This window comes from Pithys albifrons, chromosome 10 (assembly GCF_047495875.1).
Source record: "Pithys albifrons albifrons isolate INPA30051 chromosome 10, PitAlb_v1, whole genome shotgun sequence".
Lineage (NCBI taxonomy): Eukaryota > Metazoa > Chordata > Aves > Passeriformes > Thamnophilidae > Pithys > Pithys albifrons.
Genome location: NC_092467.1, coordinates 1,568,264 through 1,629,211, shown reverse-complemented (window position 1 = coordinate 1,629,211; position 60,948 = coordinate 1,568,264). Strand labels below are relative to the sequence as shown.

The 60,948-nt window shown below is 49.8% G+C and overlaps 5 protein-coding genes and 1 pseudogene across 5 annotated transcripts; 3 read left to right on the top strand and 3 right to left on the bottom strand.

Moving 5' to 3' along the window:
• The first annotated feature begins 566 nt into the window (after window positions 1–566).
• Window positions 567–1,523, top strand: LOC139676552 (olfactory receptor 14A16-like). The gene has a single exon (XM_071565625.1). The coding sequence runs from the start codon at window positions 567–569 to the stop codon at window positions 1,521–1,523; it is 957 nt and encodes a 318-aa protein (XP_071421726.1).
• A 4,200-nt stretch (window positions 1,524–5,723) lies between these two features.
• Window positions 5,724–7,346, top strand: LOC139676551 (uncharacterized). Its single transcript, XM_071565624.1, has one exon. It carries the CDS (start codon window positions 5,835–5,837, stop codon window positions 7,344–7,346), a length of 1,512 nt encoding a protein of 503 aa, XP_071421725.1. The 5' UTR covers window positions 5,724–5,834.
• An 11,007-nt stretch (window positions 7,347–18,353) lies between these two features.
• LOC139676549 (olfactory receptor 14A16-like) lies at window positions 18,354–21,651 on the bottom strand. The gene is made up of 2 exons (XM_071565623.1): window positions 20,728–21,651; window positions 18,354–18,437 (listed from the first exon to the last, which is right to left on the bottom strand). Exons 1-2 carry the CDS (start codon window positions 21,649–21,651, stop codon window positions 18,354–18,356), a joined length of 1,008 nt encoding a protein of 335 aa, XP_071421724.1.
• A 7,163-nt stretch (window positions 21,652–28,814) lies between these two features.
• LOC139676548 (olfactory receptor 14C36-like) lies at window positions 28,815–29,626 on the top strand (annotated as a pseudogene).
• Window positions 29,627–36,452: 6,826 nt separating this feature from the next.
• On the bottom strand, window positions 36,453–37,409 carry LOC139676547 (olfactory receptor 14C36-like). Its single transcript, XM_071565622.1, has one exon. It carries the CDS (start codon window positions 37,407–37,409, stop codon window positions 36,453–36,455), a length of 957 nt encoding a protein of 318 aa, XP_071421723.1.
• A 13,755-nt stretch (window positions 37,410–51,164) lies between these two features.
• LOC139676546 (olfactory receptor 14C36-like) lies at window positions 51,165–54,070 on the bottom strand. The gene is made up of 2 exons (XM_071565621.1): window positions 53,977–54,070; window positions 51,165–52,165 (listed from the first exon to the last, which is right to left on the bottom strand). Exons 1-2 carry the CDS (start codon window positions 54,068–54,070, stop codon window positions 51,165–51,167), a joined length of 1,095 nt encoding a protein of 364 aa, XP_071421722.1.
• Between the last annotated feature and the right edge of the window lie 6,878 nt (window positions 54,071–60,948).

Below are 60,948 nucleotides of genomic sequence, written 5' to 3'. Positions count from 1 at the left end.
CAGCTCTGAGGCACCACAAATGGAAGTGCAGGGCAGATGGGAAACAGAGCATTCGACATTGTATCTATCTGTGCTGTCTATGAACTAAAACACTGAGAGCTAAGCACTATTATCTGTCCCATCCTAAGGATGTTCACACTTTTATTCACCAAAAATTAGAATTTTTACACTTAAAATTAGCATGTGACAGATATGACAGTAGAAAAAAAACCAAGCAAACAAGTAGGACAATACCCTCTGACAAAATCACTATTAAGTTCAGGTAAACCTGTCTTCTGCAATCCAGATACTTCTGCCACAAGAGCAGGTAGTGTAATTCTGTTACACCTGCCATCCCTTGAGATTCCTGAAACTTTCATGAGCCAGTTTCCATGTGCCCACTGCAGCAGGGCTCAACTAGCTCTTTTTGAGCTGCATAGTCAACCCAGAGAGAGAAAATGAATCAAAAATTAATGGAGTAGGCGGGAAATTCTATGAGATATTAGCTGATTTTTCCGTTAGAAGTCTGTCCTAAATTGTCTCTATCTTTTCCCTCTTGGACAGTGTTCCATGCCATGGGAAAGCTCATGTCCAACAGCAGCTCCATCAGCCACTTCCTCCTCCTGCCATTGGCAGACACGCGGCAGCTGCAGCTCCTGCACTTGTGGCTCTTCCTGGGCATCTCCCTGGCTGCCCTCCTGGGCAACGGCCTCATCATCAGCGCCGTAGCCTGCGACCACCACCTGCACACCCCCATGCACTTCTTCCTGCTCAACCTGTCCCTCACAGACCTGGGCTGCATCTGCACCACTGTCCCCAAAGCCATGCACAACTCCCTCTGGGACACCACAACCATCTCCTACATGGGATGTGCTGCACAGGTCTTTTTCTTTGTCTTCTTCATCACAACAGAGTTTTCCCTCCTCACCGTCATGTGCTACGACCGCTACGTTGCCGTCTGCAAACCCCTGCACTACGGGACCCTCCTGGGCAGCAGAGCTTGTGCCCACATGGCAGCAGCTGCCTGGGCCAGTGGCTTTCTCAATGCTCTGCTGCACACAGTCAATACATTTTCCCTGCCCCTGTGCCAGGGCAATGCCCTGGGCCAGTTCTTCTGTGAAATCCCTCAGATCCTCAAGCTCTCCTGCTCACACTCCAAACTCAGGGAACTTGGGCTTATTGTGCTTAGTGTCTGTTTAGCTTTTGGTTGTTTCATTTTCATAGTTTTCTCCTATGTGCAGATCTTCAGGGCTGTGCTGAGGATCCCCTCTGAGCAGGGACGGCACAAAGCCTTTTCCACGTGCCTCCCTCACCTGGCCGTGGTCTCCCTGTTTGTCAGCACTGATGTGTTTGCCTACCTGAAACCCCCCTCCATCTCCTCCCCATCCCTGGATGTGGTGGTGTCAGTTCTGTACTCAGTTGTTCCTCCAACACTGAACCCCCTCATCTACAGCCTGAGGAACCAGGAACTCAAGGGTGCTGTGCAGAATTTGATTACTGGATGGTCTCGAGAAGCTTCAAACTTCCAGTTGTCTTCTGCATAGCATTTAGAATGGAACTCCTGACAGGCCCATCCTTCCTTCTCAGGTTTTGGCGGAGGTCATTTGGTTCACCTTGTCACAATATTGTGCACACTGAAATTTGATAATAAATTCCCTTCCAATCTTTTGTTGTCTCCCTACTGATTTTGACCCACAGACTGTCTAAAGAATTAAACAAAAGAAATTACTCAGTTGTAACTATTTTGATTCTTTTTCACAGAGGTTCTTAAAGGGCACTGCAGGACAGTGCATGTTGGCAGAGGGGAGGGGGAAAAGCGTCCAGCACAGCAGCACTGCCAGTGAGCAGCAGTGCTTGGTCTTTTCAGAGCTGCTGTTTCTACTTCCACACTATTGCTATTGCTGTAAGGCCTGAGTACTCTGACAAGTTGGTCACATCTTGCTGCGTGTCCATCCTGAGATCACAGGCAGGGACAGGCCATGGGGACAGCTGGGACACAGCTGGGCTGCACAACAGCAGCTCCATCAGGAAAGGGCATCTCCTGAGGGCAGGGCAGGAAGGCTTTGGGCTTCTTGCAAATCAGTCTCAGGAACATGCTCAAGGAATAGACTCTAAAGACATTCCTTGTTTGGCTTGTTCTCCAGGGGCTCAGTGGGATGAGATCAGGGTCCCAGCGTGGCCTTCCAAGGCCTCAGGTCTGGTTCAGGTTTTGCTTGTTGGTGGCCAGAGCCCATGTAAATGGTGAATGGTTTCTGATTTACCTTTCTGGGGCTCTACAGCTTCTCACAGGGCTGATGGCAGGTGAATGTTTTATTAAGAGACTTGGGAACTGCCATGAAAACACAGGGGATGTGCCAGCAGGTGCCAGGCAGTCAGCAGTGAACAGAGTCCAGTGAGCCCAGGCATGTTCAGGGTGTAGTCACCCAGAGATAATATTCTAGATCTGAGTGTGAACTGACAAACAACAGCTATGCAAACTCACGAGACACAGCAGGTACAGGGAAACAAGTCTTGTAAGTGATTCATTTATTCTTCTTGGACAATCATAGGACAGACCCAGCATAGCCCCCAGACCCATCTCCCAGCACTGGAACAAGGCAGGGCCCCTCTGAGCACTCTCCATGGCCACACAAGAGCTTGTGTGGCAGGGGGTCAGTGGCAGGGACCACCATTAGCTGGCTCTGCCTCCCAGCCTGACCAGCACAGCCCAACAGAGTCCTCCCATGGCCCCTGCCAGAGGAGCCCCAGGGCTAATTCTCTCCTGCTGTCCTGGGGAGTGGGGCTGGCCCTGGGGCTGTAGGAGCTGCCTGGGCTGAAGATATCCTGAGCTTTCCAGACACAGAGTCCCTGTCCCTGACCTCCATTCCCTTCATTTCTTTCTGCAGGGCCAGACATGATTGTGCTGCTCTTCTGGGATGGAGAAGGGACAGGGAGATGGGGGGACCAGGGAGGGGCTGGACTGGGCCATGCCAGGGAGATGAAACCCCAGTGTTGAGCTGAAGTGTGTGAGTGTGCAGGGTGGGGGCTCTGCAGGGCTGAGGTGCCTCCAGCCCCAGGCAGTGGCAGCAGGAGCCCAGGGAGACACTGCACCTGCTGCCAGGAACTGTCTGTGTGTGTGCAAGGGAAGGACTTGTGGCTCTGAACAGCCCTGGGGGTGTGAGCAGGGCATGAGCCCAGCTCAGGCGTGGGCACCTGCCAGAGCCCTGACATTTCTGGGTGTGACTGCCAGGAACAACCTCCCTGTCCCAGGGACTTTTATCTCACCAGCCTTGAGCATGCCCATTGCAAATATCCCTGTCTCCACCATCCCTTTCCTCTGCCTTTATGTCCCTTTATCCCACACCAGGAAACAGCCTGGGGGAATCTCCCCTGTGCAGTCAGAGAGGCTCTGTGAGCAGGAGTGACAGTGTTCTCCAGAAGGTGCATTTGTCCCCTTTGACCTGGCCCAGAGCTCAGGACTGTGAAAACATTCCCAGGCACACACAGCTTGGAGAGATCTTTGAAGGCAAAAATTGGGAGAGCTAGAACAGAAGAGGCAAAATTAGGGATACGAAACCATCCCAAAGAAGTTCAGTAGCTCCTCTGAGCAATGTTTCTTGCATTCAAAACACTGGTAGGAAATGTACTCTGATAAATAGCGGAACAAATATTTTCACATAAAGAGTGAGTGAATCAGACTAATAGAACAAGTGTCTGGTGTTGTCAGTATAAAGAAAACTATGAAAAAAATCTTGAAATTAAAAATAAACAGCACATCGTAATGATAGGCAAGGAAGTCTTCAACAATTACCAGGATTTCTTGTCTGCAGAGGTTTCAACTACCTCCTAAAACCCGCACTCCTGGCTTCAGGCCATGACTTCCCAGAGCAGTCACAGAGTTGGCCACTGCCCCAGAGATGCCCCAGGGCAGCTCAAGGACCCAAGTGTGAAAAGTCCCCCAGAGTGTCTGTGAGCCCTTCTGGAGCAGGAGCTGCTGGGCAGGAAGGACCAGCTGGGGAGGGGCAGGGAATCCCCCCCTGCAGCACTGCTGGCCAGGCTGAGGAGGGTCCTCTCCAGCACAGCAGAACATCCTGTCCCCTTGGGGGCTGGGCTGTCAGGTGTGTTCCCAGGAACCCACTGGCCAAGCTGGGCAGGCAGATGCTCAGGGATCATGAAGGGCATCACAAAGCTGAGCCCATCCAGCTGAAGGATTTGGGGAGGTCAGGAGGAACTGGGACAAAAGGGATGGGATATTTGGGGGAGGGAAGTGGGGCTTGGCCAACAGAGAGGAAAGATTTTGGTGAGATAAAACCAAGTTCAGGTAATGCTGAGGATGTTGAAACACTGACTGTGCAAACACTTCTGATGGACCTTTACCTATAATTTGTGTACTGTAGCGGGTAAACAAGTCAAAAATATGTTTCTCCATTGTTTTCTGCCTCTCAATACATTCTGCTAACATTGCCATGTCAGCTTTAGTGGAAAAGCTTTCTCAAGGAAATACTTCCTGCCAGAAAATCCTGCTTTTGTGATCAGTTTCCCACATCTGGACCTGACTACGTGCCAAAAAACATGTGTAGAGATTAAGAAAGCATTATAAAAACCTGAAGATGAATTCAGAAGTTGGAGGAACAAGAGACAAGGAGAAAACTAGGAAGCCTCGCCTAGTCTTCGGATCTCTCCTCTCAGCTCGTCTTACCTTTCTTCCAACACCACCAGCTGTCATCTGCCTCGAAGGAGAGACTGCTTGTCAGCCTGGAGAGAGGGCATCGGCCTAAGAGCGAGACTGCCTGCCAGCTTGACTAGTCTGTGACTGTCTGTGGAGGTATATCCTTTCTCTGAATTTTTCTCTTACAGGCTAAAATAAAGCACCCTCTTTTGCAGCTACTCCAGAAGCCGGTCCGGTCGTGAGGGGAAATAACTGCATTTTGCATTTCAAAGACTCACAATCCTCTTGCAGCCAAGAGATAACATCGTGACAGAAACAGAGAGAACATCTGCATCTCCCCCCCCTTCCTCTCAGTTACAAGGATAAGGCACTCAAGTAGTTTTTCATGGTGGTATCTTTTCTCTGCTTCTATAAATAATCTTAAGCATTTTTCCTAACTTTTCTTATTTTTCCTCTTTTCCTTTCGCATCTCTCTCGCAATCAATTAATAAAAATCAGTTTTTGGTATTTACAGATAACTTGTTTGAGTTTTAATTTTGCTCAAGAGAATGATTCGAACTTGTAGTTCAATCTGCATAAAAACTTAAGCAGATCTGAACGTCACATTAATTTGGCGTCACGGACAGGATTCTCTTGAAGCAAAACTGTTTATCCCAAAAATCTGATAATTGTTAATGTTTACGATCGATCATTTTTTTTTTTTTTGTGATAAGACAAAGAGAGTAAGGTATCTTACAAACACAGTAAAAGTACCTTCCTTTCTGACTTTAAGACTGTGACTTTAGGACTTTGACATTACAAATTTGTTTGTTTGTGTGTTTGATTGTTTTTGCCTTGTTTTTTGAAGTTAATGTGCACATGGTAACTTTTAAGAGGTAACTCTTCAGGGGAAGGAGCGAGACTTTGGAAAATTTTCTGTAACTTTTAAGAGGGGCTCCCTGAAGAAGATCGCTCCGACTTGTTGTGTAACTTTACAAATTAACTTTTAAGAGGTACCTTTCCAGGGAAAGGAGCGAGACTTTGGAAAATTTTCTGTAACTTTTAAGAGGGGCTCCCTGGAAAAGATCGCTCCGACTTGTTGTGTAATTTTAGAAATTAACTTTTAAGAGGGGCCTTTCCAGGGAGAGGAGTGAAAAATTTGGGAAATTTTGCTGTAACTTTCAAGAGGTACCCCCTGGAAACGTATTCACTCCAAATTTGTGGTAATATGGAAAATGATGTGCAAGCGCTTATAAATCTATTAGATGAATTTCATGCTAAGCCATCTCCTCCAGGAATGGAGTGGGCACAAGATAACTGGTATAATATTCAAGCAATTGTTCATAGGATCTCTACCCTGCGGGCTGGGGTAAGAGCTAGAAAAGGTAAAGGAAAACCTATTGTGTGTTCAATATTAGGTGCTGCATTAATTACTGCAGTTAACCACAAAGTACAACAGCAAAAAAGTCACACAGAGGTGGTTAACTCCCTGCAAGACTTAGTAAAATCCTTGCAGACGCAGCTGGAGGAACAAAAAACTACTGTTAATATCCTCCAAGAAGAAATAAGGAATGAAAAAGCCACCACTAGAGTACTCAGAGAAGAGTTATATGCAAGAATAATGAAAGAAGGGAAAAAAGAAACAGAGCTGGAGTCATCTAAAGAAATATATCCCATCTCTGACCTAAAACCTTTGCGTGACCAAGTTGAAAAGCAGGCTATTGCCCTGCGACCCCTGATTAAAACCGAATATACATATGAGGGGTCAGATGATGACACACCCCAAATAACTACAAAAGAAATTCCTTATACAGCAACTGAATTGGCTAAGTTGAAAAAGGAATACAGCAGAACCCCTAAAGAATCTGAAACTGAGTATGTTTGGAGAGTCTCTCTCACAGGAGGTGATCAAATTTTGTTATCAGAAAAAGAAGCTGAGGGATTTTGGGGAGCCGGAGTTTTTCTGACCACAGGAGATAACCGTGCTCCATGGTCTATAACTCAAAGGGCAGCCTATTGGGCTGGGGGGCTCAGCCCTCTAGAGAGGGGAGATCCTCTCGCAATAGTGGGAAATGTTAATCAAATTGTGGAGAGTGTTCAAAAGGCAGCTTGTTTACAAATGATGCATGACAGAGAATTAACACCAAGACGTGAATCTCCTATGATGCTGCCGGTAAACCCTGAAAGGATGATCCCTCTCATCCGAGGCCTGCCTGAATCTTTGAAACCCATAGGCATACAGCTAAAGGGACAAATAGAAAGTCTCACCAAAGAAGAAAGGGCTGCAGCCACTTTAGAAGCTGCTTTAAGCCCTGGCGCTTACCGCAGAGAAAATAAAAATAAAATCTGGACCTGGGGGGAAGTAGCACAAGAGTTAATTAATTATGGAAGAAAATATGGTCCAGTACCTTCAGTTACTACTGATTCTAAATCAATTCGGCGAACAGAATGCAAAACAACTATTCCTCCAGTAAAACTCCGAAAAGTAACATTTTCTCCTGGGCAGGGGGCACCCACAAATACGGGGACTCACAGGGAAAAACGGAATACCCTGTGGATTGCAGGCTTGCAAAAGGGAATCCCTAAATCCCTAATGGATGGCCAACCCACAGATAAATTAGAAATATTAATTCAAGAGTGGCCAGCAAAAGGGGTATCCCTTAAAGCTGCTACCGCCCCTCCCCTGGAGGAACTGAAAATAGAGGAGATGACGGGAAACTCCTCGCTTCATCCTCAATAGGTAAGCCGGGGGGTGAAGGTTGGATTTACATTAGAAGGCTTACCAAAAATTCTAAAGGTGACCTGCTAATAACCTGTCCTATTGGTCCTCGTAAAACTCCTGTCACTTTTCTAGTAGATACTGGTGCTCAAGTATCTGCTTTGAAACTTGAAGATGCATCTGCTTGTGGAATCACTCCCTCACGTAAAGGAATGTTTGTTGCAGACGCTTTTGGAAACATACAACCCCAGATAACAGCAAAGGTAAGATGCTGGTTACCAGGGGAGGAGAAAGCAGTTGAAACAATCATGATTTTAGGTAAATTTCCTACCAATTTATTGGGGTTAGACCTCCTTAAAGGAAAGTCTTGGACTGATGAAGAAGGAAACATATGGGCTTTTGGAAAGGAAATCTCACATCTCTGTTTACTACAATCTGCCCCTGCTCTTCCTCCCTCCCTGATAACCAATGTCAAACCTTACCCTTTACCCTTAGGAGCCAGACAAGGTATCACTCCAGTTATTACAGATTTAAAAGAAAAAGGAATAGTGGTCGCAACACATTCTCCTTACAATTCACCTATTTGGCCCGTCCGTAAACCAAATGGTAACTGGAGACTGACAGTAGATTACCGACGACTGAATGCAAATACAGGACCTCTCACTGCAGCAGTCCCAAATCTAGCTGAGTTAATAGCTACCATCCAAGAACAAGCCCATAAAATTATGGCCACTATTGACATAAAAGACATGTTTTTTATGGTTCCCCTACAGGAGCAGGATCGAGAACGCTTTGCTTTTACATGGGAGGGTCAGCAATACACTTTTACCCGACTCCCACAAGGATTCAAACACTCACCCACTCTAGCACATCATGCACTAGCACAAGAACTGTCACTTATTCCTCCTGCACCAGGAGTAAAAGTGTACCAATTCATTGATGATATTTTAGTGGGAGGAGATGAGATTACATCTGTGCAAATAACTCAAACAAACATTATCAGGCACCTTGAGTCTCTGGACTTACATATCCCTCCTGAAAAAGTACAAACTCCTGCACAAGAAGTAAAATTCCTGGGAATTTGGTGGAAAGGAGGAATGGTTTGTATTCCCCCAGATACACTCACCTGCCTAGACCAACTTAAAACACCAGAAAACAAAAAAGATTTACAGCATGCTTTAGGCCTGCTAATTTTTTGGAGAAAACACATTCCTGATTTTTCAATAATTGCACGGCCTTTATATGATTTGCTGAGGAAAAGGGCAAAGTGGGAATGGACTCCCCTTCATGATGAAGCCTTGCAACTCCTAATTTTTGAGGCCAACACATACCACTCACTGGGTCCCATACACCCTAGTGATCCAGTACAAATTGAGTGGGGATTTGCAAGTTCTGGACTGTCCATACACTTATGGCAGAGAGGACCTGATGGTCCCACCAGGCCTATAGGATTTTATTCCCACAGCTTTAAAGATGCTGAAAAACGATATTCTACCTGGGAAAAAGGCTTGTTTGTGGTGAGTACTGCTTTCCGTGAAACAGAAAAAATTGTTCGTCAGCAAGCCCTAATTCTAAGGGGACCTTTTAAGGTCATTAAGCCTGTTTTGGCAGGAACCCCACCCCCTGATGGGGTGGCCCAGCGAGCTACGGTTCGGAAATGGTATGCTCAAATTGAACATTATTGCACCATTTTTCAGGTAACAGAAGGAGCTCGAAAAAATCTTCCCTTACAGGATGAAGTAACTTTAAATAGCACTGCTGACTCTCTACCTTCTGTGATCCAAGTAGCACCCCCATATTCAGAGCAATTGCAGCATGTGTGGTTTACGGATGCCTCAGCTAAGAGGGAAGGTAAAGTTTGGAAATACCGTGCTGCAGCTTTAGAAGTAAACACTGGAAACAAAATAATAACAGAAGGAGAAGGCAGTGCACAGGTAGGAGAATTAGTAGCAGTTTGGAGTGTATTTAACCATGAAGCTGAAACCTCTGATTCTGTGTATGTTTACACAGATTCTTTTGCTGTGTTCAAAGGGTGTACTGAGTGGCTCCCCTTCTGGGACAAAAATGACTGGGAAGTGAATAGAGTCCCTGTTTGGCAGAAAGGAAAGTGGCAAGAAATTCTTGCTATAGCAAAGAAAGGGAATTTTTTTGTCGGGTGGGTAGCCTCTCACCAGGAAAATAAAACTCCAGCTAGCCACTGGAACAACAAAGTAGATGAACTAGCCAAACTATCCCCAGTAAGTGTGAAAGCTCCTGCTGAGAACTGGGATAGACTGTTAGAGTGGTTGCATTTAAAGCGACAGCACACAGGAGCACAAGACCTTTACAGAGAAGCAGGAAGCAGGGGATGGCCGGTCACACGAGAGATGTGCCGCAGCTGCATATCCTCATGTGAGCAGTGCAGAACCCGACTTGAGCGTCACCCTTTAGGACAACCCCCGTTACATATAAGAGACAAAAAAGGTCTATGGGACACATGGCAAATAGACTATATTGGACCCTTTAGAAAATCTGAGGGAAAACAGTATGTGTTAGTAGGAGTAGAAGTTAGGTCAGGATTGGTGCAAGCAGAAGCTTTCCCTCGGGCAACCAGTACAAACACTCTGGAAGCTCTTAAAATGTGGTTCAGTTTTTTCCCAAAACCTGTATCTATCCAATCAGATAACGGGTCACACTTCACAGCTGCTATCGTCCAGGAGTGGGCCAAGGAAGAAGGAATCCAGTGGATATTCCACACACCTTATTATCCACAAGCAAATGGCATAGTGGAAAGAACAAACGGCCTGCTAAAACGATTTCTAAAACCTCAAAAACCCAATTGGACTGAACAACTCTGTGATGCTGTAAAAGTAATAAATGACAGATGGGGGGTAAATGGTTGTCCCAGACTCACAGCTTTTTATCCACAGCCTCCCTCTCTGCTACCAGCAACATCAAAACCTGAGAGTAATCAAAAACCCTCTCACCTTCCTGGACAGCCTGTATTAGTAGAACTGCCTACCGTGGGAGCTGTACCGATGGCACTAGACACACCCTTGAACATGTACTCCTGGAAAGCTAAAGATGCTTATGGCAAAGAACACAAAATAAGCTCGCGATGGATTGTTCCTACATTTTAATGTTAGCCCTAAAAAAGGGCTGGACAGACTTTTCTTTTTTCTTTTACAGGTAACTGTTCAACAAAGAAAATCTTTCAGAACGGTGAATGAGAGAACCTCAAATTTGGACTATGTTTCAGTCTATGGGTAACTGTAGTTATAAGTTGTTAGTTGTATTTGTATGGTTATTTACCTTGTATGTATGCTCATCAGAACTAACTGTTAAAAGTGAAAATCAGAAAAATCTTGCCTGGGAACTAATCAAAGGGTTTGCAAAAATATGGAATCATACTGATCAAGGTATTTGTATCACTTTACCTGAATCTACTGAACAAGGATTGCGGTTTTTTATGATACCATTGAACCTATCTTTTGTTTTTAACATGACAAGTGTGACAGCCCCTTTACCCCTATCTGAGCAGTGGACAAACAAGACCAATGGAGCTCAAATACTCTGGAAAGGTATTCCTATAGTGCATGACCTATACCAAACTTACATCCCACCTCCTAATATAACTCTTAACTGGTTGTCACACAGCAAATATTGCAAAACTAATCGTCCAGAAGTAAATGTAACTATCTTATCTCAAATTAAATCCCCTCACCCATCTATTAAATCAAGTAAAGGTGAATTTAAACCTGGAACAATAACCTTTGAGGAATATAGTGCTAAACAACCCTGCCTTGTTTATTCATGGGATCCCCTCTTTGACCCCTTATACATGCCAGATGTATATGAAAGTAAGTATGCCACAATTTTTAGTCCCTCCTGGTGTGTACAACTCCCTAATATAACAAATATAACCCCTATTGACCGAAAAAACTTAATGTGGGCATGGTCTGTACAACAATTTCTTAAATCCAAATTTAAAGAACCCAAATTCACTGTGTCTCAAGTAGAAGACAGTCCTCTATTCAATTGCTCAAAGGTTATAACATGCAAAGAAGGACCAGGAGATCCCCCAGAAACCTGGTTTATGCTTAGAATTAGAACATTAATAAGAGACATGTGTACTTGTTGGAGATACCCCTCTAAAGGCTGGAAAAATCAGGATGAATCCTGTAACTCAACCTCCAAATATCTCCTTAATCACTGTGGTATTCCCTATACTCACTACCCAATCCACGGCACTCCCATAAATACTAAACCTAAAATCACCATCCTTGATCATGTGGACAATACTGATTGTAAAACTGCAAAATATATAGCCCCTCTGGGAATGGCCTGGGGGTGCTCTGATGGAAAGTTTTATTCACATTTGTCACTACAGCAGCATGCTGGGCTTAGGTGTGGACCGGGAATTCCCTCTCTCTGCCCCAGACGTGTCTTTACTTTTGCTAAAGAGTTTAAAGAACGTCACCAACGCAGTGTTATTCCCTCTCCAAAAGCAACACAAAGACCACAATGGGCAATTAAAGGAATTGACTTTCCAGATTATTATACAACTGGACAAAAAGCCTCCCTTTTTCTTGAAAATTTCTTTACCCCCTTTGTCACCTTAAAAAGACACCAATTTATATTAGAAGATATTACCTGGCAATTAAGTGTTTTAAGCAATTGGACACAGCATGCTTTTGGAGAATTAAACACTCAAGTCCAGCAAACTTCTAAGATGACATTGCAAAACCGATTAGCATTAGATACATTACTGTTAAAAGAACAAGGTGTATGTGGAATGTTAAATTTGTCAGAAACTGAATGCTGTATAACAATTTATAATGCTTCAACCTCCATTGAAGAAGCACGAGCCACAATGAGAGAAATAAGTAATCACACTAGAAATTTGTTTTATGCAATGCAACCGCATGAAGTGTTTAGTGAATCGTGGTTTACTAACATCCTGGACTCTTTTGGACTCACGGGATGGGGAAAATGGATCATACAATTTGGAATAGCAATTGTCATTGGAATTGTATTCTTAATTATTGGCATTGGCCTAGTTAAATGCATGATCAATCGTTTGCTTATTTCATTCTCTCCCTCTGTCCGCTATATTCATATTACCACCACTGAGGAAAGCTACATTGATGTGCCGAAGAACAATGTCGAATCAACGGGGTGGAATATGTAGCGGGTAAACAAGTCAAAAATATGTTTCTCCATTGTTTTCTGCCTCTCAATACATTCTGCTAACATTGCCATGTCAGCTTTAGTGGAAAAGCTTTCTCAAGGAAATACTTCCTGCCAGAAAATCCTGCTTTTGTGATCAGTTTCCCACATCTGGACCTGACTACGTGCCAAAAAACATGTGTAGAGATTAAGAAAGCATTATAAAAACCTGAAGATGAATTCAGAAGTTGGAGGAACAAGAGACAAGGAGAAAACTAGGAAGCCTCGCCTAGTCTTCGGATCTCTCCTCTCAGCTCGTCTTACCTTTCTTCCAACACCACCAGCTGTCATCTGCCTCGAAGGAGAGACTGCTTGTCAGCCTGGAGAGAGGGCATCGGCCTAAGAGCGAGACTGCTTGCCAGCTTGAATAGTCTGTGACTGTCTGTGGAGGTATATCCTTTCTCTGAATTTTTCTCTTACAGGCTAAAATAAAGCACCCTCTTTTGCAGCTACTCCAGAAGCCGGTCCGGTCGTGAGGGGAAATAACTGCATTTTGCATTTTAAAGACTCACAATCCTCTTGCAGCCAAGAGATAACATCGTGACAGAAACAGAGAGAACATCTGCATCTCCCCCCCCTTCCTCTCAGTTACATCGATGAGGCACTCAAGTAGTTTTTCATGGTGGTATCTTTTCTCTGCTTCTATAAATAATCTTAAGCATTTTTCCTAACTTTTCTTATTTTTCCTCTTTTCCTTTTGCATCTCTCTCGCAATCAATTAATAAAAATCAGTTTTTGGTATTTACAGATAACTTGTTTGAGTTTTAATTTTGCTCAAGAGAATGATTCGAACTTGTAGTTCAATCTGCATAAAAACTTAAGCAGATCTGAACGTCACATGTACCATTGCAACTTCTGTGAGGATAACTTGATACTCCTCATTTCACTCCCAGCAATCTTCTCTCAGGAACCAAAGGGACACTGGGACTGCAGAAACTCATGGAATAAAGAGGTCACTGTGACAATTTAGGTCCTTATGTAGCCAAAGGAACCCTGGGACACTGTGGAATGCCTTGGAACTAAGGGACCATTCTGACACTTGGGAACCTCATGGAATCAACGTTCCATTGTGACCCTGCAGGACCTCATGGACTCCAAGGAACCCTGGGACACTGCATAAATTCACGGAATCAAGGGGCCATGATGACACCGCAGGGTCTCATGGATTCAAAGGAATCCTGGAATATTTAGGAATCTGATGTAATCATCATGCAACTGTAACACTGCAGAAACTCATGGAACCCAGGGGCAATTTTGACCTTTCAGGGCCTCATGGAACAAAAGGGACCCTGAGACACTGTGGAAACTCATGGAAACAAGGGGCCATTGGGACACTGCAGGGCCTGAAGGAACCAAAGGTATCCTGGGACACTGCAGAGCTCACAGAACCAAAGGGTTCATTGTGACTTGTGGGGCCTCTTGGAACCAAAGAAGCCCTGAGACAATTTTTAACTTCCTAGAATCAAGAGATCATTGTCACACTGTGGAACCTCAGGGAACCAGGATGTCACCTGGACACTGCAGGGCCTCATGGAACCAAAGGAATCGTGGGACACTAAGGAACATTATGGAAATATTTTGGGTCTGGCCGAGGTGGAGCTCATTTCCCTGCAGCAGTTTTGCACTGGGATGTGGAAAGGTGCTGAGAACACACCAATGTTTTGGCTACTGCTGAGCAGAGCTGGCACAGCCCCAGCACTGCAACATTCCTTCCCCAGGTGAGGACAAGATCTTGGGAAGGGACAGAGCCAGGCCAGCTGAGCCAGAGTGACCAGAGGAATATTCCAGACCATGGGATGTCACCTCAGATATAAAAGCTGAGGAAAGGAGGAGGAAGGGGTGACATTCATTGTTTATAATATTTTCCTGCTGAGCAGCTGCTCCGTGTGCTGAAGCCTGGCTTGCTGGGACATGGCCAGACACCACTGCTGATGGGAAGTAGAGAATAAATCTTGTCATTTTCCTCTTAGTTTGTGTGCAAACTTTGGCTTTTGATTTAGTAAAGTGCCTTATCCCAACCCACCAGTCATTTTCCACCTTATTCTCTCTCCCCTGTCCATCTGGGAAGGGCAGTGATAGAGCGGCTTGATGGGCAGCCTCTAATTCTCCCCATTCTCATTTTGCTTTTCTTAAAGATGGGCTTGTCATCTGCCTTTTCCAAGGACCCCAGAACCTCTCAGATTGCTCTGGCCCTTTTGAGAGCACAGCCCAGAATCCCAGACAAGGGTGATGCAGCAGTTCAGGAGCACTTGCAATGAACTGTCCAAGACCACTGAGATGAATCTCACCGGGCCAGTGGAGTTTGTTCCTGGAGTCACTCACAGAAATGTCAAGGTACAGCAAAGCATCCACCTCTGAACTGGGATTGTGGGATTCTCATGCACCCAGGGGTGATCAGAGAGCCTTTCCCTTTTACACCCATGGGGAGATCATTGCAGGAGTCACAGTCTCTCCCTGGGCTCTCACTGCCACTGCTGGGGGCTGGAGCCACCTCAGCCCTGTGGGGTGTCACCTGCTCTGCCCCTCTCTGAGATGCCCCACAGCCTGAGGGATGGACACAGGGGGAGCTCTGTGCTCAGAAGCACATCCCAGTGCTGCATCCTGGGGGTTTTCCAGGGGATGTGGGGCCCAGAGTGAAGTGACCTCGAGACACTGTGTGTCCCACAGCCCTTCCCAGCACCTCCAGGATTAGCTGATGGTCTTTGTGTTCTCTTGGGTTCATCTCCCACACACACTGTGCATGCTGAAGTCTCCTCTGCACAATTGCAGCATGGCCTTGTGAGCTGCTCATTTGGTGTCCTCATGGAGGGACAAACAACCTGTCAGTGGTGGGTGAGAAGCCAGGGCTGGGAATGGTGTTTGCAGGGGGTTATCTGTGACAATTGCTCTGGGGCCCCATGCCCAGGGTGTCCAGGAAACAAAGACTAAGCCCAGACCCTGCTCTGCTGGTCCTTCAGGTGTGTCCCTGGAGGCCTGGCTGTGGAAGGGACACTGCTGTGCCCTCTCCTGCTCTCACACACTTTGGCTCTTCACTGTGCTTTTCTGCAACAGGACAGTTTCCTGGGTCTTGACAGCCTGTGAGAAGACACCAGTTCCTTACAGCCCCAGGGCTTGTCACCTCCTCACCCACTCCATAGAGCTGTGGAGGTGGCCTACTGCTCTCCTGCACTCCCCATTCCACACCCCACATCACTCTGCTCCAGGAGCATCCTGTGAGGAACCAGAGATGGGTGGCAGGGCTTGGCTGTCCTGCTTGGCAAAGTCCATCAGGCACTTTCACAGCCACATTCCACAGTCCATTTTCCACCTTTTTTAGAGGTTTTTTCAGTTTTCAAATCTTCAGTTCAGGAATTCACTGCCAGAGTGCTCATTAACATTCAAAACATCCTAACAAGACAAGTCTCTGGGAATACTTTAATATTAAGTCTTCAATTCTTTTGTGTTTCATTCGACAGATACCAGAAGTGTATTCAAAGTGAGTGTACTACAGTGACAAAAAAATGAAGAAATATAACTTTTTGTCCCATATCTTTTTTTTCCCCTGTTTATACACTGAGAGCAGCAAACCCTAATTGATATTGTCCCTGAGTACCTTAGATGGTCTCCTTGTCTGCTCTGTGATGGCATCTTAACACGACAAGCCCCTGGGAATAATTAACTTTTAAATTTTCAAATCTTCTGTGGTCAATTACACAGATCTCAGAAATGCATTCAAAGTGAATATCTTATACTATTAAAAAAACACAAGTGAAAATATGTCTTTTTGTGGCCTGTTTATTTTTGCCTCTTTATACATTATTATCAGCAATTCCTTATTGATATTGATCCTGAGCATCTCCCAATTCAGTGTGAATAGATATGAAAATCAAGACCCTTTTTGTCTCACAATCAATCAGACTTTATCCCTAATCCCCACCTCAACCTTTCCCTCATCACACCCCTGGCACTCAAAGCAGCCTTGTGAAATCTGAGCTTCCCCCACTAAAGGCTGGACCTGCAGGTTTCAGCTCCTTGGCACCAACTCCCACCTGCTTTACTGGAGAAAGAGCTGCAGAAGACACACAGGGATGTTCATTTATTGTCAGCAAACAAAACCAAAGGAAGGCACAGCTCAATAAAAAGTAAAAGTCCTTCCTCTGCTGCATATTAACTCTACATTGCATCCCCTGAAGTCCACTTGCCACAAAGGGTAGCCTTAGATCAATGACAAACACTTTCTGTGACAAGCCCAGATCCCAAGGTCCCCACAAACATTCCCTGTCCCCAATTCTGCCCATATTTGCTCTTCACACACAGAAAGTCGAACTCGGAGGTCACAAGATCCCATGGTGCATAGAGGGAAGGAAAAGAGAAAGTGAATGAAATTATCTATTGTACAGAGCTAAATAAGCACTTACCCCAATATTCTGGGGCCACAGGAACTTTATCAAACACTCTCTGCAACATCTGTTCACTGGGGAAAAATCTGTCTGGATGGCCAAGCCCAAGGTGTGGTGGGGAATGGAGTTACACCCAGGGGTGTTCCCAGGGATCAGTATTGGGGTCAGCTCAGTTAAACACCTTTATCAATGATCTGGATGAGGGGATTAAATACACCCTGAGTCAGTTTGCAGATGACACCAGGCTGGAGATCAGAAAGAGCAGGAAGGGCAGGAAGGCTCTTCAGAGGAGTCTGGACAGGCTGGATTGATGGGCCCAGGCCAACTGGATGAGGTTCAACAAGGCCAAGTGCTGAGTCCTGCCCTGGGGTCACAACCACCCCAAATCCCTGGCCATGCCCTGCAACTGATCCCTACAGCCTGTTTTGTGTCCTTAATCTGTCATTGCCAAGAATTTTTTAAGACAAGGAATCTTCATGCTCTGAGTAAGGAGGGAGATCAAAGTGCCAATAGAAGGGAATCACAACTCAACAGATTTGTATTTTGGAGGGCCAGGAACTGGTGAGATTTAGAGCCACAGAAAGTTTCTCTTCATGGCTAAAACACAAAATTTAAACAGGATACAATTTCTAAACTCCACAGCTCTTTGTGCAGCTTTCCTCAGCCACAGCAACCAGGATAAGCCACGTCCTTGCTGTGCTGGTCCCACAGCCCAGGGTGCTCCTGGCCTCCCTTGCTGCCAGGGCACACGGCTGCCTCCTGCCCAGCTCCTGCCCACCCACAGCTGCCTTACAGGGCTGCTCCCAGCCAGGCAGCTCCCAGCCTGTGCCATGGCCTGGGACAGTGCCCTGCAGGGGCACACACTGCCATGTGTCCCTCTGGCATTGCAGGAGGTTCCTGCCAAGACGGGCTCTCCTCCTCCCTGAAGCTTTCCCTGAGCACAGAGGTCTGAGAGACCTTTCCAGTGAAGACTCAGACAGAGAAGCCATGGAGTCCCTCAGCCCCACAGCAGTGTCTGCTGGAATTAAATCCCCCTCCCCATTCCACAGCAGCCCTGCATTTCCCTCCTTCAGCCTTGGTCTCCAGCACAGCCACTGAGGCTCTTTTGGCTCTTGACTTTTCCTGCAGCCACCAACTCCAGGGGAGCTTTGCCTTTCCCACAGTCCCACGTGCACAGCACAGGCCATGCCCAGGAATTCCTTGTCTGTGCCTGGCCTTGCTGTCACTCCCTGGCAGAGGTTCCATGGCCCCTTTGTTCCCCACTGCCCCACAGCTGGTCCCACAGCCCTCTGTGCAGCCTCATCCCAGGGCAGGAGCATCCAGGGTGGGGAATGGCCCCTCTGATGGGATGCCCAGGGCAGTCCCTGGGCTTAGTCACCCGATGGCCATCCTGTTCCACACCTCTCCCAGCCCCTGGAGAGGCTGTGTCACCTGTGGGGCCTCACAGACAGCCCTGCTCAGGCTCTGCTGGGTTCTGGGCCAGGAGAGGGGCTGGGCAGGGCTGGCCATTGCCCTGGGACAGCCCCTGAGCCAGCAAGAGGGGGGAGGTGGGCACAGCCAAACCCACCCATAACCCTGGGCTGAGCAGCCAGAGCTGGAAATGGCTGGAGAGAGAGGCTGGGGCGTGTCAAGTGTCCTGGGCAACCTTCCTGGTCTGCCCCTGCCACCAAGTGCACACACCAGCCTCCTCTTTCTGCCACTTCATGTTTTCCATCCTTTCCACAGGCCCTGGCTCTGCACCACAACCCTTGGGCTGAGTCCTCCCCCTGCATGGTCACACAGTGGGAGATTGCTTTGCCAGAGGACAAGGGGCAGCACAAAAGATACAGACTCTAACTTTAAAGAATAACTGTATTAATTTACTATAAAAATCAGTGCAAACCAGCAAAGATTTACAAAAGAAGCAGAGAATTATGAAAGGAGAAGCTCAGCAATGCACCTAATCATTACTACAGAGTGTCCATAGTGATTAAGAAAGATACATCCCCAGTTCCCCCGTTAATACATTCCCATCATCCAGACCCGCACAGAGCTGTGGTTACAGAGAAGAGTCGGAGAGCCACTCCCGGGAACTGGGAAATCCCACTTGGTGCATCCACTCCTGGGTGAGCTCTCCATCTTTGCTGTGAAAAGGGCACAATTTTATATTTTAAACAAACAAGCTTATATCACTTATGCAGTGTGGAAAAAAACTGGCTTTCTTCTCTCCTTGTTTTTCACCCAAAGCCTGGCCAAGGCTTCAGAGGAAAATCAGGGAGTCAGTTTGGACCATTTGCTGTCAGTTGAGCCCAGCCATCTCTGCCATGGCCTTGACCTGTCTCTAACAGAAAGACAGATCTATTCATATCTCATCAAAGAACAGATACTAATCTTCCCTAATAAGTGAATACCAATGCATCTCACTAACAAGCACAGATGTTTACACAGGTGTAGCCTTATGTATTTCACTGAGGATATACAGGCTTTGGCTAATAAGCAGACACAAGGCTAAATATAACATTAGGTTTGAATGTTCATCTCAGTATCACCTCTGGCTCAGGGCCTGTTGTTCAGGCCTCAGCACTTCAGAGATACATGGATGGTTTTCTCTCCCATGTCCATTCCAGCCCAGTCCAGCTCCCTCCAAGCTCTCCCACCTGCCCTGGGCTCTCCCCAACACCAAGGGCCTCTCCCAGCACACCCCAGGTGGGTCTGGCCCCACAGTCATGCTCAGGGCAGGGTGCTCTGGGCAGTGGCATCACAGCCCAGCCCCTGGGAAGGCACAGCAGCATCTGGAGCTCAGAGAGGGCTCAGCCCCACCAGTGGTGAATGATTGGCAAGAGGAACAGGAGGCACCTGTGTGCCCTGCTCTCCTCTGCAGGAGATCTTGAGAGCTCTCAGCCCCTTCCTGCCATCCCATCTCCCCAGGATAGAACAAAATCCCCAACCCTTGTGGCCCTCAAGAGCTTTTCCTGCTCCAGGCACAGGGTGCATCCTAAGGCTCAGGCAGCTAGAAAGCTGTTCTCATTTCCAGTTCAGTCCTGCTCTGTTAAGGATAGTAAAAACAATAACAAAAAAGTTGATACATGTTCATTTATTTCACTTAAATAGAAAGTGAGACTCCTTGTATACAGAAAGGGTCTTGGTTACACAGGAAGGAGGGATCATTAAGTTGGAGGGGATGAAGCACTTCAGTGAAGACAACAACATCAGAAAGGGAAAAATTAAAAAAAAAAAAAAGAGAGAGAGAGCCTTGTCCTGCAGTGACACACACTGGGGGCTACTGACAGAGGAAATCAAGCAGTCTGGCGGTTCACTTGGTTGGATGACAGCTGCCCACCAAGCTGTTCTGACAACTCTCCATTCCCAGACCGACATGAGAGAGAAAATAATTCATAAAATGACTCATGGGCTCATATAAGACAGGTTACTGTAGCAAAAGTAGAAGTTTGCATGCCCAAACAGAGAGAAAATCCATATTCTCTGTTTCCCATTAGCAGTGTCCAGCACTTCCTGGGAAGCAGGGCTTCAGGATATGAGGTGATTGTTTAGGAAGGCAAACACTGTAAATAATGAAAGTCCACCCCTTCTTTCCTTAGCTTTTATTCCTCAAATGATGTCATATGGTCCAGAATATCCCTTTGGCTAATTTGAGTTATCTGTCCTAGATACGTCTCCTTCCCAGCCTCCTGATGGTGGAAATGTTAAAGGGACAGTGCTGGTGCTGTGCAAGCTCTGCTGAGCAGCACCAGAAACACTGGTGTGTTATAAACACCTTTCCAGCTCCTAAGGCAAAGTACAGAACTCTGAATGCTACTGTGGGAAATGGAAAACACTGTAAGGCATCCAGTCATTACCTCCCTGAGAGCTACCTTAAACTCCTGGTTCCTCAGGCTGTAGATGAGGAGGTTGAGGGCTGGAGGAACCACCGAATACAGAACTGACAGGGCCAGATCCAGAGATGGGGAGGAGATGGAGGGAGGCTTCAGGTAGGCAAATATGCCCGTGCTGAGAAACAGGGAGACCACGGCCAGGTGAGGGAGGCACATGGAAAAGGCTTTGTGTTGTCCCTGCTCAGAGGGGATCCTCAGCACAGCCCTGAAGATCTGCACATAGGAGAAAACTATGAAAATGAAACATCCCACAAATGGAAAAGCACTAACCATGATGAGCCCAAGCTCCCTGAGGTAGGAGTGTGAGCAGGAGAGCTTGAGGATCTGTGGGATTTCACAGAAGAACTGGCCCAGGGCATTGCCCTGGCACAGAGGCAGGGAAAATGTATTGACTGTGTGCAGCAGAGCATTGAGAAAGCCACTGGCCCAGGCAGCTGCTGCCATGTGGGCACAAGCTCTGCTGCCCAGGAGGGTCCCGTAGTGCAGGGGTTTGCAGATGGCAACGTAGCGGTTGTAGCACATGATGGTGAGGAGGGAAAACTCTGTTGAGATGAAGAACAGAAACAAAAACACCTGAGCAGCACATCCCATGTAGGAGATGGTTGTGGTGTCCCAGAGGGAGTTGTGCATGGCTTTGGGGACAGTGGTGCAGATGCAGCCCAGGTCTGTGAGGGACAGGTTGAGCAGGAAGAAGTGCATGGGGGTGTGCAGGTGGTGGTCGCAGGCTACGGCGCTGATGATGAGGCCGTTGCCCAGGAGGGCAGCCAGGGAGATGCCCAGGAAGAGCCACAAGTGCAGGAGCTGCAGCTGCCACGTGTCTGCCAATGGCAGGAGGAGGAAGTGGCTGATGGAGCTGCTGTTGGACATTTGCTACTTCTTGGCATGGAGCCTGTTCAAACACAGGAAAGGAAGGGGAAAAATTAAAACAGATTCCTTTTAAAAAAGCCACTCTGTTTTTACATAGAAATCTCCTCTAACAGAGATTTAATTCCCTTCTCTGGTTTCTACTGGCTGAGGATGGTGTGAGGAGTAGGAGCTCTGGCCACGTGCTGCCAAGCACTCAGCTTTTCCTTGCTGCACTGGGGACATGGAGGTGGTTTGTGGCAGCATTGACAATCACAATGGGTGTTGCATGTAAAACACCTGTAGTGGAAAATTCAGCCTCTGCTCCCATGACTTGGAAGACTTTGGGCTGCAGAAGACAGGCTTTAGTCTGATTTTAATGTATTCCACCTTAACATCTCTTGATTGTTCCTTTTTGGAGTAAAAATTCCTCCCAGGAGCAGCAGGGAGCTGTCCAGTGGCATCTCTGGCTATGGAGACTCTGATGGCAACATAAGAATGGCCCTGAGGAGGCTGCAAAAGGGACACTGACACTGTCTGTACGACATGGTGTGTTGATGACTGACATTTCTCACTCTATTCTTCTCTAAAAGGAATAAATTTGAAGTTTCCTGAACTTAGACAATTTTTAAGGCTTATGTCCCAGTCTTAATACTCAGGAGAGAAGGTTGAAAGAATATGGTCCTTCTCTTAGAGTTAGTCCCTGACCTGCTGCACTTCTCAAAAAGATCCCTGGGAAATGTTCTGTAAGATAAAGAGCTGTGAGCAGCCCTCACCCCTGCAACCTGCTCTCCAAAGGTGAAAGACCCTTCCCCCCCATATTAGTCTTTACTTATTCCATGCAGCCCTTCTCCCCCAGCCCTGTGAGCAGCTCCCCAGGCCGGCTGAGAGCTGACCCTGTCAGGCAGCAGAGTCCCTGCCCCAGCACAGCACCCTGGGCTGCAGGACCCTGCTCTGCCCCACAGCCCTGGGCACCCCTGGCTGCACCACCCGGCTCCACAGCTATTCCAAAGTGTCCAGCAACAGACCCCTCCTCACACATCCCATCAGCTGGGGCTGGGCCAGCTTTAGGAGATGCCTCCAGGAGCTGCCCCTGCATTGCCCTGCACCCACAGACTCACCGTGTCCCGCACTGCAAAGATTTCTCCTCCATGAGCTCTGAGTCATCCTCCCAATGCTGAGCCCCTTTAAGCTCTGTCTGTGCCATGCTGGTGCCCCTGAGCTGCCCTGGCAGTGCCCTGAGCCCTGCTGGGCTGTGCACAGGAGCTGCTCCTGGGCAGAGCTGTGTCTCTGCAGCGCTGCCCGCTTGCCAGGAGCTCCCTGTGTGCCAGGAGCCCGGCCCAGCTCAGCAGCACAGCAACAGCCCAGGGCATTTAATGGCCCTCTGGGGGGGTTTGGTGCTGAGTCCCTGAACATCAGACCATGAGGACACTGTGGAACCGCATGGAATGAACAGCCCAGTGTGACACTGCAGAGTCTTATTGATACAATAGATTCATTGTCACTCTGTGGAACTTCATGGAATCAAGAGGTCATTTAAGGAATTATAGAGGGGTGATTGGATCACTTTTCCTCACAGGTTTTAATGATGGCAAATCAGATCCACTTACATAAATTGTATTATATATTATGATAAATGAGCAGACAGAACAGTAGACAAGTGAACAGATATTTTCTTAAATATTTAATACACTGTGGAAAAGCTAAAGCCTCCTAGTAGAGTATATTATAGCATAAAATAGTGCAGTGCACTGTATCAAAACAATTATTTTAATGCAGTTGGTCAAAAGCAGCAAAAAGAAACAGTCATTAAAAAGGGACTGATGTAACTCTCACACAACTAAAGAGGGCAGATCTCTCTCCTTCCCTTAACCCCTGGGCAGTGATTATGAAGAGCCATCCCTGCTTCATGGGAGAAGCTCCACATGCTTCAAGGCAGTCTGTGGAAGGATCTGCCATATGGAAGTTGGACTGAGCTTTTATAGTTACACTGTCAAGGATTGCTAGTCACAAATTTCCAGGCCAGTGAGCTGCTTCTCTGTCAGATCCTGTTCCAAAAAGCAGGATGGGCATTTGCAGTTTGGTGAACCAGGCTGGTTTTAGCAGGATTCAACACCAAAACAACACCTTGGTGCCAGCAGTAACTCAGCACAGAGAGCCTGTATTGTTTGCATTCTCTGAGCCATTCTGGGCCTGATCAGGGCAGAACATCCTGTCATGGTCCATAAGGCTCTGCAGTGTCACAATGGTCCCTTGTTGCCATGAGGTTCCAAAATGTTCTGGGGTTCAATTGGTTCCAGGAGTTCCCACAAGTCACAAAAGCCCCTTGGTTCCATGAGATTCCACAATGCCCCAGGCTCCCTTTGCCTCCACAAGGCTCTTCAGTGTCAAAATGACCCCTTGATTCCAGGAGGTTCCAGTCTCCCAGGGTACTTTCAGTTCCATTAACCCCTGCAGTATCACAATGGACTTTTGATTCCATGGTGTTCAGCAGCGACCCCAGGGTAGTTTGGGCTCCATAACCCTCTGCAGTGTCACAAAGGCCCCTTCATTCCTGGAGGTTCCAAAATATCTCAGGGTTCCTCTGGATCCATGAGGCCCCATTTGTCACGATTGCCCTGTGATCCCATGAGGTTCTGTCGTCTCACAATATCCCTTGAGTTCCAGGAGGTTCTGTGGTGTCACAATGGCCCTTTGGTTCCAGGAGGTTCCACACTGTCCTTGATGGAACAGACCAGGTTTGTTGTTTCCCCACCTGCAGAGCTGCCTCCAGCTCTGGGGTCCCAGCACAGCAGGGACATGGAGCTGTTGGAGCAAGTCCAGAGGAGACCACCAAGATGATCAGAGGGATGGAGCAGCTCTGCCATGAGGGAGGGCTGAGAGAGTTGGGATTGTTGAGCCTGGAGAACAGAAGGCCTTGGGGTGACCTAATTGTGGTTTTCCAGGACCTGAAAGGAGCCAACAAGAAAGATGGAGAGAGACTTTACAAGGGCCTGGAATGACAGGACAAGGGACAATGGCTTCACACTGATAGAGGGAAGGGTTAGATGAGATAGTAGCAAGAAATTCTTTACTGTAAAAGTGCTGAGGCCCTGGCAAAGGTTGTTCAGGAAAGTTCTGGCTGCTCCATCGCTGCAAGTTGTTCAAGGCCAAGCAGAATGTGGCTCTGAGCAACCTGGTCTAGTGAAAGTTGTTCGTGCCCCTGGGGTTGGAATGAGATGCTCCTTAAGGTCCCTTATGACCCAAAGCATTCTGTGATTCTGTGGCTAGTGGGTGATGTGGTGGTCAGGGCTGCCTTGGGTACAGAGACCATGAAATAATGGGGATTTCCATTGTGGGTGAAGGGAGGGGCAGCAGCAGAACTGACACCTTGGACTGACAGCTGACAGACTTTGGCCAGTTTGGGAAACTTATGGATGGAGTCCCTTGGGAGTCAGTCCTGAAGGAGAAAGGAGTGCAGGATGGATGCAGGTGTTTTAAGAAGGAAATCTCAAAGCTCCAGGAGCTGTGCCTCTGTGGCCTAAGACAAGCCAGGGGGCAAAAAGTATGACCTGGTGAAACACAGACCATGGGCTGGATGTCAGGAAAAAAAAGAGTGCATCACCTCTGGAAGGATGGGCAGAAAACTTGGGGGGACTACAAGGATATGGTGAATTTATGGAGAGGGGAAAATGTGAAGGGCCAAAGGCCCAACTGGAACTGAATTTGGCCACTGCAGTTAAAGACATCAAAAAATGTGTCTCTGAATCCATGGGCAGCAAAAGGAGGGCTCAGGAGAGTCTCCATCCTTTGCTGGATGCAGAGGCAGTGCAGGGTCAGGACAGGAGGAAAAGGCTGAGGGAATTAATGACTTCTTTGTCTCAGTCTTTTAACACCAAACGCAGTTGTCCTCAGGATACCCAGATCCCAGGGCTGGAAGTTGTTGATGGGGACCTGAGTGAAGCCCCCATAACTCAGGGAGAAATGGTCAGTGACCTGCTGTGTCAATGAGAACTCCACAAGTCCCTGGGCCCAGATGGGATGCACCTGAGGGTACTGTGGGAGCTGGAGAAAGAGCTGGCCAAGCCACTTTCACTCATTGCCCAGCAGTCCTGGTGAACTGGAGAAGTCCCAGCTGAAAAGAAATCAGCCAAAGTGACACCCATTTACAGGCAGGGCCAGAAGGATCTGGACAACTACGGGCCTGTCAGGCCTGACCTTGGTACCAGGGAAGTCCATTGAGGACGTCATCCTGAGTGCCATCACACAGCACAAACAGGACCACCAGGGGATCAGGCCCAGTCAGTGTGGGTTTGGGAAAGGCAGGTCCTGGTTGACAAACTTGATCCCCTACTATGACAAAATGACCCACTCAGGAGATGAGGGAAAGGCTGTGGATGTGTCTCTCTCACATTCAGTAAAGCCTTTGGCACCACCTCCCACAGCATCTCCTGCAGAAACTGACTGCTCATGGCTGGGATGAGGGAACTGTTTGCTGGGTGAAAAACTGGCTGATGGCCCAGAGATTGGTGGGGAATGGAACTAAATCCAGTTGGGGCTGGTCACTAGTGGGGTTCCCCAGGGCTCAGTGTTGGGGCTGGTCCTGTTTGACCCTGTTATTGATGATCTGGACAAGGGGATGGAGTGCACTCTCAGTAAATTTGTGGACAACACCAAGGTGGGTGTGATTGTGGGTCTGCTGGAGGGCAGGAAAGTTCTGCGGAGGGATCTGGACAAGCTGGATCAATAAGACCAAGTGTCAGATCCTGTCCTTGAGTCACAACAACCCCATGGAATGTTCCAGGCTGTGGGCAGAGTGGCTTGAGAGCTGCTCAGCCGGAAGGGACTTGGGGGTGCTGCTGGAGACTGGCTGGATATGAGTCAGAGTGTGCCCAGGTGGGTAGGAAGGCCAAAGGCATCTGGCCAGTGTAAGGAATAATGTGACCAGCAGGACCAGGACAGGGATTTTCCCTCTGTACCAGGACTTGAGGCCACCTCAAGTCCTGTGCTCAGTTCTGAGCCTCTCACTACAGAAAGGACATTGAGGAGCTGGAGCATGTCCAGAGAAGGGAATGGAGCTGGAAAAGAGTCTGGAAAACATATTGGATGAGGAACTGGTGTTCTTGAGTCTGGAGAAGAGGAGGCTCAGGGAGGACCTCATTGTTCTCTTCAAAGACCCAAAAGGAGGTCTTAGTGAGCAGGGGTCTCCTTCTCTTCTGCCCAGCCTATAGGGATGGAAAGAGAGGAAACAGACTTGACTTACATATGTCAAGGATCAGAACAGATATTAAAAAGGTGTTTTTCACTGAGAGGGTGTTTATGCAATGAAATAATTAGCCCAGGGAGGTGGTGATATCTTGAAGGGCTCAGGTGGTGTTTGGATGTGACATCTTGGAATATGATTTAGGGATGATTATAGTGGTGCTTGGATGACAGTTGGACTAGAAGACTTTGAAGGTCTCTTCCAGCCTTGATAAATCTGTGAGTCCCAGAAGTGTCACCACTGCCTCCAAATTTCTGCTCAGAAAAAACTTGGGGATGTTTTCACAGTCGTGTTCCTCAGTGGGACCCATTAGCACTGCAAAACACTTTACAGTTTCAATCTCACTTTGGCTTCTCAAGAGGTTTCTGCAACTTTCCTCAGGGTCTGATGTTCAGCACCAAACCCCCCAGAGGGCCATTAAATGCCCTGGGCTGTTGCTGTGCTGCTGAGCTGGGCCGGGCTCCTGGCACACAGGGAGCTCCTGGCAAGCGGGCAGTGCTGCAGAGAGACAGCTCTGCCCAGGAGCAGCTCCTGTGCACAGCCCAGCAGGGCTCAGGGCACTGCCTGCACACACCAAGGGCACAGCAGAGAAGGGACAGAGGTGAGAGGCAGCCTGGGCTGGGAGGGGACTGAGCTCTCATTACAGGAGAAACCTCCACAGAATTTGAAAGAAGAATTCTCTGGCTGCAGGAAAGTTAATCTTCCCTTCCTGCAGGGATCTCCTAAAGCTGGCACATCCCACAGCTTCCAGGATCTTTCAGAAGGACTCCCACAGTTCTTCAGTGGAGAGGAGGTGGCCATATGGCAGAACTGGGCAGGACCTGCAGGCACCAAGGGCAGACAAGAGAAGTGAGAAAAAGGTTGAAGGTGTCCTGGGGTGGGCGGACAGGTGAGAGCTCATCAGGAGAGGAGTCTTCACAGCACTTTCCCAGGGTAAGTATCTGGCTGCAGAGCAGTGCAGGTGAGTTCCTGGGAGTGTCTCTTACACCTGCCAAATGCCAGCACTGACAGGACCTGTCAGGATTGCTCTCCTGGATTTCCTGGTGTGGAGCATCAGAGGCACAGGGCAAGAAGGTTCCCTTCTGGAAGGGACAGCTGTGGGGTGGGAGGGTGGGGGTGCAGCCAGGGGTGCCCAGGGCTGTCCTGCAGAGCAGGGTCCTGCAGCCCAGGGCTCTGTGTGCTGGGGCAGGGATTCTGCTGCCTGCCAGAGACAGCTCAGCATGGCCAAGGAGCTCCCCATGGCCCTACAGGGAGAAGGTGTGGGTGGAAGGAGTGACCTTCTCATGGCAGGGCAGGGATGAGTAGGGCAGGGATGTGGGTTATGTCTCTTGACCCACAAGACCTGACCTGCAGTGCAATAAAAATTTCAGGCATTTCAGACACCCACAACCACTGGTAACTGTGGCAGGTAAAACTGGGTGAACAAATACAAAGAATACCCTCAGCTCAATTCCTCAGCTGGGCAAATTGGAACCAGTAGGGCTGGAAGCTCTTTGATGTATCACGAGTACATTAATTTGAGCTCACCCTGCATTCTGAGTTCCCTCTCTCTGCAAGGCAAAAAGGACTCCTCAGGAGTCCATTATAGTGCCCCAGTTTTCATGGCCTCATCAGCCAACAAAACCCAGAGCTCAGGTGAGCAGGATGCAGAGAGGTCTTAAAAAGAGAGACCCTTATTGTCAAGTTGCTGTGAGACAATGTGTTTTGCTACAATAGTCAGAGCTAACTTAGTTCTGACTTTTCCTCCTCAACAGACAACATTCCCCCAAGGCAGCAAATGTCCAACAGCAGCTCCATCAGCCACTTCCTCCTCCTGCCATTGGCAGACACGTGGCAGCTGCAGCTCCTGCACTTGTGGCTCTTCCTGGGCATCTCCCTGGCTGCCCTCCTGGGCAACGGCCTCATCATCAGCGCCGTAGCCTGCGACCACCACCTGCACACCCCCATGCACTTCTTCCTGCTCAACCTGTCCCTCACAGACCTGGGCTGCATCTGCACCACTGTCCCCAAAGCCATGCACAACTCCCTCTGGGACACCACAACCATCTCCTACACAGGATGTGCTGCACAGGTCTTTCTCTTTTTGTTCTTCATCTCAGCAGAGTTTTGTGTCCTCACCGTCATGTGCTACGACCGCTACGTTGCCATCTGCAAACCCCTGCACTACGGGACCCTCCTGGGCAGCAGAGCTTGTGCCCACATGGCAGCAGCTGCCTGGGCCAGTGGCTTTCTCACTGTTCTGCTGCTCACAGCCAATACATTTTCCCTGCGCCTGTGCCAGGGCAATGCCCTGGGCCAGTTCTTCTGTGAAATCCCTCAGATCCTCAAGCTCTCCTGCTCACACTCCTACCTCGGGGAAGTTGGGCTTCTTGTGGCTAGTTTTTTTTTTATTTATGGGATGTTTCATTTTCATAGTTTTCTCCTATGTGCAGATCTTCAGGGCTGTGCTGAGGATCCCCTCTGAGCAGGGACGGCACAAAGCCTTTTCCACGTGCCTCCCTCACCTGGCCGTGGTCTCCCTGTTTCTCAGCACTGGCACATTTTCTTACCTGAAGCCTGACTCCATATCCTCCCCATCCCTGGATCTGGTGGTGGCAGTTCTGTACTCGGTGGTCCCTCCAGCAATGAATCCCCTTCATCTACAGCCTGAGGAACCAGGAGATCAAGAATGCTGTGAGGAAAATGATGACTGGATGCTTCTCAGCAGGAAGAGACTGTCTGCTTTGCTCTGTCAGTGACACCGTGTGCATTTCATGAGAGACCAAGTCTCTCCTCTTATACAATTTTCCTTTCTTCTCCTTCTAACTTTACTGTTATTAAAAAAAAAAAGTAACTATTCATTTTATCCCAGTTTGTTACTCCAGTCTTGTGACCAAGGCCAAGTGCTGCCCTGGGCATGCCAACAGAGGGGCCTGTCCCCACCATGGATGCTCCTACCCCGGGCTGGGGGTGCACAGGGGGCTGTGGGATCATTTGTGGGGTAGTGGGGCACAAAGGGGCTGTGGTACATTTGCCAGGGGGTGACAGTAGGGCCAGGAACAGACACACAATTCCTGGGCATGGCCTGTGCTGTGCACGTGGGACTGTGGGAAGGGCAAAGCTCCCCTGGAGTTGGTGGCTGCAGAAAAAGTCAAGAGCAAAAAGAGCCTCAGTGGCTGTGCTGGAGACCAAGGCTGAAGGAGGGAAATGCAGGGCTGCTGTGGAATGGGGAGGGGGACTTAATTCCAGCAGACACTGCTGTGGGGCTGAGGGACTCCATGGCTTCTCTGTCTGAGTCTTTACTGGAAAGGTCTCTCAGGTCTCTGTGCTCAGGGAAAGCTTCAGGGAGGAGGAGAGCCCATCTTGGCAGGAACCTCCTGCAATGCCAGAGGGACACATGGCAGTGTGTGCCCCTGCAGGGCACTGTCCCAGGCCATGGCACAGGCTGGGAGCTGCCTGGCTGGGAGCAGCCCTGTAAGGCAGCTGTGGGTGGGCAGGAGCTGGGCAGGAGGCAGCCGTGTGCCCTGGCAGCAAGGGAGGCCAGGAGCACCCTGGGCTGTGGGACCAGCACAGCAAGGACGTGGCTTATCCTGGTTGCCGTGGCTGAGGAAAGCTGCACAAAGAGCTGTGGAGTTTAGAAATTGTATCCTGTTTAATTTGTAATGTGGGCAATGAAGGGAGACTTTCTGTGCCTCTAAGTGTCACCAGTTCCTGATCCCCTAAAGAGCACAAACCTGATGAGTTGTGGTTCCCACTCCAGTGGCACTTTGATCTTCCTCCATACCCAGAGTACGAAGCTCCCTTGTCCCACACAGTCCTTGGAAAGGAGGGATTGAGGACACAGGACAGGATGTGGGATCAGATGCAGGACATGGCCAGGGATTTGGGGTGGTTGTGACCCCAGGGCAGGACCCAGCACTTGGCCTTGTTGAACCTCATCCAGTTGGCCTGGGCCCATCGATCCAGCCTGTCCAGACCCTTCTGCAGAGCCTTCCTGCCCTCCAGCGGATCAACAATCCCACCTAACCTGTTGTCATCTGAACAAATGCTGCAGAACATGCCCAATAAAGTTCCTGTAACCCCAAAATATTTGGATTAGTGGAGATTTAGCTCTGCACAACAAAGTAATTCATTCACTTTCTCTCTTTTCCTCCCGCTCTGGATCAAGGGAACTTCTGACTTCAGTGTGTGACTCACTTTGTGCAAAGAGCAAAATGGACAGAACTGGGGTAGGGAGCGCTTGGAGGGACCTTTAGATCTGTACTTGACACATAACATGTTTTCCATTGGTCTAAGATTGCCTGCTGTGGAAAGTGGACGTCAGTAATGTGAGCTTAAAATACAGCAGAGGAATTTCTTCTATTTTTGAGCTGTGCCTGCCTTTGGTTTTGTTTGCTGACAATACGTGAACATCCCTGTGTGTCTCCTGCAGCTCTTTCTCCAAGTACAGCAGGTGGGAGTTGGTGCCAAGGAGCTGAAACCTGCAGGTCCAGCCAATAGTGGAGGAAGCTCAGATTCCACAAGGCTGCTTTGAGTGCCTGGGATGTGATGAGGGAAATGGTGGGGTGGGGATTAGGGATAAAGTCTAATGGATTGTCAGACAAAAAGGGTCTTGATTTTCATATCTATTCACACTGAATTGGGAGATGCTCTGGGTCAATATCAATAGGGAATTGCTGATAATAATGTATAAACGGGCAAAAATAAACAGGCCACAAAAAAGACATATTTTTGCTTGTGGGGTTTTTTTTAAAGTATAAGATATTCACTTTGAATGCATTTCTGAGATCTCTGTAATTGACCACAGAAGATTTGAAAATTTAAAAGTAAATTATTCCCAGGGGTTTGTTTTGTTAAAATACCATCAGTGAAAAGAGACCATGAAGGGAATGAGCAGACAAAGGAGACCATCCCTGGCGCTTGGGAACAATATCAGTTAGGGTTTGCTGCTCTCAGTGTATAAAGAGGAAAAAAGAAATGGGACAAAAAGTTATATTTCTTCATTTTTTGTCACTGTAGTACACTCACTTTGAATACACTTCTGGTATCTGTCGAATGAAGCATAAAAGAATTGAAGACTTAGTATTAAATTATTCCCAAAGGCTTGTCTTGTTAGGATGTTTTGAATGTTAATGAGCACTCTGGCAGTGAATTCCTGAACTGAAGATCTGAAAACTGAAAAAACCTCTAAAAAAGCAAAATTCATCAGCAAACCTTCAAGTTCCTGAGAGTGTCAGCAAGCCTCACTGAGATCATGACAGAAAAGAGACCCTGGAGGGAATGAGCAGACAAAAAGACCCTCCCTGAGCCTGGGAAAGCAGCAGCTCCGAGTCACTGGTCACAGGTGGAAAATGGACTGTGGAATGTGGCTGTGAAAGTGCCTGATGGACTTTGCCAAGCAGGACAGCCAAGCCCTGCCACCCATCTCTGGTTCCTCACAGGATGCTCCTGGAGCAGAGTGATGTGGGGTGTGGAATGGGGAGTGCAGGAGAGCAGTAGGCCACCTCCACAGCTCTATGGAGTGGGTGAGGAGGTGACAAGCCCTGGGGCTGTAAGGAACTGGTGTCTTCTCACAGGCTGTCAAGACCCAGGAAACTGTCCTGTTGCAGAAAAGCACAGTGAAGAGCCAAAGTGTGTGAGAGCAGGAGAGGGCACAGCAGTGTCCCTTCCACAGCCAGGCCTCCAGGGACACACCTGAAGGACCAGCAGAGCAGGGTCTGGGCTTAGTCTTTGTTTCCTGGACACCCTGGGCATGGGGCCCCAGAGCAATTGTCACAGATCACCCCCTGCAAACACCATTCCCAGCCCTGGCTTCTCACCCACCACTGACAGGTTGTTTGTCCCTCCATGAGGACACCAAATGAGCAGCTCACAAGGCCATGCTGCAATTGTGCAGAGGAGACTTCAGCATGCACAGTGTGTGTGGGAGATGAACCCAAGAGAACACAAAGACCATCAGCTAATCCTGGAGGTGCTGGGAAGGGCTGTGGGACACACAGTGTCTCGAGGTCACTTCACTCTGGGCCCCACATCCCCTGGAAAACCCCCAGGATGCAGCACTGGGATGTGCTTCTGAGCACAGAGCTCCCCCTGTGTCCATCCCTCAGGCTGTGGGGCATCTCAGAGAGGGGCAGAGCAGGTGACACCCCACAGGGCTGAGGTGGCTCCAGCCCCCAGCAGTGGCAGTGAGAGCCCAGGGAGAGACTGTGACTCCTGCAATGATCTCCCCATGGGTGTAAAAGGGAAAGGCTCTCTGATCACCCCTGGGTGCATGAGAATCCCACAATCCCAGTTCAGAGGTGGATGCTTTGCTGTACCTTGACATTTCTGTGAGTGACTCCAGGAACAAACTCCACTGGCCCAGTGAGATTCATCTCAGTGGTCTTGGACAGTTCATTGCAAGTGCTCCTGAACTGCTGCATCACCCTTGTCTGGGATTCTGGGCTGTGCTCTCAAAAGGGCCAGAGCAATCTGAGAGGTTCTGGGATCCTTGGAAAAGGCAGATGACAAGCCCATCTTTAAGAAAAGCAAAATGAGAATGGGGAGAATTAGAGGCTGCCCATCAAGCCGCTCTATCACTGCCCTTCCCAGATGGACAGGGAAGAGAGAATAAGGTGGAAAATGACTGGTGGGTTGGGATAAGGCACTTTACTAAATCAAAAGCCAAAGTTTGCACACAAACTAAGAGGAAAATGACAAGATTTATTCTCTACTTCCCATCAGCAGTGATGTTTGGCCATGTCCCAGCAAGCCAGGCTTCAGCACACAGAGCAGCTGCTCAGCAGGAAAATATTATAAACAATGAATGTCACCCCTTCCTCCTCCTTTCCTCAGCTTTTATATCTGAGGTGACATCCCATGGTCTGGAATATTCCTCTGGTCACTCTGGCTCAGCTGGCCTGGCTCTGTCCCTTCCCAAGATCTTGCCCTCACCTGGGGAAGGAATGTTGCAGTGCTGGGGCTGTGCCAGCTCTGCTCAGCTTTGTGATGCCCTTCATGATCCCTGAGCATCTGCCTCCCCAGCTTGGCCAGTGGGTTCCTGGGAACACACCTGACAGCCCAGCCCCCAAGGGGACAGGATGTTCTGCTGTGCTGGAGAGGACCCTCCTCAGCCTGGCCAGCAGTGCTGCAGGGGGGGATTCCCTGCCCCTCCCCAGCTGGTCCTTCCTGCCCAGCAGCTCCTGCTCCAGAAGGGCTCACAGACACTCTGGGGGACTTTTCACACTTGGGTCCTTGAGCTGCCCTGGGGCATCTCTGGGGCAGTGGCCAACTCTGTGACTGCTCTGGGAAGTCATGGCCTGAAGCCAGGAGTGCGGGTTTTAGGAGGTAGTTGAAACCTCTGCAGACAAGAAATCCTGGTAATTGTTGAAGACTTCCTTGCCTATCATTACGATGTGCTGTTTATTTTTAATTTCAAGATTTTTTTCATAGTTTTCTTTATACTGACAACACCAGACACTTGTTCTATTAATCTGATTCACTCACTCTTTATGTGAAAATATTTGTTCCGCTATTTATCAGAGTACATTTCCTACCAGTGTTTTGAATGCAAGAAACATTGCTCAGAGGAGCTACTGAACTTCTTTGGGATGGTTTCGTATCCCTAATTTTGCCTCTTCTGTTCTAGCTCTCCCAATTTTTGCCTTCAAAGATCTCTCCAAGCTGTGTGTGCCTGGGAATGTTTTCACAGTCCTGAGCTCTGGGCCAGGTCAAAGGGGACAAATGCACCTTCTGGAGAACACTGTCACTCCTGCTCACAGAGCCTCTCTGACTGCACAGAGGAGATTCCCCCAGGCTGTTTCCTGGTGTGGGATAAAGGGACATAAAGGCAGAGGAAAGGGATGGTGGAGACAGGGATATTTGCAATGGGCATGCTCAAGGCTGGTGAGATAAAAGTCCCTGGGACAGGGAGGTTGTTCCTGGCAGTCACACCCAGAAATGTCAGGGCTCTGGCAGGTGCCCACGCCTGAGCTGGGCTCATGCCCTGCTCACACCCCCAGGGCTGTTCAGAGCCACAAGTCCTTCCCTTGCACACACACAGACAGTTCCTGGCAGCAGGTGCAGTGTCTCCCTGGGCTCCTGCTGCCACTGCCTGGGGCTGGAGGCACCTCAGCCCTGCAGAGCCCCCACCCTGCACACTCACACACTTCAGCTCAACACTGGGGTTTCATCTCCCTGGCATGGCCCAGTCCAGCCCCTCCCTGGTCCCCCCATCTCCCTGTCCCTTCTCCATCCCAGAAGAGCAGCACAATCATGTCTGGCCCTGCAGAAAGAAATGGAGGGAATGGAGGTCAGGGACAGGGACTCTGTGTCTGGAAAGCTCAGGATATCTTCAGCCCAGGCAGCTCCTACAGCCCCAGGGCCAGCCCCACTCCCCAGGACAGCAGGAGAGAATTAGCCCTGGGGCTCCTCTGGCAGGGGCCATGGGAGGACTCTGTTGGGCTGTGCTGGTCAGGCTGGGAGGCAGAGCCAGCTAATGGTGGTCCCTGCCACTGACCCCCTGCCACACAAGCTCTTGTGTGGCCATGGAGAGTGCTCAGAGGGGCCCTGCCTTGTTCCAGTGCTGGGAGATGGGTCTGGGGGCTATGCTGGGTCTGTCCTATGATTGTCCAAGAAGAATAAATGAATCACTTACAAGACTTGTTTCCCTGTACCTGCTGTGTCTCGTGAGTTTGCATAGCTGTTGTTTGTCAGTTCACACTCAGATCTAGAATATTATCTCTGGGTGACTACACCCTGAACATGCCTGGGCTCACTGGACTCTGTTCACTGCTGACTGCCTGGCACCTGCTGGCACATCCCCTGTGTTTTCATGGCAGTTCCCAAGTCTCTTAATAAAACATTCACCTGCCATCAGCTCTGTGAGAAGCTGTAGAGCCCCAGAAAGGTAAATCAGAAACCATTCACCATTTACATGGGTTCTGGCCACCAACAAGCAAAACCTGAACCAGACCTGAGGCCTTGGAAGGCCACGCTGGGACCCTGATCTCATCCCACTGAGCCCCTGGAGAACAAGCCAAACAAGGAATGTCTTTAGAGTCTATTCCTTGAGCATGTTCCTGAGACTGATTTGCAAGAAGCCCAAAGCCTTCCTGCCCTGCCCTCAGGAGATGCCCTTTCCTGATGGAGCTGCTGTTGTGCAGCCCAGCTGTGTCCCAGCTGTCCCCATGGCCTGTCCCTGCCTGTGATCTCAGGATGGACACGCAGCAGGATGTGACCAACTTGTCAGAGTACTCAGGCCTTACAGCAATAGCAATAGTGTGGAAGTAGAAACAGCAGCTCTGAAAAGACCAAGCACTGCTGCTCACTGGCAGTGCTGCTGTGCTGGACGCTTTTCCCCCTCCCCTCTGCCAACATGCACTGTCCTGCAGTGCCCTTTAAGAACCTCTGTGAAAAAGAATCAAAATAGTTACAACTGAGTAATTTCTTTTGTTTAATTCTTTAGACAGTCTGTGGGTCAAAATCAGTAGGGAGACAACAAAAGATTGGAAGGGAATTTATTATCAAATTTCAGTGTGCACAATATTGTGACAAGGTGAACCAAATGACCTCCGCCAAAACCTGAGAAGGAAGGATGGGCCTGTCAGGAGTTCCATTCTAAATGCTATGCAGAAGACAACTGGAAGTTTGAAGCTTCTCGAGACCATCCAGTAATCAAATTCTGCACAGCACCCTTGAGTTCCTGGTTCCTCAGGCTGTAGATGAGGGGGTTCAGTGTTGGAGGAACAACTGAGTACAGAACTGACACCACCACATCCAGGGATGGGGAGGAGATGGAGGGGGGTTTCAGGTAGGCAAACACATCAGTGCTGACAAACAGGGAGACCACGGCCAGGTGAGGGAGGCACGTGGAAAAGGCTTTGTGCCGTCCCTGCTCAGAGGGGATCCTCAGCACAGCCCTGAAGATCTGCACATAGGAGAAAACTATGAAAATGAAACAACCAAAAGCTAAACAGACACTAAGCACAATAAGCCCAAGTTCCCTGAGTTTGGAGTGTGAGCAGGAGAGCTTGAGGATCTGAGGGATTTCACAGAAGAACTGGCCCAGGGCATTGCCCTGGCACAGGGGCAGGGAAAATGTATTGACTGTGTGCAGCAGAGCATTGAGAAAGCCACTGGCCCAGGCAGCTGCTGCCATGTGGGCACAAGCTCTGCTGCCCAGGAGGGTCCCGTAGTGCAGGGGTTTGCAGATGGCAACGTAGCGGTCGTAGCACATGATGGTGAGGAGGGAAAACTCTGTTGTGATGAAGAAGACAAAGAAAAAGACCTGTGCAGCACATCCCATGTAGGAGATGGTTGTGGTGTCCCAGAGGGAGTTGTGCATGGCTTTGGGGACAGTGGTGCAGATGCAGCCCAGGTCTGTGAGGGACAGGTTGAGCAGGAAGAAGTGCATGGGGGTGTGCAGGTGGTGGTCGCAGGCTACGGCGCTGATGATGAGGCCGTTGCCCAGGAGGGCAGCCAGGGAGATGCCCAGGAAGAGCCACAAGTGCAGGAGCTGCAGCTGCCACGTGTCTGCCAATGGCAGGAGGAGGAAGTGACTGATGGAGCTGCTGTTGGACATGAGCTTTCCCATGGCATGGAACACTGTCCAAGAGGGAAAAGATAGAGACAATTTAGGACAGACTTCTAACGGAAAAATCAGCTAATATCTCATAGAATTTCCCGCCTACTCCATTAATTTTTGATTCATTTTCTCTCTCTGGGTTGACTATGCAGCTCAAAAAGAGCTAGTTGAGCCCTGCTGCAGTGGGCACATGGAAACTGGCTCATGAAAGTTTCAGGAATCTCAAGGGATGGCAGGTGTAACAGAATTACACTACCTGCTCTTGTGGCAGAAGTATCTGGATTGCAGAAGACAGGTTTACCTGAACTTAATAGTGATTTTGTCAGAGGGTATTGTCCTACTTGTTTGCTTGGTTTTTTTTCTACTGTCATATCTGTCACATGCTAATTTTAAGTGTAAAAATTCTAATTTTTGGTGAATAAAAGTGTGAACATCCTTAGGATGGGACAGATAATAGTGCTTAGCTCTCAGTGTTTTAGTTCATAGACAGCACAGATAGATACAATGTCGAATGCTCTGTTTCCCATCTGCCCTGCACTTCCATTTGTGGTGCCTCAGAGCTGATTGCAGAGAAAAATATCTGTGCAGGTTCTGATGGCAATGACAGAGCAACCCTGAGAAGGCTGGAAAAGGGACACTGATGGTGCCTGTAAGGCACAGTGTGGTGATTTCTCATATTGCCTGTTTTATTCAGTTCTAATTGTAGAAGATGGAGAATTTTTGTGCCTGCTGCTGGACTGAGAAATTAATTTCTGTGTCCCATTGCCTACCTGGGCAAGCCAGAGCAGAAGACATAAAGAGCAGTATCAATTCCAGTCATGTGTCACAAAACCTTCTGTTCTTCTTTAAAACTCCATTCTTGAATGTCCTGTTGTGATTTGGAGCTGTGAGCAGCCAGCCACCTTCAGCATCCTGAGAGTGGAAGGATCCTGCTCTCACCTATCATTGATTGCTCCTTCCCCACAGCCCTTCTCCCCCAGCCCTGTGAGCAGCTCCCCAGGCCGGCTGAGAGCAGAGTCCCTGCCCCAGCACAGCACCCTGGGCTGCAGGACCCTGCTCTGCTCCACAGCCCTGGGCACCCCTGGCTGCACCACCCGGCTCCACAGCTATTCCAAAGTGTCCCCCAACAGCCCCCTCCTCACACATCCCATCAGCTGGGGCTGGACCAGCTTTAGGAGATGCCTCCAGGAGCTGCCCCTGCATTGTCCTGCACCCACAGACTCACCGTGTCCCGCACTGCAAAGATTTCTCCTCCATGAGCTCTGAGTCATCCTCCCAGTGCTGAGCCCCTTTAAGCTCTGTCTGTGCCATGCTGGTGCCCCTGAGCTGCCCTGGCAGTGCCCTGAGCCCTGCTGGGCTGTGCACAGGAGCTGCTCCTGGGCAGAGCTGTCTCTCTGCAGCGCTGCCCGCTTGCCAGGAGCTCCCTGTGTGCCAGGAGCCCGGCCCAGCTCAGCAGCACAGCAACAGCCCAGGGCATTTAATGGCCCTCTGGGGGGTTTGTGTTGTTTACATCAGACTCAGCCCATCAGAGTAACTTCAAACAACTTCTCAAGAAGTCAAAGTGAGAGTGAAACTCTGAAGTTTCTTGTAGTGCTAATAGGTCCAATTAAGAGACAAGACTGAGAAAGTGTCCCCAGATTCCAGGTAGAGCGAAAAGCTGCAGTCAGTGGTGACAATTATGAAGAAGCAAAGAAAGGTGTCTCTCATGCTTAGGAAACCTCTATATGTTTCCTTTTTCCAAAGGGCCAAGCCCTGACACCCAGCCCCTGGAAAGGCATATCCAGTCCCTTACTCATTCTCACATCTTATCCTGGGGCACTGGGATGTGGGATGTGCAATGCCAAGGGCAGGAGGATGGGGTGGCACCTCCCAGGCTGCTGAGCAGGGACAAGGAGGCAATGAGGCCCCAGGGCTGCAAGGCTCACTTGTCTCCTCATGCCATCAGGGGCACACACAGCAGCCATGGCCAAAGGCCAGCACAAGTTGGCTCTCTTGGGGCCTTTCAGCTTCTGCACATCCCTGTCTCCTCTCCAGCCCAGGCTGTCCTACGGTGGCCATGCCCTGCCCCTTTCCCTGCAGGCTGTCGGCATCCCCCGGCTGCCCCACCTCCCTGGCCCCTTCCTGCACTGACATCTCTCCCTCCTCCCTGGCTCTGCCTTGGAACACAAAGTCTTGTGCTGGCCCAGACCCCTTCTTGGTGATGCTTTGTATCAGAGCACTTGTCTTGGAGGGAAACTCCTTTCTGCATATGTCCAGTATAGACCTTCTCAGATGCCATTGGTGACATTATTTCTTTCTCATTCTATATCTGACTACAAAAAGAAAAGCTCCACCATCTCTGACACCACCACTGTGACACTGTGGAACCTCATGGAATGAACGGCCCAGTGTGACACTGCAGAATCTTATTGATACAATGGATTCATTGTCGCTCTGGAACTTTCCTGCACTGACGTCTCTCCCTCCTCCCTGGCTCTTCTGGAGAGATAAAGCCATGGGCTAATTCAGACTTCTTGGTGTTGTGTTGCACCACAGCACTGCTCTTGGAGGGGAATTCCTTTCTCCTCATGTCCAACCTGGACCTCCCCAGCTGCCCTTGGTGACATTATTTGTTTCTCATGCTGTTTCTCACTACAAAGAAAAGCTCCACCATCTCTAGGGGAGAGCACTTGAAGCACTCTCAGGCTTCTCCTCTGCTCTACTCAGTCTCCACACCACTGAGCCCAGGGCTTTCAGTCCTTATATATTGGTCATGTGCTTGAGACCTCCAAATGCCTTCATGGGCCCACTCTGGTCCCTCTCCAAGGTGTTTAGCCATGAAAATGCAGTGCCCCTTGTCCAGGAAAGACAGACTGACACACTTTGCCAAAGGTTGTATTGGCAGAACAAGGCACAGTAACTGCAACTCAGCAAGCGGAGATTTACACTGGATGTCAGGAAGAAATATTTTCTGATCAAGGTAGCAGGAACCTGGAGCAGGTTGCGCACTAAGTGGAAACCTCATCCCTGGAGGTGCCCAAGGTGAGGAACATTGTGCAGCCTGAACTGGTGGAAGGAGTCCCTCATTAATGGGCGGGAAGTTGGACTGGAGGCTCCTTTGGGTCTCTTGGGTCTTGGGTCTTTCATCATTCTTTCATTCCTGTATCTCCAATTCCTTCTCCACAGGGCTGCAAACACCTACGGACACCTTGTCAGCATTTTTATGTGACCTAATCCCCAAAACTTTATAAATGTGAAAGAACTGCCATTTTAGGGACATAAATTTTCAGGTTTTTAGAGGAATCATTCAAAACTGAAAAGTTACATAGGAACTAATAAGAGATTTAAAACATCCCAGCATAAAAGGCTCTCCAAGTGGTCAATGGCAGAGCTTCCCAGAATGACCCTGATCTGAGGTTGGCCATTTCTGTCTCAGAGTCTGAGAGTCATGATGGGCAACCAGAAAGTGCATTTGGGGACTGTGCAAGACTTGCCATGGGACATTTAGGAAAAAAAATACTGGATTGGAAAGGGTGGGAGGAACACTGTTGTCCATGGTGCAACAAGCATAAGAAAACAGAGACAAAAAGATGATGGAAGAGCTAATTATGTGTAAGCAAGTGATTGCTAAGTGTCTTTCTCTGGCCTTGGCCTGCAACGGATCCCACAGCCTGTCCTGTTTTCTTAATCTCTCCATTGTCAAGAACTTTCTGGGTCAAGGGATCTCTGTGCTCTGGCTATGGAGGGAGGTCCAAGTGCCAATCACTGGAGTGGGAGGCACAAATCATCAGGTCTTGTGTTCTTTGGGGCTCAGACACGGGTGAGACCGGTGTGTGTGCATAGAACACTGGTGGGTGTGGATGAGTGTAACCACCAGTGACCATCAAACCAGAGCAACCAGCGAGTGGCAGAGGCCTGGGAGCCGCTGTCTGAGATCATCCCCTGGAGGGATCCACATTGTCTGGGTGACTCTGCAGCTCTGCATCTTCTCCTGACATGGCAGAGCACACAAACAGCACACTCTTGTGTCCCTTTCCCCACTGACTGTGCTTTGGTTTGGCCCAGAAACCTCCTGAGGTCCCTTCCAGGATGAGTCCCTGTGCACTTCCCTTCCCCATGGACCTTCCCTTCCTGATGCAGCATCTGTGGGGCAGCAGAGCTGGGTCAGTGCAGGGCCAGGGCTGGCTGTGACCGGGGCCACGAAGCCACTGCCAGGAGGTGACAGCAAGGACATTTTGCAAAGAACAACTTTAGATATGAGGACTTTGCTTTTGAGAAAAAGAAGGCTTGGCTGGAGCTGGCATGTGAAGAGGATGAAAGACAAGGGGTGTTGAGGGAAACAGGGAATGCTCAGCCTGGAGATGAGGAAAAGACTTTTCCCCAGTTGCAGAGCCAGTGCAGAGCAGGGTGGCCACAAGCCCAGGCTGCCTTCCTGCCTGCCAGGGTTGGTGGGGTTGTGTGACAGAGCTGTCCTCAGAATCAGAACCTGAGGGGCTCTCCCACTTGCCCCACTCCTTCAGCTCCCCAAGGATGGAATTTTTGTTGTGTGGCTTCCCTGATGTGCTGGATGACCTCACAATGCTCCCTGGCCAGAATGTCTCCTGAGGGCCACCCAGGCTGCTGCAGTGGAAGTGACTTCACAACCACCACGTTCCAGCCATATCTCCTTGGCCTGCGTCTCCTCTTTCTTCTGCCACCCTCAGGTCTGTGCTTAGATTGTAGGAAATGATTTAACTTTTCCAATATCATAATGGTTTTAATTAGCCTTTTAATGAACTGCTTGAATTAAAGACAAGTTTTGTGTTGGGCCTTAAATCTCTTTCAGCCAGCACTCAGCAGAATTTAACCTACCACTGTGAGAACACAGCTTGGGAAAAGTACTAATTCTCTAAGTTTTGTTAAGTCAACCTTGATATGCTTCAATGAACAAAGGCTGGGATAGAAAGATGTATTGTTGATGTTGGACATCTGGAATGCAGAATTTATGGACCACAAGGACATTTTGCAGAAACCAGTAGATGAAGAAGATGGCTAACAAGGACTTAGATGTGATGGAAAGTCCCAACGAGGAGAAAAAGACTAAAAATATGGACTAATTAGCATAGAGAGGGAGAAATCCATAAACAACAGAAGATAAAAATTAGTTCAATAAAATTATGTCATTTAGAACCAATGAACATTGCTTTCTTTTTTTGCTAAAAATTTATAAATAGATGAAAAATTGATGCATGGTGTCTGTATGAAAGGCAGGATTTCTTTTGGCCACACACACCCAGCACTGGGAATGAAGTGATTCCTTGCTTGCTAACACCAAACATGCAGTGTTAGAGGGTTCTTTTATACTGACCATTTCAGAGGCATTTGGCAACAGCATGAGCAGGTTTTGAGTAATTTCTTGTCTCCAAGTTGATGGGGCCAATTTCTTCCTCATGAGGCTCCTGTAGCAGAAGTGGCTTTGCAGAGCCCAGCAAGAAAGAACACCCTTAACCAGCAGCTCTGCAGTGCTGCCCACCAGGCTGGGCTGGCAAGGGAGGGCTCCTGGCCATGGACTGCAGGATCTGCTGCTGCCAAGATGCATTTGGGGTTTCAGGCTCTCCCTGGCAGAGGTACCACCAAGTCACTCTGAGTTGTGCCCGTGGCCTCCAGTGTGCTGGGGCTGGCCTGGGGCTTTTCCTGCAGTGGGATGTGCCCTGGTCATGGCACAGGAAAGGCAGTTCCTCCCCCAGCAATCTGCTCCTTCTGCATGTCAGGCCCCCACTCACTGCCCCTCACTCTGCTCAGTGTTTGCCTTGGCTTGTGGGTGCACTTGGTCAGATCTGCTTGAGTGTTCTGAGGCACAACCCAACACTTACTGTTTCTGCACCCACAGCATAAGAAATATCGTTTTCCTTTTCTATGGGGGTTGACCTGATGGATGTTTTCACATAACTGCCTTTAATTTCCATATTTGGAAAGCAGCATTTTCCCCAGTTGGATCAAGATATTGGGCTCTCTCACAGCTGTCTGAAGTAACTCAGAATCAGAGAGTGTTCTGAGTTTCAGAGACCTTAAAAGATCATCTGGATCTAACCCCAGTGACATGGGCAGGGACACCTTGCACTAAATCAGGTTACCCAGAGCTCTGTCCAATCTGGCCTTGAACACTTCAGAGATGGGCGAGCCACAGCTTCTCTGGGAAACCTGTGCCAGGGACTCAGCACCCTCACAGGGAAGAATTTCTTCCTAGTACCTCCTCTAATCCTTCCTTCTTTCAGTGTGAAGCCATTCCCCCCTGTCCTGTCACTCCAGGCCCTGGTAAATAGTCTCTCTCAATCTTCCCTGCAGGCTCCCTTCACGTACCAAAAGGTCACAATCAGCTCACCCCAAAAGCTTCTCTTCTCCTGGCTGAACAATCCCAATTCTCTCCCAGCCTTTCCTCACAGCAGAGCTGCTCTATCCCTCTGATCATCTTGGTGGTCCCCTCTGGACTCACTCCAACAGGTCCAAATCCTTCCTGTGCTGGGACCCCAAGCTGGAGGCAACACTGCAGGTGGGGTCTCACCTGAGAAGGCAGAGGAGCAGAATCCCCCTCCCCTGCTGCCCAGGCTGCTTTGGAGACAGCCCAGGACACCACTGGTCACCACTTGTCTTGGTGACCAAAAATCCGGGAACAGATCCCCCCTGGAAAGGCCTCCTATTACCTGGGTCAGGAAGTTTTCCCCCATGCATTCCAGGAGTCTCCTGGAGTGTCCAGAGCCCTCCTTGCTGCTTTCCCAAGAGATGTCAAGCAGGTTCCCTCAGCAGGACAAGGGCCTGTGATCTTGATGCCTCCTGTGAGCTCCAAGTGCAACCATTCCCATCTGTTTCATCTCCTAAACCAGTGTCACACATCCTGTACCCTGGAGGGGATGGAAAGGAGAAGTGATTTGATAATTTAGGGAGTCTTACAGGAAGCCACTATAACAGATGTGTGAGATGAGTGCAAAGTTGGTCCTCCAAACCCCAGGGGTGTCACTGCCACTGGTCACTGCTCCCCTGTGTCAGGTGAGAGAGCTCCACCTCAGAAACCTCAGGGAACTCCTTGTGTGAGGTGGGGCAGGGGCAGTGCTGGGCAGGAAGGGTTCAACTGGGACACTGGGAACTTTTCTAGGCAGAAAGGTATCCAAAAACCATCCAGAGGGAAAAAATGTAAACCTTTTAATAGTCTTTTTAATTCTCCTCCTTGTGTTACAGGGACACAAATACCTGATGTTCTTATGTAGGTTCCCTGGGACCCTCTGCCCAGGTTCCATCTGCAGCTCCAAAGGGCTCCTGATGCCCTGCAGGTCTTCTGTCACAGCTGCCAGTGCCAGGCAAGGACCTCAAATACACCTGAGCCTTCAGCAGCACTCGGTGGTGATGGTCAGTCAATGCAGCTCAGCCTGAAAACCAAAGAATATTCTTCAGTATTTTACTTTTTAAATAACATCTTTCTATCCACTGAAATGATTCAATACTTTCAATGAAATGTCAATGCAATTTCTGTCATATCAGAAAGTGAGTTTTCATTGTGTGTGTTGATTGCAGGAGAGGATTTATCAGAATCATAGAGTTGATGAGTCATTGCATCATAGAATTACTGAGGTTGGAAAAGCCCTCCAAGGTCACTGAGTCCAACCACAGTCCAGCACTGCCAAGTCCACCAACAAACCATGTCCCCAGGTGTCACATCCACACCCCTTGTAAGCCCCTCCAGGGATGGTGACTCTGCCAGGTCCCTGGGCAGCCTGTTCCAAGGCCCAGCCCCATCCTCGGGCCTGACCTCAGAAGCTCTTCCTAAGCCTTGACTGACCCAGCTGAGCAAGGAAGTGTTCCTGGACTGTTCCAGTCAAGCCAGGAGGGACTCCCTGATGGCACCAGGAGCTCTTGCACAATATAGGTGGGAACAGGCAGAAACAGAAGGGGCCAACAAGGGTGGGAAAAAAAGGAGGAGTAATTAGCCCTTGTAACCCTGATGAACTGTTTACCTGACTTGTAGCCCAAGTGGATCAGCACCATTGGGAATTGTTGTCACTGGAAATCAGGGGGATTGTGGTGCAGAGCCAAGGCTTGTGGAAGGGATTAAAGACCTGAGAGTGTCAGAGAGGAGGAACAAATGCCTCAAGGGACAAGTATTTCAAGGCCAAAAAGGATGATCTTCCCTGAAAGAGCTGCCAAGCATTGGAACAGTCTGCCCAGGGAAAGGGCTGAGTCACCATCCCTGAAAAAGTTCAAAAGATGTCTGGACATGGCACCTGGGGACATGGTTTAGTTGTTGGTGAAGGTGACAGTGATGATAACTTGGGTTCCATGATCTTAGAGGTCATTTCCAACCTTAACTACTCTGATTCCATGGTGACTCAGTCACTTCCCTGGACATTCTCTTCCAGTGCTTGATAACCTCAGTTGCACAGACTCCACAGGCAGCCAAGCCCTGTCCTGCCAGCCTGCACAGCCCAGCCCTGCATCTCTCTGGCCCTGGGGACAGCAGGGATTACTCCTTGGGGACACCTCAGTTGCTCTTTCATTGCCACCCACCCCAGCAGGCTCTGAATCAAATCTGTTGCTTGCCTGGGACTTTTGGCACTTGGTACCAGCTTTCTGTGTTCCAGTGAGAAGTGACAAAGATCCTCAGTGGGCACCTGGAAGTCACATCAACCTCCCAGTCCCTTGACAGTCACAGCTGAGCTCAGCACAAAAGTTCCTTTAGGTCTGGAGGTTCTTTGCAGCAGCTTTTTAGCAGAGCTGCCACCTGGGCCAGCAAAGGGGATGCTGAAACCTGTATGAGCCTTGGCTCCTGTAGGACAATACAGAATCATAAACAGTTTGAGTCAGAAGGGCCCTTATAGATCATGCAATCCAACCCTCTGCAATGAAAAGGGGCATTTTCAACTAGGTCAGATTGCTCAGAGCCCCATTCAAGCTGCCCTTCAGTGTTTCCAAGGGTGGGGCACTGACCACCTCTCTGGACAACAACCCTCAGTGTAAAAGATTCTTGTTCATATCTAGTTCGAACCTGCCCTCTGTAAGTTTAAAACCATTATCTCTTGTCTTATCAAGCCCATCAAGCTCATCTGTCCAGGCCCTGCTGAAAAGTCTTTCAGGTGCTCCTGACAAGCCTTGACCAAACCAGCTGAGCCACGAAAAGCCCCTTGACTGTTCCAGGTGTGTGTTGAAGTGTCCCTTGACTGTGCCAGGTGCTCCTGCGTGATAAAGGTGGGGACAATCCTGACCATAACAGGTGGGGATCACAGGAGAATCACCCACTCTCTGAAAGCCTTGGAACATTCCCTACCTGAATTGTACGTAGCAAAAGTGGAACAATTCCCAAACATTTTGGAAACTCCAGTAATTACTGACATGAGGATGGAAATTCAGCAGAGAACTAAAGCCAGTCACCCTGTGACCCCACAAACAGAGGTCCTGAGGGAGGCCCCTGGAGCTCCCCAGCACCTCCCTCTCAGTGGGCACCTCTGGGAGCCTCTCAGAGCTCAGGAACCCTCAAGTTTGCAGCACTCCAAAGAGCGTCGCTGATGCCCAGGACAATTCTGATCCCCCCTCAACAAACACACCCCTCCAGGTGCCCCCCTTGTCTCTTGGGAAACACAAAGGGATGGGATGGGAGGGTTTCACTGACAGCAAGGAGAATTGTGGATGGGCACCTTTACACACACAGATATTGATGTGTCCACACATCTCTGCCTCTGTCTGTGTGTGTGAATTGAGTGTGGTGTGAATGTTGTTGTTGTGAATCTGTAACTGAGTCACTGTTAAAATTGTAGCAAATGGTGTCAATTCACTTGATAACTGTTAAACTTATCAATGATAAAGAACTACTACTGTTTTAACTCTTTTGTATCCAAATCCTTTGTACCCTGACCCTCTTACAGCTCAACTCTCTGTGTAAATCATTCTCTTTCATTAAAAAAAATATTTTTTGTGACATCCACTTTGAAATTTCCTCCTTAGCAAAACTACAAAACAACTCCAATTAGTACAAGTCTTGAAGACTTGAAGACAATTAAAGAAAGATAAATAAATTGTTTTTCTGTGTTTTAATGAGCCCCACTGTGTATTTGGAGAGAAGTTCATGAACCTCAAGAAGTGAGACAAAATTTGAAAAACTGCTCAAGAAATCAGAAGCCAAACTCCAAGTTCCCTGAAGCACCAATGGGCCCCAGTGAGGGCAGACACTGACAAAGCCTCCCCAGGGACTCCTTAGAGCAGATCCTTGGAGGCCCTGATTGCAGGGAGACAAAGGCTCTGTGCAGGCACCTGCAATGCTGAGAAAACCCTGGGCTGGTTGGAGGAAGCACAAAGGCCAAGGCCTGAGCTCCAGGCCCTGGGACAGTAGGTCCTGTCCCTCACAGGTGGCTCAGGGCTGTTTGTGGGGCAGTGGGATGGGAGGGGGAGCCACAACAAATGTCAAAAACTGTGCAACCCCTCCCAGCATCCTCAGGGATGGGTGAGGCAGAAACAAAGTCCACAATCTCAAAGGAAAGTTCCTTGTGGTGTCCTCAGTGGCAGAGGCAGCTGCCAGAGCCCAGGGGACAAAGCCGTGGGTGCCTTTGTGCCTTCCAGCCCTGCCAGAGCCCTTGGCCGTCTGTCCTGCAGCCTGTCCTGCCCTGTCCCTGCTGCTCCTCTGGCCTTGCAGGCTGCACACACCCATCCTGCTTTGCCACCAGCCCTCCCAGCAGCATTTCTGTGCCCTCACTGGTGTCTCTGTACCATCTCTGGCTGTTCCTTAAAACACAAAGCCATGGGATGATACAGACTCACTCTTAGTGAACTCTTGCACCACAAGGCTCCCCATGAGTGACATTTCTTCTTCCTCCCTTCCACTCAGAAACTTCCAAGCTACACTTTGTGACTTTCCTTCTCTTTCCAGTACCAAGAAAAGCTCTGTCATCCTGGCAGAATGACAGAATATGCTGAGTTGCAAGCAGCCTGTAAGGATGATCGAGTCCAACCCTTAGCCCTGCACAGGACCATCCCCAAGAGTCACACCATGTGAGGATCATCCAAGCGCTGCTTGAGTCCTGTCCGGTTTGGTGCTGTGGCCAGTGCACCCGGGGAGCCCAATCAGATCTTCCTTGGACCCTCTCCAGTTCTTCCTCATTCTTCCACAATGGGGAACCTCAAACTCAGACACATCAGTCCAGATGTGTTACCCCAGGGCTCAGTCCAAGGGGGTGACACCTCCCTTGTCTGAGTGGCCACACTCTCCTCAAGGCAGCCTCATGTCCAGTTGTCCTTATTAACTTTGATCCTGAGTCCCTGTGCCACAGGACATCCCTCACACAGCCCAGGCCCTTCTCCTCGGGGTCACTCCAGAGCTGTTCAGGTCCCTGCCCTCCTCTCTGGGTCATTGTGTTCCCAGGGCAGGACTGACCTCTTTGCCTTCCAAAACTGCAGCAGGTTTGTGTTGCCAGAGCCCAGAGCTCCTCAGGGCCCCTGAGAGGGACTCTCAGCTGGGGCAGCTCTCAGGGTGTGTGCACAGGTGGCTCAGCTGCCTCTGGGTGCCCAAGGCTGCTGCTGCCTGTCAGGGAGGTGACAGATGTGACCTGGCAGCCCCTTCCCAGCCATGGCCCCCTGGAGATGCTGAGGCACAGCTGACTCCTCACAGCATTGCCCCCCATCTGCTCCTTGTGTGCCATGAGCTGATCAGGTCCAGGTCAACTCACATTCCTCTCCCAACACCTTGTGCCTGCCCTGGGCCCTCAAGGTCTTTTCCCTGATCCCAGGAAGGGGCATGGAGAGTAAATGGTTGCAAGCTTAGAGTGTGGGAAGAAATGCCCTCGGTTGTGGTGTTGAGGTAAGGATTTATGTATTAGGGTTTAGAGTTTGACATTCAGGGGTAGGGCTTGGGCAGAAGTTTAGGAAGGTTTGGTGTTGTGCTGAGAGTGTGATTTGTCCTTAGCAAGTGGGGTATATTTGTGAGGGAGGGTTAGGATTAAATCAGAAGTTTAATGCTTGTGATGGGGCCATGGATTAGTGCCAGTAACAGAGTCCAACTAAGGGTACAGGGAGCTTGAGCTTTGACTTCCTGGTAAAGCTGAGATTGGGATCAGAGGAGTGGATTCCTTCCCCTGTGAGGGCAGCACCTCTCAGTGGTGTCAGGGTTTCAGGCTACTGGTAAGAAACTGGGTAAAGACCTATCAGGAATGTTTGCACAGTCAGCATTGAAGCACTCTCAGTGTTACCTGAACCAATTTTTACCCCATCAAATTCTTTCATCTCTGTTTGCCAAGCTACTTTTCTCTCCCCTAAATTCACTGTATCTCTCCAGAGAGCCTTTCCCCACATGAGTCTCTCCATACTGGCCTGGATGGCAGCTCCTGGTTTCCACTCCCTGCTCCCTGCAGGGCCCTGAGCTGGTGAAGTTGTTCTGCAGAGGGAGGGGACTGTGGTGCCCTGGGGGCATGGGGTGACCCTGCACTGGCCATGCTGGTCAGGATGACAAGCAGACACAACTGGGTGGGGATCACAGCTGCTGATCTCCTTTCCATGTTCCCAGATGGCTCAGGAGCCAAGGAGAAGGCTGGGAAGGACCAGGGGGTGTCTCCAAAGGCACCAGGGCAGGGTGGGGTTGCACTACATCCAGCCCGTGAGCTCCTCTGAAACGTGTCCCAGGCTTGTGTCCCTTTGCCTGCTGGCTCCCCAAAGCAGCTCCTGGCATTGAGGAGTCAGGAGTGTTCTCCACAGGTTCACCTTTTCCTCTATATGACTCCTCTTTCAATGGTCATTCATTTTAGGATGCCCCAGGCAACCCTTGAGCTTTCCCAGATGCTACAATATCTTCTCTCCAGGATGGCATCAGCCACCAGTCCCACTGCAGGTGGGACAGCAACAGGCAGATCCATCAAAGACCTGTAACACTCTGCTTGAACATGTGCAACCAAGAATGGGGCTCTTGGTCCATCCCTTGGTCCCAGCAGATTCCCGTGGGTATCTGATCCCGTCCCTCTGAATCCATCAAGAACCCAAGAGCCAAAACCATTTTAATGGATGAGCTCCCTGGGTGTGTTCCTGCCCCCAGCTCTGAAGAGGTGTCCAGCCCCTGGCCCTGACCTGCAGTGAGACCCTTTGGCCATGGTGGTGCTTGCCCAGAGCCCAGCTCTGACACAGGGTTCACATGGCCCGTTCCTGCTGCAACCACGGGGATGGCTCTGTAGGGACAACAGGATTGTCACAGGTTACAGGACACCTTGGGGCTCCCACAACACTTAGGGCACAAGAGGACACTGCGGAAGGGAGGGGAGCCCCTCCATGGAAAGACCATGTGCTGCTGTCCTTGGCCAGGGATTCAGGGGAGCAGCAGCCTCGAGTCACAGGCACAGAGAGTGAGTGTCCACCAAGGTACCAGGGCCAGCCCCAAGGGCACCAGGGCTGCTCCTCCACGGGGCAGCTGCACATTGGGCTGCTGAGACCCTCCTGAGAGCTGGGGCTGCTCCAACAGCTCCAGAGGGTGGAATAAATGGGTGCTGAGAGAAATAATTTTTTCCTGTGTCCTTTAATGAGATCATCATCACAGGGATCCATCTGTACTTGAGTAGGTTGGGTTAAGAATAAGCTGAGAGAAAGCCAAGATAATACAGAGAAACCTGACTAATACCAACATGAGTAACCTGATCTAGTGAGTGCCACCCCTGCCAGTGGTGGAGGAGTTGGAACTAGATTGATCTTTAAGGTCTCATCCCAACAGAACAGTTCTGTGATGATTCAATTCTATCACAGGTATAGAACAGAAAAACAGAAAAAAAAAGTTATTTCTGGCTATTCTTGAGGTACAATTGGAGCCCCAGTGGGGTAATTGGAAATCTTAATCTGAAGTGGACTGTATTCAAAGACTTTCCTGAGGGCATCCTTGATTTCCTTGTTTCTCAGGCTGTAGATGAGGGGGTTCAATACTGGAGGAACCACTGAGTACAGAACTGAGACTACCAGATCTAGAACTGGGGATGAGATGGAGGGAGGCTTGAGGTTAGAAAATATGGCAGTGCTGACAAACAGGGAGACCATGGCCAGGTGAGGGAGGCACGTGGAAAAGGCTTTGTGCCGTCCCTGCTCAGAGGGGATCCTCAGCACAGCCCTGAAGATCTGCACATAGGAGAAAACTATGAAAATGAAACAACCAAAAACTAAACAGGCACTGACCACAATAAGCCCAAGTTCCCTGAGTTTGGAGTGTGAGCAGGAGAGCTTGAGGATCTGAGGGATTTCACAGAAGAACTGGCCCAGGGCATTGCCCTGGCACAGGGGCAGGGAAAATGTATTGACTGTGTGCAGCAGAGCATTGAGAAAGCCACTGGCCCAGGCAGCTGCTGCCATGTGGGCACAAGCTCTGCTGCCCAGGAGGGTCCCGTAGTGCAGGGGTTTGCAGATGGCAACGTAGCGGTTGTAGCACATGATGGTGAGGAGGGAAAACTCTGTTGAGATGAAGAACAGAAACAAAAACACCTGAGCAGCACATCCCATGTAGGAGATGGTTGTGGTGTCCCAGAGGGAGTTGTGCATGGCTTTGGGGACAGTGGTGCAGATGCAGCCCAGGTCTGTGAGGGACAGGTTGAGCAGGAAGAAGTGCATGGGGGTGTGCAGGTGGTGGTCGCAGGCTACGGCGCTGATGATGAGGCCGTTGCCCAGGAGGGCAGCCAGGGAGATGCCCAGGAAGAGCCATAAGTGCAGGAGCTGCAGCTGCCGCGTGTCTGCCAATGGCAGGAGGAGGAAGTGGCTGATGGAGCTGCTGTTGGGCATTTGCTTCCTCTGGATATGGTTATCTGTTGAGGAGGAAAAGGCAGGACTGAGTTAGGCCAGACCATATTAGCAAAATGTATTCGACATTCAGGGTCTCCTTTAAGGAAGACCTTTTTGCACCCATCTCCCCTGAGTTCTGCGTTTTTCTAGCTCATGGGGACATTGAGAGCAGAGATCCTGTACTGGGCTCCTGAGGGTTCATTCTTGCTGTGCAGTAAGAGGCAACTGAGAACATGGGGTTACATCAAATTAAATGCACTTCTGATGTTTCAAAGTGTTTCCAGCATTGCTGGTCACAGCCTGCCCAACTGTGGAACAGAGCTGAGGAAATTTGGTGTCTTTTATTTGGTTTCAGTTCAACTTGCCAGGAGTGGGTTTGGATGGTTGAAAACTCTGGAATTTCTAATGTGCTCCAAGTGAAATCTTTTCACTCCTGAGAGGCAAAGGAATGGTCTCTCACTGCAATGGCAGGAGAGCTGCTCTGGTCACCAGTCCTGTTCTCAGCTGACCTGTGCTGGCAGCTTGGCCTGGAGGAGGATCACACAGAGGAGTCCCCTTAAAAAAGAAACAAGTCACAACTGTGATCAGAGAAATTCAGGTTCAAAGGGACTTCTCATCTTTCCTCAGGGTGCCCCATCTTTATCCTCCCCGACTGAGAGACAGAGGGATCAGTTCAGCTGCCCAAGTACAGTTGCCCAGAGCATTTCCATGGATTTAGCCCTGAGGTGTCCTCTCCATGGGATCTTATCCAGAACAGAGACCCTATGGGAGAGCTGTGCCCTTCTGGAGGGCACCCTGCAGCCCTGCAGGACACCAAGGGAAGCAGATGAATGTCTTCAAGTTGCCTGGAGGGGACTTGGGAACTTTGCTCCCACAGACACTTCCTCACAGCAGGACCCAAATGGTTTGTGTCTGAACAGGAACTGAACCTACTGCTCTCAATACCCCATATGGGCTCAGATGTCCAATTGTGAGAACAAGAGCAGCACAGGCCACATCCTTCCCTGGGCTCTGGCTGCTGCAGGGCAATGCACACCTGAACCCCCACGGGCCTGAGGGCAGAGGCTCTGCTTAGGCTGGGAAAGGAGCCCAGGGAGGAGTTGGCCAGGGGAAGGTGTCTGTGCCACAGGGCCAGCAGGAAGGTGCCCACATGCCCCTCCCCAGCATCTGTGGCAGCAGCTCCCTCTCCCTCCCTGCCTGTCTGTGCTGTGAGGAGCTGTTCCTGCCAGCAGCCACCTCCCTGTGCCCAGCTCAGCTCCCTCCAGTGCTCACACAGCCCATGCCCACCCCACTGCCCAGGGGCAGCTCTGCCTGTGCAGGGGCTGGAGAGCAGATCCCAGACAAGCTGAGGTGGCTGGGAAGGGGAAGGTGTTCTGAGTGGATCTGCTTCCTGAGAAGCGCCCTTGGACATGGCAGGAGGTGGAGCTGAAGCTGAGAGAAGCCCAGAGCCATTGTAGCTGAAGGACCCTGCCCTGCCCTGCTCAGCCTTGCCCTGCTCATCCCTGCCCTGCCATGAGGAGGTCACCCCTTCCACCCACACTTTCTCCCTGCAGGGCTGGGGCAGCTCCTTGGCCGTGCTGAGCTGACCCTGGCAGGCAGCAGAGCCCCTGCCCCAGCACACAGAGCCCTGGGCTGCAGGACCCTGCTCTGCAGGACAGCCCTGGGCACCCCTGGCTGCACCCCCACCCTCATACCCAACAGCCATCCCTGGGAGAAGGGAACCTTCTTGCCCTGTGCCTCTGATGCTCCACACCAGGAAATCCAGGAGAGCAATCCTGACAGGTGCTGTCAGCGATGGTTTTTGGCAGCTTTAAGAGACATCTCCAGAACTCACCCGCACTGCTCTGCAGCCTGGCAAAGGGCTGTGAAGGTTTCTCTCCTGATGAGCTCTGACCTGTCCTCTCACCCCAGAATCCCTTCAACCTCATTCGCGCTTCTCTTGTCTACGATTAATGCCTGTAGGTTCTGCCTTGCTCTGCCTTATGGCCTCATCCTCTCTGCTAGAGGAACTGTGGGAATCCTTCTGAAAGATCCTGGAAGCTGTGGGATGTGCCAGCTTTAGGAGATCCCTGCAGGAAGGGAAGATTAACTTTCCTACAGCAAGAGAATTCTTCTTTCAAATTCTGTGGAGGTTTCTCCTGTAATGAGAGCTCAGTCCCCTCCCAGCCCAGGCTGCCTCTCATCTCTGTCCCTTCTCTGCTGTGCCCTCGGTGTGTGCAGGCAGTGCCCTGAGCCCTGCTGGGCTGTGCACAGGAGCTGCTCCTGGGCAGAGCTGTCTCTCTGCAGCACTGCCCGCTTGCCAGGAGCTCCCTGTGTGCCAGGAGCCCGGCCCAGCTCAGCAGCACAGCAACAGCCCAGGGCATTTAATGGCCCTCTGGGGGGTTTGGTGCTGAGTCCCTGAACATCAGAGCCTGAGGAAAGTTAAAGTGAGATTCAAACTGTAAAGTTTCTTGTAGTGCTAATGGGTCCCACTGAGGGACACAACTGAGAAATCATCCCCAGGATTTTTTTGAGCAGAAACATGGAAACAGGGATGACAGGTCAGAGAATCACAGGATCATCAATGTTGGAAGAGACTTTCAAGATCTTCTAGTCCAACTGTCATCCAAGCACCACTACAATCCTCCCTAAATCGCATTCCAAGGTGCCAAATCCAAGCACTACCTGAGCCCTTCAAGATACCACCAACTCCTTTGGCTACTTATTTCACTGCCTAAAGAAACTCTCAGTGAAAAGAGTATTTTTTAATATCTAATCTGAACCTTGACCTATGCAAGTCAAGTCTGTTTCCTCTCTTTCCCTCCATATAGGTTTGTCAGAAGAGAGGGAGACCCCTGCTCAGTAAGACCTCCTTTTGGGTCTTTGAAGAGAGCAACAAGGTCCTCCCTGAGTCTCCTCTTCTCCAGACTCAAGAACACCAGTTCCTCAACCAACATGTTTTCCAGACCCTTCCCCAGCTCAGTTCCCTTCTCTGGACACACTCCAGCCCCTCAATGTCCTTGTTGCAGGGAGGGGCCCAGAACTGGACACAGCACTCAAAGTGTGGCCTCACCAGTGCCCAGTACAGAGGGACAATCCCTCCCCTTTTCCTGCTGGCCACATTATTCCTGACACCGGCCAGGATGCCTTTGGCCTTCCTACCCACCTGGGCACACTCTGACTCATATCCAGCCAGTCTCCAGCAGCACCCCCAAGTCCCTCCCTGCTGAGCAGCTCTCAAGCCACACTGCCCACAGCCTGGAATATTCCATGGGGTTGTTGTGACTCAAGGACAGGATCTGACTCTTGGCCTTATCAATCCAGCCTGCCCACATCCCTCTGCAGAGCCTTCCTGCTCTCCAGAAGGTCCACAATCATTCCCACCTTGGTGTTGTCCACGACTTTTCTGAGGGTGAACATGATCCCCTTGTTCAGATCATCAATAACAGGGTCAAATAGGACCAACACCAACACTGAGCCCTGGGGAACCCCACTAGTGACCAGCCCCAACTGGATTTAGTTCCATTCCGCACCAATCTCTGGGCCATCAGCCAGTTTTTCACCCAGCAAACAGTTCCCTCATCCCAGCCATGAGCAGTCAGTTTCTGCAGGAGATGCTGTGGGAGGTGGTGCCAAAGGCTTTAATGAATGTGAGAGAGACACATCCACAGCCTTTCCCTCATCCCTCATCCCTCAACCAGGACCTGTCTTTCCCAACCTCACAGTGGCTGGGCCTGATCCCCTGATTGTCCTGTTTGTGTGTCTGATGGCACTCAGGATGATCTGCTCCGCGGACTTCCCTGGTACCTAAGGTCAGCCTGACAAGCCTGGAGTTGGCTGGAACCACCTTCTAATCCTTCTTCTGGATGGGCATCACAGTTGCTGATTTCCAGTCAGCTGGGACTTCTCCAGTTCACCAGGACTGCTGGGCAATGAGTGAAAGTGGCTTGGCCAGCTCTTCCTCCAGCTCCTTCAGTACCCTCAGGTGCATCCCATCTGGGCCCAGGGACTTGTAGGGGTCTCATTGGCAGAGCAGGTCACTCATCTTTTACTCCTGGATAACAGGGGATTCATTCAGACTCTCATCACCAACTTCATGCCCTGGGATCTGGGTATCCTGAGGACAACTGGGTTACGTGTTAAAGACACAGGCAAAGAAGGCATGAGGTCCCTCAGCTTTTTCTTCCTCCCCTTTCCCTGTGCTGCCCCTGCATCCAGCAAAGGATGGAGACTCTCCTGAACCCTCCTTTTCCTGCCCATGGATTCAGAGACACATTTTTTTTTTGCTGTCTTTAACTGCAGTGGCCAAATTCAGTTCCTATTTTCCTTTGTCCCTTTAATTATTTTTTTCCAACATAACCTCACAATATCCCTGTACTCCCCTATGTTTCTTGCCCCTTTTCCCAGAGGTGACACAGTCTCTTTTTTCCCACCCTGAGTTCCAGCCTGGGTTCTATGTTTAACCAGGCCATGCTTTTTGCCCTCTGGCTTGTCTTATGGCACAAAGGCAGAGCTCCTGGAGCTTTCAGATTTTTCTTCTCAATGTACCTCCAGCCTTCCTGGACCCCATCTTTTGAGGATTGACTCCCCAGGGACTCCATCAATCATTCTCCCAAAGAGGCCAAATTCTGCCTGTTGTCAGTCCCAGGTGTCAGTTCTGCTCCCCCTCCTTCTTCACCCACCATGGAAAACGCTGCCATTCAGTGTCTCTGTGCCCAAGATGGCCCCGACCACCACATCACCCCTCAGTCACAGAATCATAGAATGGTTTGGGTTGGAAGGGACATTAAAGAGCATCTCGTTCCAACCACCTGCCATCGGCAGGGACACCTTCCACTGGACCAGGTTGCTCAGAGCCTCATCCACAACTTCTGAGGATGGGGCAGTCAGAACTTCTCTGAGCAACCTGTGCCAGGGCCTCACCATCCTCACTGTAAAGAATTTCTTCTAAATATCTCATCTAACCCTTCCTTCTGTCAGTGTGAAGCCATTTCCCCCTTCTCCTGTCACTCCAGGACCCTGGAAGTAGTCTCTCTCCATCTTTCTTTTAGGCTCCCTTCAGGTCCTGGAAAACCACAATTAGGTCACCCCAAAGGTCTTCTCTTCTCCAGGCTGAACAATCCCAATTCTCTCAGCCTTCCCTCATGGCCGAGCTGCTCCATCCCTCTGATCATCTTGGTGGTCTCCTCTGGACTTGCTCCAACAGCTCTATGTCCTTGCTGTGCTGGGACCCCAGAGCTGGAGGCAGCTCTGCAGGTGGGGAAACAACAAACCTGGTCTGTTCCATCAAGGACAGTGTGGAACCTCCTGGAACCAAAGGGCCATTGTGACACCAGAGAACCTCCTGGACCCAAAGGGACACTGTGACATCACAGAACCTCCTGGAACCAAAGGGCCATTGTGACACCACAGAACCTCCTGGAACCAAAGGGACACTGTGACACCACAGAACCTATTGGAACCAAAGGGACACTGTGACACCACAGAACCTCATGGAACCAAAGGGGCCATTTTGACATGGCACAGTCTTTGCAAGCAAGAAGGGACACAGGAGAACATCATGGAATGAAGGGACCATTTAGGCACTTTAGGGCCTCATGGAACTGAAGGAACTGTAGGACACTGTGGAACCTCAGGGAATCAAAGGGCCACTGCCAGGGCTCATAGAACCATAGGAACCCAGGGACAGTGCAGAACCTCATGGAATGAAGGGAACAATGTGACACTGCAGGGCCTCATGGAACCAAACAAACCCTGAGATATTTCAGACCCCCATGTGTGTTGGGTCTGGCTGAGCTGGAGGTCATTTCCCCACAGCAGCCCTCACAGCCCTGCATCAGTCAACCCACCACAGTGTTTTTGTCACTGGACACAGAGTTTGTCAGCTGAGCTGCTCATCTTTTTATTGTGCTGAGTTTGGGAACACATCAACATAAACAAGGGCTCTGTGCTTTGCCCTTACACTGATGGCCTTGTCCTGCTGGAGGAGCATCTTCTGGGGATGAGGGAGGAATTCACCCTCCCTGTCTGCCTGAGATTGACATGAATGGCTTTATAATGAAGTCTCCTATGGTGTTTGCTCATCCTTATGTGAGCTGCTTGATACTGGTAATAATATTAACTAATACTGTTGGCACACTATGGGGTTTGTGGATTCTGGTGTGTCATCCTGGTGCAAGAGAAAAGAAACTTTAGGTGATATTATATTGTAATGTGCCCTGAGGCATCCAGTTCCTGAGTGGCAGGGTGTGTGGGAGGATTTGGGCAGGTTTCTGGGGCAGGTATCACCTCCCATCACCTGGCACTTCACACCTTAACAGATAATCAACCCTGGCCAACTGACCCGTCACCTGATGGAAGGTGCCCTGCCTGCCCCAGTGAAAACCAGCAGCTTCTGGGGCCTGGGGCCTGGGGCCTGGCCTGGGCCTGTTGAGCCACAGTTGAGTACTCTCAGAGGACTGTAGGGGAGGCAGGGACCCAAACTGCATTGGAGGGCACTGTGGCTGAAACACAGACTCAAATCACAACTACAGTAATTGCCCCAGAAGTGAAAAGAAAAAGATGGGTAAGGTGAGTGACAGGTCTGAGTCATCGATTAGTGAGGGAGGAAGAAAAAGAAGAAGGAGAATCACAAGAAGAAGGAGAATCAGGAGAGGAGGGGGAAGGTCAAGAAGCCAGTTCTACTGCAAAGAAATGTCAAGGAGTGAGACAAATCAAAGAGGAAACCAAAGTTACCCAGTCCCTGAGCTCATTAGAACATCAGGACTTGTGAAAAGATTCCAGCTGCCAGCCAGGTGAGTGGATCCCTTCCTGGCTGCTTTGATGCCATGATAAGAGAGCTGATAGTGAGCAATTGGAAGGTCATGTAGCCCAAAAACTGGGATCCCTTGCTAGAGATGAGAAAATTGAAAGAGGAGTTGGAAAATAAGGAGAAATTTGCAGTCTCTGGAGATGGCTCTTCTCAAGAGTGAGGGCAAGAGATCCATTGAAGGGATATCTTGTGAACTCTTCAGGGCAGTGGAGCACTGCAGATAAAGGTATCCAGTATTGAGAGAATTAGCAGTGCTGGCAATCACCTGTAGTAATCTAAGAAGTGATAACACCCCTAAAGATCCAGAGGATGTTCCCTGCCCAATGGGCATGGGGAGGAGGGCGGTTCAAAGTGCCCCTGCATCACATTCCAACAGCCTGGCAGCAATATATTCCCTCCAGGGGGATACACCAGCTCTAGAGGTGACATCCTCCTGGCTCTGAAATGTAGGAGAAACTCTGGGCACTTCCTCATCCCCATGGCCCAGCAGCTCAGCTCTCAGGGGCAGCCCAGGAGATCAGTCCTCTCCTGCCCCAGCAAGAGGAAAAGGGAATCCCAAGCACAGGCCACGCGGTCAACTCTGGTTCTTTCTGTATGACCAGGAGGAGACAGGAGGAAGTGGGATGGTGAACCCACCTTTAAGCTGGGAGCCCATGGAGATGAACTGAGAGGGAAGAGAGCTGTGGAGAAGGGGTCAGCCAAGAAGGATGTCCATGGAGTTGCTGCAGAGACACAAGAAGAAAATCAGACCTAAATCAACTCCTTTGATCCTGGTGATGGGACTTCTGGTCTGGCATCACAGAGCTCAGACAGTGCATACTCTGGTCAAGAACAGGAATAGAGGGTCCCTGCCTTTGGCCAGGAGGAGGAAAGGGATGACCAGGCACACTGGACTCTGTGGATTCAATGGCCTGGCACAGCAGATCCACAGAGGTGTAAAACTTTAGTAGACACTGGTGCCCAGTGCACACTGGTGGCATCAGGGCACAGGAGTGCAGAACCCTCTGGATCTCTGGAGTGGCAAAGGGGGATGGCAGGAGCTGTCTGTGTTAGAGACTGAGGTGAGTTTAGGAGGGGACAAGTGGGAAAAGCCCCCCATTGTGTCTGGCCCAGACTGGCCTTGTTTTCTGGACACTCTGCTGAAGGTGCCCCAGGACATCCATCACAGACCAGCCCCTCCCAATGACCATTCCCAGCACTGGTTTGTCACCCACCTCTGAGAGGTGGTTTGTTCCTTCACAGAGGGACATCAAGTGACTGGGCCAGAAGTTCAAGAGATCCCAAGTCTTTGTCCCCTCGGGCACAGCATCATCTGTGCCACCAAGGGCTGTGAGCAGACCTGCTGTGCTGAGGCTCTGGGGCCTCGTGGCCTCCTGGCACAGCACCAGAAGGGCTGGGCACTGTCACCCCTTGTCCTGCCCTCAGCATCACCCCCCATGCCAGTGCCCCCAGCAGAGCCCTGAGCAAGCTGTGAGGGACAGGATGTGCCTTCCCTGGGCTGGGGGTCAGGGCTGGGCCTTTCTGCTGCCTCCAGCCAAGCCAGGCTTTGCTCAGCACCTGAGCTGCTGCCCAGAGTCTTTGCCTCCCTGCAGTCGTGGCCTCCAAGGGTCTGCTGGGGTGAGTCCCTGGGGAGGCTTTGTCAGGAATGGCCTTTGGGGGCTCTTTAAAGCTCCAAGGGACTGCAGGTTTTTCTTTGACTTTTGCTTTGGGTTTGGAGTCTCTGAGTGGTTTGTTCAATTAAGGCCTCCAATTTTCAGCTGTAACGAGTCCCTTGAGATTCTTAGTCAGTAACAACACTCAGTGTGGCTTGTTAATGCTTCAAGGTACTCAAAGGTTTTTGAGGTGCTTATTTTTGACACCCAGGCTGTGAGAGGTTTTTGAAATCATGGCCTGCAATGATCTGCTTTAATTAGTCCCTTGAGAGGCTTTGTCAGTAACAGCCCAAGGTGAGGCTTGTTAATGCTTCAAGGGACTCAATATTGATTAAAATACTTTCCCTTTCCTTTTGAAACCGAG

Bases quoted from the DNA above. Each gene is read 5' to 3' on its own strand.
- LOC139676552 (XM_071565625.1), top strand. From the start codon at position 567: ATGTCCAACAGCAGCTCCATCAGCCACTTCCTCCTCCTGCCATTGGCA.
- LOC139676551 (XM_071565624.1), top strand. From the start codon at position 5,835: ATGGAAAATGATGTGCAAGCGCTTATAAATCTATTAGATGAATTTCAT.
- LOC139676549 (XM_071565623.1), bottom strand. From the start codon at position 21,651: ATGTCCAACAGCAGCTCCATCAGCCACTTCCTCCTCCTGCCATTGGCA. The intron at 18,438-20,727 runs GTGTTTTCCATT...TTGCTGGCTCAG, and splicing joins TAATGACTGGATGCCTTACA to GGGCTGTCCCAGGGCAATGG.
- LOC139676547 (XM_071565622.1), bottom strand. From the start codon at position 37,409: ATGTCCAACAGCAGCTCCATCAGTCACTTCCTCCTCCTGCCATTGGCA.
- LOC139676546 (XM_071565621.1), bottom strand. From the start codon at position 54,070: ATGAGGTTGAAGGGATTCTGGGGTGAGAGGACAGGTCAGAGCTCATCA. The intron at 52,166-53,976 runs GTGAGTTCTGGA...CCTCCTCAACAG, and splicing joins CAGGCTGCAGAGCAGTGCGG to ATAACCATATCCAGAGGAAG.